General features: G+C 37.0%; 5 protein-coding genes across 9 annotated transcripts in view; 3 read left to right on the top strand and 2 right to left on the bottom strand.

Annotated features, from left to right (window-relative positions):
• cfap298 (cilia and flagella associated protein 298) overlaps nucleotides 1–876 on the top strand; it is a 14,383-nt gene extending 13,507 nt beyond the window's left edge. For 2 of the 3 annotated variants that reach the window (XM_067397760.1, XM_067397759.1), the window contains exons 7-9: nucleotides 165–275; nucleotides 552–647; nucleotides 737–876. In XM_067397760.1, coding sequence (XP_067253861.1) covers nucleotides 165–275; nucleotides 552–647; nucleotides 737–847 — 318 coding nt within the window. In that variant the 3' untranslated portion in view covers nucleotides 848–876. The remainder of the gene's footprint in view (nucleotides 1–164; nucleotides 276–551; nucleotides 648–736) is intronic. The other variant, XM_067397761.1, reaches the window with a different exon arrangement.
• A 1,031-nt stretch (nucleotides 877–1,907) lies between these two features.
• On the bottom strand, nucleotides 1,908–9,048 carry eva1c (eva-1 homolog C (C. elegans)). Of its 3 annotated transcripts, XM_067397756.1 has the most exons (9): nucleotides 8,982–9,048; nucleotides 8,053–8,368; nucleotides 6,788–6,984; nucleotides 6,389–6,512; nucleotides 6,155–6,307; nucleotides 3,460–3,603; nucleotides 2,934–3,011; nucleotides 2,757–2,843; nucleotides 1,908–2,323 (listed from the first exon to the last, which is right to left on the bottom strand). In XM_067397756.1, the coding sequence occupies exons 2-9, from the start codon at nucleotides 8,165–8,167 to the stop codon at nucleotides 1,911–1,913; spliced, it is 1,311 nt and encodes a 436-aa protein (XP_067253857.1). In that variant the 5' UTR covers nucleotides 8,168–8,368; nucleotides 8,982–9,048; the 3' UTR covers nucleotides 1,908–1,910. The 3 variants fall into 3 exon arrangements, with proteins under 3 accessions (XP_067253857.1, XP_067253856.1, XP_067253858.1); XM_067397755.1 differs by lacking the exon at nucleotides 8,982–9,048 and having other exon boundaries at nucleotides 8,053–8,553; XM_067397757.1 differs by lacking the exon at nucleotides 8,982–9,048 and having other exon boundaries at nucleotides 6,788–6,868; nucleotides 8,053–8,553.
• Nucleotides 8,995–11,960, top strand: mis18a (MIS18 kinetochore protein A). The gene is made up of 5 exons (XM_067397763.1): nucleotides 8,995–9,330; nucleotides 10,235–10,301; nucleotides 10,420–10,542; nucleotides 10,677–10,779; nucleotides 11,516–11,960. Exons 1-5 carry the CDS (start codon nucleotides 9,123–9,125, stop codon nucleotides 11,591–11,593), a joined length of 579 nt encoding a protein of 192 aa, XP_067253864.1. The 5' UTR covers nucleotides 8,995–9,122; the 3' UTR covers nucleotides 11,594–11,960.
• A 7,909-nt stretch (nucleotides 11,961–19,869) lies between these two features.
• hunk (hormonally up-regulated Neu-associated kinase) lies at nucleotides 19,870–28,238 on the bottom strand. The gene is made up of 9 exons (XM_067399213.1): nucleotides 27,878–28,238; nucleotides 25,493–25,785; nucleotides 25,224–25,279; nucleotides 24,749–24,884; nucleotides 24,531–24,658; nucleotides 23,056–23,182; nucleotides 22,796–22,964; nucleotides 22,556–22,709; nucleotides 19,870–20,987 (listed from the first exon to the last, which is right to left on the bottom strand). The coding sequence occupies exons 1-9, from the start codon at nucleotides 28,115–28,117 to the stop codon at nucleotides 20,311–20,313; spliced, it is 1,980 nt and encodes a 659-aa protein (XP_067255314.1). The 5' UTR covers nucleotides 28,118–28,238; the 3' UTR covers nucleotides 19,870–20,310.
• Nucleotides 28,239–28,379: 141 nt separating this feature from the next.
• Nucleotides 28,380–61,483, top strand: b3glctb (beta 3-glucosyltransferase b). The gene is given in 12 exon segments (XM_067397107.1): nucleotides 28,380–28,434; nucleotides 37,326–37,435; nucleotides 39,070–39,092; nucleotides 44,196–44,252; nucleotides 44,369–44,480; nucleotides 47,388–47,521; nucleotides 47,610–47,673; nucleotides 51,124–51,248; nucleotides 51,699–51,778; nucleotides 55,683–55,782; nucleotides 57,947–58,091; nucleotides 61,322–61,483. Coding segments are annotated over 12 exon segments (1,167 nt in total).
• Nucleotides 61,484–72,089: the final 10,606 nt, after the last annotated feature.

Raw genomic sequence — 72,089 nt, 5'->3', positions numbered from 1 at the left:
AACCCATGTCTTTTGTTCAAAAAGTTCATAAAGAGGTCGTTAAACTAATCCATATGAATTGAGTGGTTAAGTCCAAATTTTCTGAAGAGAAAATATAGAACACTTTATATGATAGTTTATAATTAGTTTTACAATCTCTTTATGAACTTTCTGAATCTTCAAAGTTTCAGTTGTGTAGCTGTCTATGGAGGGACAGAAAGCTCTCAGATTTCATCAAAAAGATCTTCATTTGTGTTCCGAAGATGAATGAAATACGGGTTTGGAATGAAACGAGGGTGAGTAATTAATGACAGAATTTTAATTTTTTGGTCAGCTATCCCATTAAGAACTAGCATGACACACTAGGAGTTAGTTAGGGGTCAGTCATTTTCATTTCACACTTTTCATTATCAAAATTCTCAATCTACATTTTTATGACTAACTTGTAAGACTAGTCTTAGCAGTTTATGCAACTGGCCCCTGGTGTTTGAACTTCTCTGCAGAAAAATTTCATTTGGCCCTGGTTTTCCATGAAATGAGAACTGATGACCTTCATTGCATGTTCATTTTAGAGAGGCCAGGGTGCGCCAGCACGAGAACCTCTAGTGAGTGAAGACGAACAAAAACAGATGATGCTGCACTATTACAAGAGGCAGGAAGAACTGAAAGTGAGTGGAGCTGCTAACTAATTATATATATAATATATAATAGAGCATTCATCATTGTTTCGTGTTTTTTTCTCTTTTGTTGCTCACAGAAACTAGAAGAGGCAGATGATGACACACATCTTCAGTCCAATTGGTCAGACAGGCAGGCCCTAAAAAGGCAGTTCCAGGGACTCACAAATATCAAATGGGGCCCACGATAGATTAACATAGAAAATCACAATTACTTTCTGTTTGGCACATCAGAGACCACAAACTCTTCTACAGCAGTTTTTATGCAATTTGGTGCCTTCATTACATATGAAAGGTATTAATGTGACAGTGACTGTATGTAAATGTGTGTAATGCCAAGTGTGAGACATAAGATTTCTCTGTACTGATTCACTGGCAAAAGGATGCAACACCTTTCCTCTCTTTGTCTGTGCCTCTGGCAGTTACTCAATTGAAACTTGATGCTGTTTAAAGACAGGATGTTGCTGTGCAGCTCATAGGATTGTACAGAGTTCATTTGGAGAGTGCTGAGAAGGAGTTATAGAACATTATAGTATCCTCAAGGCAGAAGAGAGGTTACAGTATCGGGAGATGAGGTTTCACTAAGAAGAGTTAGAGGAAAGTTGAGTGTGATGTTGTGTAATAAAAAAACATTCTATTTGTGTTCATTTTTTTCATTGTACATTTAAATAAAATACACTTTTAATTAAAAATGTTTTGCCATTCTTAATAAGCATCGACTTTCAATACCACATACATAATTCAACAGCTACTGAGATAAATAGAAGAATATCTTAAGTAACTAACTTCGCTCAAGCACTAAAACGTGTCAGGTATTGCTGGCCCTGTGTTATGTCCTCTCTGTGCCATATTTTTTTTTAAAGTAAGGCACCTGGCAATGTCTTGAAGGTGATGTGTGTAATTTTTTTTATGTTAAAATACTTCTTTAATGGCTTAAAATTAGATATTTGGAGGTTGATTCCCCTCACAAAGTGTAACACTGAATATGTGGAGTTTTCAAAACATTCTTCACTTATTTGTGTTGCCCAACAATAGCAACATTAGCTCGACAAATAGTGTTAGTTTGGGGCGGGGCCATTTTTTGGCTGACCAATAGCAAATGAGGGGAGTGTTCAGGAAACCTGTTTGAAGACAGTTTTGGCAGTTCTGCTTGGTAACACTAGTGGTGCAGAAATTACACACTTCACCTTTAATTTCAGTGTTTTGGTAACAGAAAACATTCAAAAAGTTTACTCCATTTGGTTGAAACCACAGCTACTTCACATTCTGTGTAATAGTTGGCATGTATGAATGCAGGATGCATGTGTTTCCATTGAGGTATGCGTTCATCCTGATTTCCTGAATCACTAGTTCTCTGCGTTCAATTCTCTCCATCATCTCTGCTGCTTCTGTGGTGTATGTCACATCTTCCCAGCAATACACTTTCCTGCCTATCTCTGACAGGTTGGAGCTGTCCATCAGTGACTCTTTCTCATCCTCATCTTCTTCCTCATTATCCTGGTTCATTGGCTCTTCCTCTTCCAGATTAGTTGTTCTAATCTTCCTAAACGTTCTAGGTGTATTTAGATGTCTACTGCAGGTTAGCTGCATTGAAACAGCTATTAGGACAATCAGAAGGCCCACGCAAACACTTGACGTGAAGAGTATTCCTGCCATCTCCGGATTCTCTGAGAGAAAGAGAAGTACTTGTGAAATGAAAATTACTCTCATGTCATTCATGCGTATGCAGTTATTTTTACAGAGGAACAAAAGGAGATTCTTGAAGAGTATTTTCAGTATAATAACAGTTCTTGATGATTGTGTGTCAAGCTCTATAAAATAAATTACAATACGATAAAAAGTTGCTTGAAGATTCTTAAAAATTCTCTTTGTATTGCATGGGGAAACGTATAGCATGGTTTGATTTACATGAAGGTGAATAAATGATAGAATTTTGATATATTTTATATAAACTATTTTGAATAAAAATTCTTTTTAATAGGAGTTTTATATTCAAACTTTTCTTTTTAAATGATATTCCCTCCATTTGTGCTACTTTATGGGCTCATAAAAATGTCCAAGCATGTTTAATGTAAGATATTTTATATTTTTTTTGTTTACCTGTAATGTAGCCATATGCCATTAAAGAATTGCTGACAATAATCCTGTTCTCTGGAAACTTTGAACTTCTTATAACAGGGTGTTCCCCTACGTACAAACAATGAAAAAAGACAGTTTAATAGAATATTCACCTGCACATTTGTTCTATATAAAGTGAACTGAATGGTGTGCTGTCACCTTCTTTGGTGCTCTGGTTAGGAACTGAGGTAGTTTGGAAAATTCTGGGATCAGCCTCCTTGAGTAAAATTTGTGGAACTGAAAAAAGGCATGGCACAAGTTAACAACCAACTCCCAGCTGCATCTCCTAGGATCTTTCAGTGCGAGGCTGATCAGTAATCTTTATTTTTCCTGTGAACTGATTCTGCCTTCCAATCAGTAACAAAAGCCTGGCATTCAAAGCAATCACAGGAAGTCTTACAGGAAGCCCCCGAGAGCTAAAAATGCCAGGCTCATTCCATACTTTTATTCCCAAACAACTTTTGTCTTCCTTGTAATTTATGAGACGGGAAGAAAACAGACGGGCAAATCAACAATCGGAGATGAGACAAAGGCCATATGTTAGTCTTTTCCCACGCTCTCAATCAATGAGGAAACTGATTCAAAATCTGCCATGCCATGCTGAAACCTCATGCAAAACATTCAAGAACAGATTCAAATAGCTTTTGCTTTAGGAAGATTTTGATGGATATGAGAGCATTCCTACCGCATGCATAGAGGACGGTGATATACTTTTTTGTTCCAGGAGGGCAGGGGTCTCTGAAATGTTCCTGGTCTACGGTAAATAAACACCTCTGTTTGCCATAGCAGATGTTGGATACCACATCACCAGCTCCATGAAAAAGACATTCTGCCAAAATAAACAAAAAAATAAAATGATGCATTATACTAAGCTACAATTAGTACAAAATGCAGCTGCTAGAGTTCTTACCAGGTCAAGAAAATCTGATCATATAACACCAGTTTTATCATCTCTACACTGGTTACCCATTAAGTTCCATATCGATTATGAAGTATTGCTAATGACCTATAAGGCTCTAAATGGTTTATCTCCTGTGTACTTAACCGATCTTCTATCACCCTACAATCCTTCACGCTCTTTAAGATCACAAAACTCTGGACTTCTGGTTGAACCTAAGATAGTTAAGTCCACTAAAGGAGGGAGAGCGTTTTCACATTTGGCTCCGAAACTCTGGAATAGCCTTCCTCATAATGTTTGGGGCTCATCGCTCACCCAGTTTAAATCTAGATTAAAGACGCATCTCTTTAGCCAAGCGTTCACATAATGCATTTCATGTCAGATCAATTGCACGTATCTTCGCTTAAAGGTACAATTTGTGATATTTTTTTCCGCTAGAGGTCGCTAGAAGCCTATTCAAAACAAAGGCGTAGTTTGATGAAGCCAAGTTTTAGAGCGGAAACTTGGGACATGAGGTCTCCATCTGAACGGACGGTGCAAAAGAATAGGGATTGGAGTCTGGAAGAACTCATGTTCGTGGATGCGATTATTAACGTTACTGTAGTATGAAGCAGATCAGGACCGAGTGTTGCGGGAGCTGAACGAGGAGCTGGAGCGATTGATCAACACACACCTCACGAGCAGCGGGACTTTTATTATGAACAGTCACCGGCGCCGCTTCCGCTTTTCCGGTCATGAGTTTACGGGAGCTGTCCTTGTCGACAGAACCAGCGGCAGATGGTAAACAGTAACTATGTTCCATTAATAAGTAACACAATCCACCATAAAACGTACAAGAAGTAAATAAGGAACTGCTTGAAGCAAGCTAGTGGTTTGCTGGACGCTAGACACTACTTTCGCATTTGTCCACGGCACTGTTGTCATGTGGTTTCTACGTCAGTAAAGGCGGTAACAAAGGGAACTGACGTCATTGACAGGCGACTGCACTGCCCCGTGTCACTGTTTAGAATGGGAATTTTCTCATGATTTACAAGTAGTTGAAAACATTAGAGATATTGTTTGTAATCAGCTGGACAAAATATATAACACTAGCCTAGTGGTTTTTGGATATTTTACTGCAAAAATTTTGCATATTGTACCTTTAATGTTATGAACAGCAGCTACGCTAATTATTCTCTATTTGCTTTTCTGTTTTACCTCGGGACACCTGTCATTATATACCACAAATTATTACATTATTTGCTAACTTGTAATATTGTAATTTTGACATGCATTCTCTGTAAAGCTGCTTTGAAATGATATGTATTGTGAAAAGTGCTATACAAATAAATGTGAATTGAATTATGCAGTACAAACCACAAAAATGAACAAAATGTCCTTCAAATCAAATGAAGAAGTTTATAAATAGACTGCATGGACTCAACAATGCAAATATGAACATGTCTCCTCCCTTTTAAAAATGGCTGCCCACTGCTCCGGGTGTGTGTGCGTTCACTGCTCACTACCCCTAACGTAGATGGGTAAAATGCAGAGGACAAATTCTATGGGTTACCATACTTGGCCTTCACATGACCCTTTTTAATTATTTGCATTCTACGTTGATTTGGGACCTGCAAGCCACACGTCCTGATTTTGCGAGTTGCAACATGTTTCTTTGATCTTGGAACAACATTCCAGTCTGAAAATGTAACCCTAACCATATCCCTACCCCTAAACTTAACCCCACCCATAAGTTATCCCTAAAATCAGAGGGAAATGATAGGTGAATAACACTGATGTAGAAGCACCTAACGCTGGTTGTAAGCCTAAACTTGACATAAACTGTAAATTTGTCCCTAAAGGATCTAATAAGTTCATTAAAAATACATTATTAATGCGCTTCATTTGGATACACCTTTTCTACAATTAATTAGTTTTTATTTTCTAAATTAAAGTTTGTGAGGCTTCACATTAAAAGTGTCTATAGTAACTGTCCAGTATATATATATATATATATATATATATATATATATATATATATATATATATATATATATATATATATATATATATATATATATGCACAAATATTCACACATATATTACTTATATATTTTAGAAAATAACTGGTTTATTAAATTAATTAAATTTATTAAATTAAGTTTTAAATAAGAATACTTGTCTTACACAAACACATTGATTCGCTGGAGTCGTATGGATTCATTTTTTTATGGATGAATGCATTTTTTGTCTTCAGAATCTAGGCAGCCATCCGCAACCATTATAAACCTTGGAGGATTAAGGAATATTTTAAAATATATCTCCGATTGTGTTTGTCTGAAAGAAGATAGTCATATACAGTACACCTAGGATGGCTTGAGGGTGAGTAAATCATGGAATCATTTTCATTTTTGGGTGAACTATCCTTTTAACCCAGAGCCTAACTTTACTATTAAATGAATGTAATATTAACTATAAGTCTTACTTAAACCCAAAAACCTACCAAATGGTGGAGGTTCTTGTTCCTCTGACGCACACAAGTTTCCATTCTCCAGTGGTCTACCATAAACTGCTGAGTAGATGTTCAGCACTTTTGGATACTTGCAGTGTAGCAGAAGTCGATCTCCCTCACATGTTACTCTCTTCTTGTGCTCTGCTGTAAGACAAACATTATGCAGAGGAGTAAATATTTGAGGATGAAATAATCAATTAAGGCTTTAAAGGAGGAAATACTTACTAGGTTTACACCTGTATGATACATTGAGGAATTTAGGAGTTCCAGGACAAGGATCTCTGCCAAAGACTTGATGATTAACCAGAAACTGGCAATCTCTATGACCCTGGCATTCAGAGAGCACTTTCTAACAGAGAGGGACAATCAAAGACCATAGACTGTACATTATACAAAAGGCAGGGAAAATGTAGTAGCCTTGTCCTGATTCTGGAAAACAAATTATCTTTTCTGAGCCAGAAGTGAAAAAGATAGACTGCCACAGGAGTCTAGTCTTACAATAGAGTCCTCTTAGGTTTGTTTTCTCAGTGGGACTATATAAAAGGTACTAAAATGACTTTATTACGTTAGCATTTAGTGCATGCACAATTAAAGGTCTATTTTCCTGAAAGCAAGAAACTTCACCTGCAGCGCTGTGCTAGCAGAACAGCTGTGATTACGCCATTGGCATCTCATTCCTGGCACGATCCTGGGAAGGGTTTCACTCTGTCCATAAAATGCAGACTGAATAGTTATGGTGGAGTGTCTTGGACACCTGAGGAGCAGGAGATCTCCATCACAAGCTTGAGCTGAATGACTGTTGATGATCCTAAACAGATAATCTAATGAAAGGGGTTAGGGAGGGAGGATCTAATAAGTTCATTAAAAATACATTATTAATGCGCTTCATTTGGATACACCTTTTCTACAATTAACTAGTTTTTATTTTCTAAATTAAAGTTTGTGAGGCTTCACATTAAAAGTGTCTATAGTAACTGTCCAGTATATATATATATATATATATATATATATATATATATATATATATTCACAAATATTCACACATATATTAATTATATATTTTAGAAAATAACTGGTTTATTAAATTAATTATTAGTAAACTTTTATTAAATTAATTAAATTATTAGAAAGCTTATTTGATTTACTTTTGACATTTTTAGTGCCATTAAATCAAAAATATTATATATATATATATATATATATATATATATATATATATATATATATATATATATATATATATATATGCACAAATATATTACTTATTTATTTTATAAAATAATTGGTTTATTAAATTAATTATTAGTAAACTTTTATTAAATTAATTAAATTATTAGGAAGCTTATGATTTACTTTTGACATTTTTAGTGCCATTAAATCAAAAATATTGTGTGTATGTGTGTGTATATATATATATATATATATATATATATATATATATATATATATATATGCACAAATATTCACACATATATTACTTATATATTTTAGAAAATAATTGATTTATTTAATTATTAGGAAACTTTTATTAAATTAATTAAATTATTAGGAAGCTTTACTTTTGACATTTTTAGTGCCATTAAATCAAAAATATTGTCTGTGTGTGTGTATATATATATATATATATATATATATATATATATATATATATATATATATATATATATATATATATATATAGGCTATATATAAATGTTTTTCAAAAAAGAATAAAACCAAAAGATTTGGCATTGATCCATACATGTATTTATTTTTTATTGTATACTTTAAAAACAACAATTTAACTAAAATAATAAAAAAGTAAATATTAATCGGTTTTCATTATTATTGTAATTGAATATTGTACTTATAAATATGAATAGTCTTATTGTTCATCATCATTGACTCACTTGAGAAATCCGAGAGTCCGTCCATTTCTTTGGTCCACAGCAGAAGAACACTGTAAAGTATTTGAACACGCAGCCCAGGTGCACGGCAGCTTCTCGGGTGCTGCGCTGAGATCATGTTCAAATTCTTCAATTATTTCTGCATAAAGCCGCGTGCATTCAAGCGCGTGCTGGAGAAAGGCTGTCAGGAATTCCCGTCTCTCTCACCTGCCAGGGATTCTCTCCCCGCAAAAGTATATTATTCTCATACCGCGACTTCGACATCCCACTCCTTTCAAGCCAAACTCTAACAAAGCGAACTCCTCGGAATCGTTTCACCCTAAAAAGAAGTCAGAAGATATAAAGAAAACATTTCAAAGCGACGCGGTCACTGTGTTGCAGCTTATAGGGAAATAACAAGTGCGCAACAAGTCAGTGGTGCCTGAAACCAGCGTCATTCGCATTATGTATTCGAATGCTGATGATTTTAGGGTCCCTAGCAAGACTTCAAATAGTGACAAGAGGTTTATTGACACTCAGAAAGTGCTTTTTGAGGAGGATGTTGAGGAATAACACATTTGAACGGGGCGTGGCGGTTAATGTCTAAAATTGGCAGTGCGGTAGGAGTTGCGAGGCACTCTGATTAAACTGCCTTTACAATAAAAAAAAAATATTTAATATAGTCAATGAACCCTCTATGTCTTTGAAGCTAAACATCTTGGACCACTGAGCATTTATTAAGTATACATATAGGCTAGTTTAAAATATGTTTTTTACAAGAAAATAAATTCATATTTATTTATAGTGTGTGTGTGTGTGAGAGAGAGAGAGAGAGAGAGAGAGAGAGAGAGAGAGAGAGAGAGAGAGAGATAGCACGCGCGTGTGTTTAAATAATTCATTGCCCGAGTATGAGTTTGGTCATGTTTATAATGTTCTAGTAAAACCATACGAACCTCGCGTTGAGAATGAAGTGGAAACTGTTACTCCGTTGCAGCAGGGGGCGCTATACGCTTATCTTTTCATATGCGCTCACTGCAAATCAGCAGAAGTACAGCTGCCCGCGGACGTTAGAAAACATTTACTGGTTGAAAAACATGGCTGGCAAAATTAAAGTTCCTGATGACTGTAGCTATAAAACGTTCTCTGTTTGCGAGAGTGTCGCTGACAGCAGCAGCAGAGTGGAGGAAGATGGTGAAAACGACGGTCCAGCAGTGTTTATGTGCGGCAAATGCAAGCTGCCCATCGGTGACAGTCTGTCCTGGGCAGGCAGTGATGACGAGCAGAACCAAATCATGCTCAAAAGTAAACGATTAGTACGCTTTTATTGCTGTTGTTTGTAACGTTCTGGATATAACCTGTTATGTCTTAGGTTGTTAAACACTATCGTTCATGAGTTTGAGGTCAATAAGGTTTTTATTTTTAAATGAATACCTTTTTGCAGCAGAGGCAAACTTATGTGAGTAAATACGGTTATAATGTTAGAAAATAATATTTTGAACTTTCTGTTCATCAAAGAATCCTGAAAAATATATCTCGGTTTCAGAAGAAAAAAAAAAATAAGCAGCACAATTGTTTTCAACATTGATAATAATAATAAGAAATGTTACGAAATGTGCATATTATTATCGTGAATACTAGTTTCCCAGTTAAAAATTGGACATGAACGCCCTCTCAACATTTGAATGGGATGAGCTCGTAATAAAAAAAAGGCTATATTAGAATGATTTCTGAAGGATCATGTGGCACTAAGACTGGATTATAAACCATTCTAAATGAAATCAGCTTTGCCATCACAGGAATAAAGTACATTTTAAAATGTTAAAGTACAAAACAGTTGTAATAATTTTTAACAGTGTTGCTGTCTTACATTATTTCTGATAAACACAGACCTCAATGTCATAGAACTCAAACCTTTTGAATGGTGGTGAATGTTATTTGAGTCGACTCATGCATTTTGAAGTATTGTGATTTTGCCCTTAGTCAATCAGAAATCTAAAAGAAAAAATGATCAGGAAACCATCTTAAGATAATGGTTTGAATGCATTTGATAGAATAGCGTAATATAATTCTACATAATAAACAACGATGGATACTTAGATGAAATTGTAATTATATATAGAGGCATGCATTGAAAAAAAGTGACTATGCAACACTTGAAGGGAGGGAAGGGAGTGCAATGTCTTGACTTTTGCACCTTAATTTTTAGGTATCACTGACAATATTGTCATAGGGAAAGAGCCCTTTGTTTCTGGTACCCGAAAGGAGCTTGGATGGTGAGATATTTGTTTTATTATATATATCATAGATGTTTTTTTTTTTTGTTTGTTTTTTTCACCTTAAACCACCAAACCATGAAATCAATGTCTCTGAAAAATTGTCTCTCACATTCAGCCTTGTTGTGAATCTCACCTGCCGTGGCTGTTGTTCAGAATTAGGAGTCATGTACATATCAACCCCCAAAAAGCTTGATTACAAGAGATCACATTTCTGCTTTAACGTTGAAAATATTGAAAGGTAAGTAGCCTATTGTGCACAAGATTGTGTGATATTTATCTTTGGTCTTTTTTTCCTCTTTTTTTTTTGGGCAATGCATGTTTACCACCACATTTCATGATTCTCATTGAGGACATGATTGTTTCTCTCTGTAGCTATGTAGTGGGCAGTCCAGGCCAGCAGATGCCAGAATTAGACAGACAAGACAGACCAGTGACCCTGGAGTACCAGAACATTGTGGAGCAGCAAATGACAGAGGTAAAGTAGCTCGCCTAGAGACTGTTTAATTATTGATCTACGAGTATGATGCAAACTGATGTAAATCTTGTCTCTCTCCGTTTAAAAATAAGCTATTTCTTTTGCATTACAAATGTAGAGATTAATGGCAATATTGAGTGTGTGAAGAATATTACAGAAAGAATAAAAAAAATCATAAAACTGGAGGGAAATTAATTGTTTTTAAAAACATTGGATACAATAGAAAGTACATTTTTATTGTTTTTATAAAATAAATTCAGACAAATGGACCTCTAATATTAATGTGCTTCAGTATGGGTGGGGTACAAAGAAGAGATATAAAGGTGTGGAAAAAGAATATCTGTGCTTTTTTACTGTTTTAAAACACATGAGTAAACAGCAGATGGCGCTCTTGTGGTGCTGCCAGAGCTCTTTGTTTGGTCACTGAGTCCTGCAAACAATAGAAATTAGGAGCTGTAGGAGAATTTGATCTAGAACTAGAAGGGAGTGCCGACAGTCTGTTTGAGATTTAAATTTTTTAATTAAAAATTCTGTGTTTGTCAGATAAATCAGATAAAAACTTCTGATAAGATTCCTATGGGTGATAATGGAATGTCTTTAGCATTGTGTGAATATTTTTTTTAATGTGTTTTATTATTGATTTTATTTTATTTAAAAAAAAATAAAAATAAATTAAATTTTACAGTCCTGTCATCTGCTTGCTCTCTGACCTCCTATTCTCTAATGTACCTTGCAGATAAAATCCCTAGCCGTGATAATAGGACAACGCCTACTGGAGATTGAAACTAACCTCCAGTGCGGATCTGGAAAATGATGTGAGATGTTACAAAACAATGTCTGTCTGTATTATGTAAAAATCCCACCTTTTGTCATGATTTTGTTTGTCAGATTTTGGACCCTTTAGTGTAAGATATTATGTCTGACAGTTATGTATTTATATGCATTTACAATACAGTTGTATTCAAGTGACGCACATCTGTAATGTCCTACCTTCAAAACACATTCTAATAGATGTCCTTGGATATAGGTGCATACATATATTAGATATTATAACAAAAAATGTATTGTTCTTTAAAAGTCGCTATGCTGTATGTTAGGAAAAAAAGCTCTCTGTTTGTTCCCATCTTATATTTTGTCATAAGTAATCCTTGTGTTGTTGTCATGTGATGCACAGGGTGAGACTGCACAATAAATATATTAAAGCATCACACGTGTTGTTGTTTTCCCCCTCTACTTGATTGTTTTTGATATTTCATCTTTTGCATCAAAACATCCCTGCCCCAACCCTCTGGATAACTGGTTCAATAACAAGTGGATAGTGCATGTGGATAGAGGGGGGCAGGGTGGCTCAAGCAATTTTTTTGTTTACAGTTCCTGTCTAATGTGCCTAGCAACACTCTCCACCAAGAGGCGGGAAAAAGACTCGTAGAGACCCCTGAAGGCGCGCGCCCCCAACCCCGAATGCTGGGGTAGCATAACAACAGCGGCTGAGATGGAAGCCGCGTGCCTCGGACCAACCAGAGAGCTGTATCTAAGGGGTATGCTGCTATGGAAACAAAGCGCACACGCTTGTCGCTAGACCCTGTTGCCATCGCATCCGTAGTTTCCTTATTTGCCGGACAGCCAACCAGATTAAGAGGCGGTCTGTCAGTCTGATGACGTTGCTCGACAGTCGTGCGCGGGGCGTGGTCTCCACCTCTCGCGCCTGCAGAGATTTTTTCATTCTTGTGTCTTTGAACTCCTCCTTCGTTCTGTCTGTAAACCCTGTAGAGTTAAAAATAGGAACAAGAGGTAAAACACGCTTATAGCATTATTGTTGCATCATGTTTACTGTTTGTGTCCAGCAGAGGGAAACATCACTCTACATGTGGCAAAACATATATCCTTTCTAGCATGTAACCCCAAACGGCGGTTTATTAAAGGATTAGTCCACTTTTAAATAAACTTTTCCTGATAATTTAGTCACCGCCATGTCATCCAAGTTGTTTATGTCTTTCTTTCGTCACTCGAAAAGAAATTAAGGTTTTTGAGGAAAACATTCCAGGATTTTTCTCCATATAGTGGATTTCAACGGCTACCAACAGGTTGAAAGTCCAAATTGCAGTTTCAGTGCAGCTTCAAGGGGCTTTAAACGATACCAGACGAGGAATAATGGTCTTATCTAGCGAAACAAAAGGTTGTTTTCGGAAAAAAATACAACCATTTGTTTTATAAGCAAAATATCACCCTGAACATTCTTCAAAACGCTTACGCTTAATGTTCTACGCCTTCCCTATTCAACTTACGGAACGAACGCAGCGCCAGTATCGTTTTTTTCCGTAAGTAGAATAGGAAAAGCGTAGAACATTCAGCGTAAGCGTTTTGAAGAATGCGGAAACGGAAAGTACTTTCAAGGTGATATTTTGCTTATAAAGCATAAACGGTTGTATGTTTTCCTCAAAAACCTTCATTTCTTTTCGACCGATGAAAGAAAGACATGAACATCTTGGATGACATGGGGGTGAGTAAATTATCAGGAAAAGTTTATTTAAAAGTGGACTAATCCTTTAAAGTTCTGTTTATTAGAAGCGCTCGCTTTATGTCTTCTGTCACTTTAGATGCTCGAGCTCTAACTTTTTTTACCGACAGTATTTTTATTTATTTATTTATTTTCAATTGCCAGCCAACGCCAGCATTTTTGATAATTTTCACAGAATTTTCATGGGCCTCAGAATATTTTGTTGCATGAATATCTATACATGAAATCAGTGGTGGCTGGTGCAAAAATTTTTTGGGGGGGGCGCAAAAAAAAAAAAAAAGTTAGAAAAGCAGGAATGAATAGGCTAATTGTTAAATAATCATTTAACAAATGCTATAATAATGTATCATTACTGCTTATCTAAAACATGGAAAATTCAGTATTTAAAGCATGCCATAGGGACTAGGATCTAAAAAAAAATCTGTATTTAATTAAAAAAATTTTTTATTTCACATCCTGCCCAATATTGTCCTAGAAACAATGTTCATATTGAAGGCTATAAAAACAAGATATGCTATATTATGTGCAAAAAAAAAAAAAAAGGGTCAAATCACATTAGGCCTACGCTATATTCTAAAATTGTAACTTTACAATCTAAAAACAAAATGTTTTTAAAGCAGAAGTTAAATACACTAAACTAAAAATGAAAATAAATAAAATCAAAAGAACAGACTAATTATTATTATTATTTTGATTACCCTACAATAGTCACACACAGTTACTGCTATCCTACAAATACACTTAGTTGTTCGAAATTCTACATATGGCATAATTATGTTCGTCAACAAAAATAAATTTTCAACAACAAATATTTTTAGCAAAATGTATTTTACTCAGATTGAACTCCGTCTGTTTGGCGCGTGCGGGCGGCGGTGCTCGTTCACGGAAGTTTGTGCTTGCTGAACGCCTGGCTGCAAAAAGGAAATATTTTCTTGACTTTGTAACATTTACAGATGGAGAATATGTCTGTGAAATGAAAATTATGCACTGAGCAAATTATTAAATGTCACTTCAGCTTTAAAAAAATGTATTAATAGAGGTATGTTTGTTTCCACCAATCGCTGCACAAGTTAAGGTTACATATGATGACGAAAGCACGTTAGTGCGAGCCCTCCCGGAACCCATAGAGATTGCATTGCAGTGCCTGCAGTTCGAAAAAAAAGTTATTTGAATGGAAGTCTATGGGAGCACTCGGGGCAAATCTCCGCAAGACTGAAAGAGGTGGTACTCCACAGAGCGTGACTCGACGCTGATTAGACTATATCCAGAGGCAGCAGAACAAACAGTCTAGCAGTGTGACCTTTTACTGTCTATGAGTGTGACAGCTGCTAAAAATCCGTCCCTTTCTCACTTTGGTGGTGCGTCGCCCTATTGCCCTAATGAAGAAACCGCCCCTGCATGAAATATAAAAGAAATAACAACCTCTGCTTTATCGTCCTTGTGTGAACGTGCCTTAGCTCAGTATGTGTTCAACAAACGCTTTTAAGTTTAAAGATACCCAAAATATATCATTGTTTTGTTCAGTGCCTCATCGTTACGACAGGCGGCGAAAGGTGAATCTCAATGGTGTTCTTAAATGAGGAGGCACACAATGTCCTCACAGTTTTTTTTTGTTTTTTTTTGTTATAAATCAAATGTAAATTAATTTTCATGTAATGTTCTTGTTCTTACACAATGTAATTAATGTTCTATTTATTAAAAACGAAAAGTCAATGTTGTTTTAAGCATTTTTATATTTATTCCAAAATAATAACTAGTAACAATTTAACCCCATGGTATGCAATATATCAATGAGGATTTTTTTTTTTTTTTTGTGGTGTTTCTCCTACTTAAAAAGGGATAACAATATAACATTTTAATTAATTTGTAATTAATTTATATTTTAAAAGTTCATTTAAAAGTCTCACTTTATTAAAAACAAACTAAAATAAACTATAGCCTGGAGGCAACACCATACCATATATTTTATTTGAGTATTGATTTTCGGCTGTTCTTTTTAATAACTTATTTTGGATCATTAGTCATGCTCGGTAAACACTGTCACAGACAGTATCTTTAATTTAACTAAGCTGATTGCTCATTAAAACCCCGGCAGTCATCATGATTTCAGGTCTTTTCAAGTTTGATTTTGACATGATATCTAAGTGGGTGAGCTGTTTACTTTTTCATTTAGTCTTCCCATTAATGCCACCATTTTGTTCATTCAAACTCACACACGGAACACGCACTTAATGAGGCGGGATTTATCGCACAAACCAATCATATCCAATCCCTCGCCTTCTCGGAGGAAATGCCCGACTTGAAGCAGCTACGCAGACAGATCGGTGTATGACATCAAAGTACAGCGAGAAAGCAGACGGCTCAGTATGCTTTCGAAACTATCTTGCTGTACTTTATCATACACCGATCGGTCTGCGCAGCTGCTTCAATTTCGAACACGCCTTATTTCTATGTGATTCGAATCATTGATTCCTTCACTTAACCCATTCGTTGAAACAACTCCTCGCTGTTCACGATTAAACATGTCTTACTGGCCTTTATTAAAATATGTGTGCCAACAAATCTCATAAAACAAACTCCAAAAAGAAATGCCTCACTTGTTCACGAATGAAATGTCTAAGTGCCACATTAAATCTCAAAGCAAAGACTTATTCAGTAAGTCAAAACAATGAAATTCTTCTTCACAACATGCTCTCTGAAGCTGTTTACTCGTATAATAAATTTTAGAAGGAAAGCAGTGGAAGGAAAGCCTCAAAATTACATTAATAAACGAAAAATATACAAACCAGAATGTATTTGATTAGCTTAGTTCAAAGATTCAAAAAACGATTTGTTCACAAACAAAACACGATCTACTGGACTGTACAAATGCTGTTGTCTCTGTTCTGCTGTACTGAATTTTTAATTCATATATTTTTCACCCATAGCCCAATTTTTTTTCACCTGCTCTGCCAGCCGCTGTCATTTTGATTAATGGATGCTGGCTGCAATCTCAGAGTGCATCTCACTTGAACTGGAGTGCTGATGCACTGCACTTTCAGTATGATCTTAGCCACCCCATCCACCTTCATCTCAGTGTCCAGACATAAACGCGCACACACACGCACACTTTGTCCTGGAGGACTGGTGGGGTAGTAATCAATAATGTAGACAGTCTGATTAAGCGAAGGTTACTTCTTTGCAAATAACCCCATGGAGCAATTGACACAAGGGGTGTAGAGACAAACCCTCCAATAGCAGTGAAGCTCAAAACAGGATTTTCCAGTCCATTCTTGCTAATATGCAAATTGCCTGCTGTATGGAACAGCTGCCTTTTCATTTGTATGTATTCGCCTCAACATTTCCTTGTAGTTATGATGAAAAGAACTGACATTTTCAAAATTCCTGAGGTTACACAACAGAATGTGTTCATCAGAAGTGCTGTATGCAAATTTTTTTTTTTAGGCCAAATGTTAGAGGTGGATGCAAATCTCGCAAAGCACATAGCCTAATTTTCTGCCAAACTATTTACCACCATTAATGAACTCCACAAAGAATATTATATTGTTTTTTTAAGCGGTACTTGGAAATGCATGCAATTCTTGGCATGTAACGTTATGCATAACTCGACAACACCTGTAGAAGATTGTAACGCAAGTCAACCATTGTAATTAACATAGATTTCAAATTTTTTGTAAATTCTTGTTGTCTCAATAATAAATTGCCATTTCAGAGTTGGATCTGTTTGTTTGTGTTTCATTTACATATGAATATAACATTATGTAAACATTAGCTAACAATAGTTGACAACAACAGTTTTAAAATTAGAACTAATTTTGTGATGTTTTTCTTCTAAACCAAGTTCCAAGATCATTTTTTGTAATGCTGATTAAACAGCAAGTAGATTGTTCTCTCTTGTATCCTGAAAAACTAATAACAAATAGCCCCTGCCTCCCCTATTTATACTGGGTCTGTGAGGATGGTAGATTAATTGTCTGTTTTTCAGACACAGAGAAAATGTTCCTCAGCTGGAAAAAAAAAAACCCTTTTGAAAACAGGATTAGTCTCAATCAGTGTCTAAGCCTGAACAGATTGAGAGATTGAGAGGTTTTAGCGCAGCAACAGGGCCTTTATTTGACTTTGAATCTAATGATGGACTTAGCCATGTAACAAACAGTAAATAGGGATTTGCATGCCCTGGACATGCCCTTAAATTTTGATGATGGTCACCCTATTAACATGCCTCGGTAGTTTAATGTTGATGACACAAAAGGATATCCAGGATTTATTTATCCTTCCTTTTACTCAGCCTATGACATCAGGTTAACTCGACATTTGTGGAGCCTTTCTATTCTTGTGTTAAACTCGGACAGCTGCAAAAGACAGCAACACCCCCAAACACAAACATCATGGTCTTAAAACATTTCCGTTTTGCTGATATCGAGTGCTTCCTGACTGGTGTTCCAGTTTACGCTTATATCACTGAATCAGTCAATCAGCACTTACAAGTAGGTAAACTGTTTACAATCAATTAAATGTATAAGGTGATTATCATAAACATTAATTCCCACTCCTTTTCATTTTGAAGAATACTGAATCTGTTTTGGGGCAAGTGAGAAGAGTAAATGCCTACTCTTATTTAGTCTAGAACTACAGTAAGCATAATGTTTACACAGCGCACACAATGCTTCGAGACTTACTTAGAATTTCTCTCAACATGGGGACAGGAAAGGTGTCAATAAATAGAAAAATAAAGTAACTTGAGTAACTTATTTGAAAAAGTAACTCAGATATTTTTTGTTACTTTTAAAAGTAATGCGTTACTTTACTAGGTACTTGGAAAAGTAATCTGATTACGTAACTGCCGTTACTTTTAATGTGTTACCCCTAAGCATTATGTCAAAATTCTGTCAATTGAACTTCATGTATTAAACTCAGAATATTCATCTAAAAAAGGCATAAGCAGTAAACTGGTCAAATCTTACAAAAGTTACATTAAAGTGAATCTTTTATTGGACATGTACCAAGAAATACTAATGGTATTCTTTGAAGTACCATTAATTCCATGCTACATACCACTAATTCCATTATGTTAACCATTGACTACTATGGAATATACTGGCTTTGTAATTCTAAAAGTCATCACTGTTCTAATGGAATTGTCACAGCATTTTTAATCAGTGTTGGATGTTCTTAAGTCAGTTACAGAGCTAAAACATTTAGGTAAAAGTGGATGAGTCAGACGTTTGGTTTCAATGCTATATCTCAGCCAATATAATCTCAGCTCATGTTGTTGTTGTGCAATTAGATGTTTTTGTTTAATTTATTTTTTATCATAGCTTGTTTTCACCATGTTTTGCCAAATGCTTTTGAGTGTTGTCCTTTGTAAACAAAGAGTTTTGCTTTAATGTACTTTGCAGCGTCTTTTGTCCTTCAGCTTTTATCAGCTTAGCTGCACAGACTTATCTGGGCTAGAGTATATGTGTCTGTGGGTCACCCACCCCCCCACCCTCCCCTCCTGTACGGGGGCACAAGAGGGTGTATAATGAGTGTTTGTGCATGTGAGGGTACAACTGACTGGATTATCTGACACAGGGTCTTTCAGCTGTCACTCATTTAATGGTCATTGCTGGGTTCTCGTGGGAAAAGAGTAACACCAGATCACCTGTTTGTCTGTAAATGACTGTAAAATTTAATTTCTGTGACAAACTCTTTTGATTACCTTCGAAAATTATAGTTTTATTTAGAGCCATTTCATGTATATGAACAAAGAAAATATACACAACTCAGAAATGTAGGTATTGTGCATTTATTTGTGTCAAAAAAGTAATACATGCTGCATTAAAATAGAAAATTCAGAACACAAATAATAATCTTTATATATAAATCTTTTTTACAGTGTTAAAAATCTCCTTTAACTTGGCAAAAAAAGCAAATCAATACAAAACTTACAAAAGACCTTCAAATTTATCTTCACCGTAACAAAAGTACAAAGACTTGTCACCAAAAATCTGACATCACATTTTTTTTTTTAAACTCCTGGTGTGCATGCAATAGTGTAGTTGAGATCAAAAAAAGTTTTTCACAGCTCATAGTCTTCTGTGCACGTGAAGACTGTGAAAGAGGTCTGCTTTGTAAATCTAATGTGAAACGACAGCATGAATCACCTTTAAACACATGGAATGAAAGACACTTGTGTTCTATGTACAGGTGGTTTTAAATCTCTTTCGTTCGATGGACAGAGAAAACACCACCCTGGTTATAACCAGGTCAGGCATCAAATATATATACACACTATTGCACAATCTATTATTTCACTCAACATGATGCTCTGCAGGTAAAATGAATCTTATACACCAAGAGTTCAAATGATACTGAAAATCTTCCATTACAGCCCAAAGGCTGAATGCAAGATATTTAAGGCTATACAAAATGCCAGCAATCCCCTACAGGGGAAAAATGATATACAGTCTTCTAATGAAATACTGACGTTTCAATACAGGTTCAAAAGTGAGGCTATTAAAAAAGTTCAGCACGACCTGAGTGTAATTACAATTTGAGGTTAAATAAAGTAAGAGCTTAAAAATCGCTAATATTGTTTGCTCAAATTAGCACGCTATCAAAAAAACCCTCCAATTGTCCATTAACAGTCTTTGCTGTATTACTGTACATGAAGATATTAATACACATCATTGTGGGCAGTGACAGCTTTGTTTCACAGAAGAATTGTGCGTTAAAGGTCGTGGCTCAGCTGCTACATGGCACTTGGACTAGAAGCGTGTTGAACGTGTTCCTGCATGTGAACTTGGCTTTCAGTGTCTACTGTCCTGGGGCTATGTTACCTCAAGATCTAATTGTGTTCTAAAAGTTCTCTGCAAGCCTTCACTATAGCTATGTGTAAGACATGCCAAATAACTCCCCGTGGGGTTAGCAATATATCCGTTTTACGTGTTGGAAGCCCAACTGCAAGCATTGTTGATGAGTTAACACGGTACTGCATACATCTGATTTATATAATCTAAGAGTTCTTATCCTTAGCACAGGGTTTTGAGAGCCCCTGAGGTGCAGATCAGAGTTTGCATATGGTAGGGAGTTGGAGACTCCACTTCCACCGCAGGCTCCGGCCTGAACGGGGGCAGCTGGAAGCTGAAGGGTGGCACCTTTCTCTTTAAAATCTGCCCGATACCCATGGAAGGGAACTTGCTCCGGTGCTGAGGGCTGTCGGGTTCTTCGCTGCCCACGCTGCTGGGTGGGCTACCGCTCGAATCTGAGGAGCTAGGCCAGGCTGAAGCGGGAGGACTTTTCTTGGGCTCAGGTTTGACGATGATAACAGGTGGGCTGGGGATCGTGGCCTTCTTCAAGTACGAGCTATCGGGCTGAAAAGCAGACACGTGTCGAGGCGGAGAAAGTGCTCCGTTGGTCAGTTTGTACCATGGTGATGGAGGAGATTCTTTGCTCGGTTCCTTGCTTGCGGAAGCCCAGGAATGAGCACCGAGGGAGGAAGGTGGGCGAGCGGGGATGTTGACAGCTTTTGGGGGTTCTTTGGAGCTGTCTTTCTGGGACGGCTGGGTCTCAGGTGTAGGATGGGCTGGCTGCGGGTTGTTGGGGAACAGGGGGTGGATCTCTAGGTACTCCAAAGAGGAGGAGGTGATGCAACCACCACGTCCTGAGTAAACATCTTTAAAACCTCCAGTGACAGCTTTCAGAAGACCTGAAATTGATAGGAAAAAGAGTTTGATTCAGAGCAGATCCAACTCATGTCTGTATTTGTACAAGCAAACGTCTTTACGAAGTTTACATTTTAAACTGCCTTTAAGTAAAGATGTTGTTAACTGTTTTTGTCCATACAATGAAAGTCAGGCAAAACAGCATTGAACCCAACTGATTTTTACTGTATGGACAAACAAACAAACAGGTGTTTTCTGAAATATTGTTCGGAAGAAAGTAAGTCATACAGGTTTGGAGTGACATGAAGTTGAGTACATTTTCACCTTTGGCAGAACTAACGCCCTAAGAGAAAATTTCAACCAGCTGTACAATGTTCAACGTATTATACAGAGTTTGTAGTGTTGAAGAATCTTTACGGCTTGAAATACATCGATGTAGTCACATGACTTGGCACACAAGCGAGTGAGTGAAACATACATACTAGTCAACTTTAGTGATCTTTCTAAGTGATAACCTCAATAGCCCTGAAGGGTTTACATTTGTTTGATTAACTATCATCCTATTTGCCAATTATCCCTCAGGTAACAGAACTTATTTCAAAGCTGCCTTCAACAATGACCTATATTAAAAAAAAACGGTTTAATTTGTACCATTGTATATGTGCCACTTGTTCTCATTCTGTCAATTATTGTCACGCACATCTGAGTCACGCATCAATTGTGTGGCAGATCACGTCTTAGACACAAGGTTGGTCCATACATGTATATGTTTAACCCTAAAAAGGGTAAGACCATAAAGAAACATCAGAAAATTAATTTATTGCTTTTTTCCATCTTCTTAGGACACAAATAATACAATTCCATTATTTTTTTTAAAAACATGACTTTCATTTTAATGTGTGTATCACCCACGTCACGTTGCCCGTTTGGTCAATCTTTTGAAAACAGAATGCTTGTTTGGCAATGTGTGTTACAACATTTTAGACATATTTTTGAAACCATTTATTCTCTCATAACTTAAACTAAACATTCTTTGTAAAATTCTGTTGAACAATAAGTATAAAGCCTATTTATGAATATATTGTATAATGCTGTATAATATTTAATATGCAAATTTCTAGGGCCTACAAACAATAAAAAAACATTTGGCTATAATGTTGTAATATGCATTCTGTTTTCAACTGATTTATATCCCCAAACGGGCAACGTGACATGGGTGATACAAACATTTACAGACTAATTATGAAAAATGTAAAAATTAAATTCATAAAATTTCAACATAAACAAAATAAGCTAACACGCATCAACAACTTTTTAAACATGTAAGTCCCCTCCAAATATTGTAAATATGTGAAATGTATAAACTTTATCAAAAGCTTAGTAGATTTCCCACTACAGGGGGTCATGCTGTTTTTAAATGCTGCCCGTAAGCTAAACAAAAAAAAATTATGAACAAAGTCAATATATCTAAATATTCACAACAAACACCCTTTCAGCATGAAACCAAGAAATGAGACCCAAACTCTCCCCACAGCCTCTAAAATGTTTGTATCACCCACGTCACGTGGCCCTGTTTAGGGTTAACTGTGTATATTATAATTTAGGCGCTTACCAGTTCTGTGTTTCTTCTCCTTGGTGGGTCCTTTGCTCACAGCGAGATAGACGGGTGTCTGCTTGGGTGGAATCGTGACCTTCTCAATGTGCTTCCTCCACTGGGTCTGAAACAGCTCGCTCTTTTTCTCTTTCTCCATGTTGTACTGTTTCTCCTGTGAGAAAGAGAGTATATTAAAACACATCTGACATGGTTCTATGAAGGATAATCATGTAGGTGCCGTTGGTTCCTCAAACTTACCCTGTACTCTTTTGAGAGTCTCTTCATTTTGTTATTGAGGAGGAAGTACACAGTCAGCGTGTGGCAAGCTTTGTTAGTGAGCACCGCACTCAGCACCTCACTGTGTTTGTAGCCCATTTTCTCTGTCATGTGGAGCAGAACCGTATGGTTGATCTCCTCAATGTGGATTCTGAGAATTAAAACAAGATGTTTTAGGTCATAAAATGTCATGAAAGGTGATCTTAAACCAATTTGGCTTCAAAGAATATTAGATAACTAACCTATTTAAGTAAGGAACTCCAGTGTGAGGGTTGCCCAACTGCAGCCACGAGTCAGCCATCACTTGGTGGATGTTGGGCCTCTTCTCGGGGTCAGGCTCTAGAAGTCTCTTCAGCAGACTGACGGCAGCTGTGAACACAGACAGGAAGCATTGAGAATTTGCGCTATGTTACTTCAAGTAAAATTTTAAGCACGTCCTTGGTCAGTCTCTAGGTTTAACTGATTTATTAGGACAAACAGATCATTATTTATTAGGACACGCATAATGTTCTAATCACGATGATTGAGCCTTTCTCCTACATTTTGCATAAGCCAATGGACGAGCGCACAGCCGTGTGTCCTTGAGATGCTATACTAGACCATGTTATATAATGAGGTTAATCTCATTTCAACACTGTATCATCTTGTAGTAATATATCCTGTCACAGATTTAGTAAGGAATGAATCACCTGTTATTGAGAATGCTCACGTAAGTGTAACGCCATGGAAAATCTCATTGAATGTGATTAACCGTAATGTTGACAGTCACCGTCTCCTCAAGAGAATTTATTTGGAATTATGCTTGCATCACTTTGGTTAGTGAAATACAGGTAATGGTAAATGACTGCTAATATACCATGGAAAGTCCTTAGGTCTTTGGAAGACTTACAGATTGTGAATCAGAATAAAGCAGATCCTATAATTTCTTCTTGAGAAAAAACCCGGTTTTTCCTGTGGTTAAAAAAATATGCTGCTGCTTGTCTGACACGTTTGCAGTAAACATAGTGTTTATGAGCTGACAGCTTTGCTCTGATAATTTGAAGTATGTGTTCTTTTGAGTATGCTTTTGTTGCAAATAAAAACTGGAAAGTTAAAGGAGAATTTAACAATGGTTACAAGTAAATGTGCAACCACTGTTGTAAACATCAATATGACTAATAAGGATCTAATTTATGAGCTATATAATGATCTCATTAAAAAAAAAAAAAACATTCTGATGCAATTTGTTTGGAATGTTTTTCTGTGGCATACAGGTTTACAATTAAGAAAACTGGCCCTGCGTCTCATTCAGCTCCCTAGCTTCCTAGGATGTGCGTCAGTATACCATGTAAATGAATGTGGCCGACTCCCTGATCAGTGCCCTGACTACTGAACTAGGGAGCTGATTGAGACGCACACTGGGTGTTTGATGAAGACTCTCTGCTTTATTAGATTTGACTTTCATCTCCTGAGATATTTAAAACACCAATGAGCACCAGATCATCCCTATTGTTTTCAATTAAGCATTCAAAAGCATCATACTGGACTAAAAAAAGGTGCAGTCTCACAAAGACTGCATTCATGCTCAACTTTTGAAGCATGATACCCATTAGAACATAATTGGTAGGAGTATACAAGCTAATTTTCAGCATGTAATAGTTGCTTGCTCCTGTTTGGATGTGATCTTCGTGGTCATAAAGATCTTTTGAAAATCTCAGAGAAGCAGTTCTATCAATACCTGAAGAGATAGATGGAGGAAGGGGGTTCATATCCTTGTCCACCATCCTCTGATGTAGAGCTTTCAGGCTAAATGGCTCCACAGTGAATGGTAGGGTACCAGTCAGCATGGCGTACATGTTCACCCCTCTACAATTAAAATCATACATAAGGTCAAATCCAGAAAAACTTTACTCAATGCAATCTTAGAACATGGTGCTTCACATTTTGCGAACTCACATTGACCAGACATCCACTTTGGGCCCATATTTCCTCCTTGAGAGAAGCTCAGGGGCAGCGTATGCTGGGCTGCCACACTGTGTGCTGAAGGGATCAGAGTATCCCAGAATTCCTGCACAGTTACTGAGGCCAAAATCTGTATGGGGAAACAGAGAGAGGGTCGTGTATAAGATAATGGTTATGTGTAGAGGGATTGACTCTAAATAACTTCCTACTAGCAGGGGCAAAAGGGCATACGGCTTCCCAACACTAACCCAGTCTGTCACACACAACTGCTAAATAAAAGCAATGTGTTTGCCAGCCGTCTCACAGAGAGGTGAGAGGTCATTCGGTTTTAATGAGATACTGATTACTCAGTAATCAGTCTTCACCACATGCTAAAGATGAACACTTTCACGTTACTTCGATTTTAAGTCATTAGGACTTAGTGTGACTTTATGACATTCTTTGAGTAGGCCTATCAGACAATGCTTACCGATCAGCTTTATGTTGTCCTGTTCATCAAGGAGGAGGTTTTCAATCTTCAAGTCTCTGTTGAAAAGAAAATTTCATTTATCAAACCAACCATCGGAACTATAAACAAACTAAGCCACGGTAGTCTTTGAATAGATTTTACTACTCAATGTGCTCTAAAATAGACATTATCTAGTATCTACACATGGTTTCTTAGCTTTCAGAATTAGTTCACTAATGTTTAATCCTTTGGAATGTCTCATTTAAACTTTCCTTATTTTTGTTTCTCACCTGTGAACAACTCCTGCCCTGTGCAGGTGCTCCACCGCCATGACTAGCTGGCGTACGTACTTCTGGGCTTCTCTTTCATCCAGCCTTTTCTTCTCATAAATATAGTTCATGAGGTTTCCTCCTGGGCAGAGCTCCATGACGAGGTAGTAGCTGTTCTCCGTCTCCAGGATGTCCAGCAGTTGGGTGATGTTTGGGTGTCGGATCATCTGCTGAATCTGTCCTTCACGCCGCAAGTTCTTTGTGACATAGGAATCCTTTTTGGCCTTTTTCTTGTCAATCACTTTCACCGCCACCTATGAGGGGAAATAAAATGGAAATTTTGTCAAGACTGTTTAGTGGTCTCCTTATGTACGGAATTATTCTAACAGCCCTGAACAGGTGAAGCGAGCCAGACTAAGCCAGACGTGCCTCTTATTTCACATTTGCCTGTCCCCTCACGTCTCCAGGGTTGAATGTTCGACCCTGAGTCCCTGTGGAGGACTCAGTGGGGGAGGAATAAGGACAAATGACCGATTTGTAGCTGTTCAAGCACCTTCAGTTGAATGAAGAATGTCCAAATGGCCTGTTAATGCCACCCATTTGTCACCAACATGCCGTAAACCACTAATGCTCCATAAACATTGGGTTGAAAAAAGCCCTCAAAAACAGGTTCATGGACATTCAAGGTAACACAGCGAGCATAGCTCATCTGTTAATGGTTTGCTGTAATTTTTCAATGAAGGCAGGAGGGGAGGGTCTTTGTTCTTTATCAAACAAGATTTCTTTGTCCTGGGTTTAAAGTCCCTCTGTATGTCGTAACAATAGCCTTGTGCTATTGGTTCCGCCCTTGATCAAAGAGCCCTGAGCATGACCCGAGGAGGGTTCAAGGGGTGACTTGCTTTGCTACCACAAATCATTAGGTACAAAAAGAGACTGTTGAGCAAACCGTTCAAACGTGGCCATTTGAGTAGATAATTGGATAAATTTCTCCAACTGAGGAGCATGTTAAAGGAGGTACCGAGGAAAAGGGGATAGAATCCCGTCCCTAAACAATCCCCTTAAAAGCTAATCTGACATTACTGAATCTTAACCGTCGTGTTTTGCCAGCATTGTTGATGAGGCAGATTGGTGGCCGATGGTTAAAGGGGGGAGGCAGGGGGACCCCCAGAGCCTCAGACTAACGTGTTGTTTTTCTCTCCGGCAGACAAAGGCGGCGAGGGTGAAAGTGGGTTAGATATGCTCAAAACAGACATGGGGGAAGCATGTGCTATCGCCCACCGACCATGAGCCCCGCCCCACACTGTCTGTTTTTCTAGGTGATGTCACAGAACGAGAGCGAGGCAGGAGACAAGAGGAGCACGAGGCAGCCTCGCTTCTCTTTGTGATTGCTAGCGTTTGCATCATCGCCCGGGACAGACCTCTTCTCCTTCCCACAGCAACAGCGAAAGGGGGCAAGAGGACTGAACAAATCTCTAATATGCTAAGAAGGTATTTCAGGTCACTCACTGGAAGAGCAAACAACTTTTTTTTTCCTAAGTATGCAGATAGAAGCAATACAATAGAACATTATAGACAGCAGCCAGTTCAAAAGAAAAACACACCTTGCTCATAGAGGGAGTGATTTTCACAAGAAAATTTACAAATATATATTGTCATAACCTCACCCTAGAAAGTATACATTTTATTTCTCCATTCATTCTGAAGGGATACACACTTTCTCTGGGGTAATCTGAGATTAATAAAGACACCTGAATGCAAACAGGCACTGACAGGATTGCCTCTGTTACCTAATTTAATCTGTGTGATGGGGAACATGAGACCAGTGAGAAACATCTCAACTCAACCTGATGATCATCAGATGATGCTTCTGGCATTCTTCCCTAAAGAGCCGACACAAACTGATTTCTGGGTGCTTTTAATAAAATTCAGGTTTAAACTTCATATTAACATCAACAAAACAATTATTTTAGAATAAATCACTACATAACAAATACAACCGAGCATTCAAGTCGTGGTCCATAGACTACCATTGACACTGAGGGAGTTTGACCAAAACAATTCAGACAGATGTTAGTCTAACCTAACCCAAACTTTCAATTTTCATATTCAGACAAAACTAAATGTAGTGAATGACAAAGGCAACAACATTTTAGTCAGGTCTTGGCTGGATTCTTAACAGTTTCATATTCAGACAATGATATGAACATTTAGATTTAGATAACAAATACAAGAGCACTGGTTTTTGACCAATTTATATACTGACTGGATGTTTTGTTATTTTTGTTCTTAGAGAATGATATGAACAAATAAATAAATTGTACAAAAAATGCTTATAAACTGGAAACACTATTATTACGCCATTCTTACAGTGTCATTTAGATGTAAGTGAGCTAACAATCTTCTCACCTTCTCGCCGGTGATCGCATGAAGCCCCTCTCGCACTTTGGCGAACGACCCCTCTCCCAGCTTCCTCCCGATCAGATAATTCCCAACTCTTTTCGTGTGGTAAAAGTTTCTGAGGATGTCATTTAGAGGACCGTTGTTTAGAGATGAAGGGTGGGTGTTTTCTGTGGCTACAGGAGCCGGAGCTTTCATCCCAAATATCCTCCCGCTGTCCGTACCCATGTCTGTTCCAGCATCTGGCATCCCTGCGTCTGCTGAAGGAAACCTGTTGTCCTCTGAATCTACTGCTTACTTAGAAGAGCTCTGTGAGAATGGAACATCTGAATCCCTGTTCCTAATACTGAACGCTTAGCGGAACCTGACACACGCGCCACCTGTTCTGTTCAGCTGTCAGTCAAACTAAAAAAACTGTAAGATTGTAATAGTTTTATGTAACTTGTCATGCAATAATGAATAAAGCCACTCGGTCCAAATCTAAATCAAATTATCAAAATGTCTTCTTAATATGGGGACGGTTCCGTATGATAAAGCTAAAGCCTCCAGCACCTCTCTGTGTCTGAGTGAGAAATAAGTGAGTGTCTGGCTGCCGAGTCTCTCACATTTGTTATTTGAAGTTAGTTTCCCGGCACGGGGTGGGGGCGTTTCTTATTTGCTAGAAAATCCCTTCTCAGTCACCGGGTTAAAATCGAATCCAATCAGCGGCCGCGTCTGGATCAGAGGCTCCGCCCACTCCTGAGTTGTAAAATTAACCCCGCCTCTCACCCATGCTTACCTAGACAACAAAGAGCATGTTGCTGATGGGTGAGATTCGCCGTGATTCTTGATTTCTATCAGCTTTCCCCGGTGATGGTTTACGTAGATCGCTTTTGGCTGACCTATTGGTCGCGGCTAAATTATCTATTGATTATTCATTCAAATGAGACGGACATGCTAATGCACACTAAAACACGTTTTAAGCAATGATGTCATGCATATGTATGTAGAGCATTGATTTTATTTTCTATAACTAGTTTGCCAATGTAATTTGGGGATTCATCATATAAACATTTTACTTTACATTAGCATAATTAATCCCCATTGTAGCCTATATTTATCTTTATTTTTTTCCATGTCAATTTATTTTATTTCCCCCTTAATTTTATGTATTTATTTGCTACCTCTCCCCATTTAAATACTTCAAGCATACTTCATATATGCTCTATAAACGAGGAACAAATATGACAAGATTGTGTAGTCTAATTTCATTTGTTGCCATTTAAATATTATCATTGAAATAAAAGACAGTATATCGTACAAAATAATAATGGAAATACCACCAATGTCGTTTTAATTATTTTAAATAATGGCAATTTCAAAAATCTTATGGTGTTTTGTATATGAATGCCTTGGTTTTCTTTCTTTCTATCCTGACATGATTAATAGACATTCACAACAATGGAAGACTGGCTTTTTAATAAGACATAATATTGCGTCACCAAAGAGTATAGAACCCCCGGCTAGCCGGCAGCTTGTTTACATTTCCATGCGGTCACGAGTAGAGCGATGCACAGAGAAACGAAGGTAATTAAGGTCTATTGCGCCCTCTATTGGTCAGATTTCGTAGGACTATCTATCTGCCTGTGGCATTATTCAAAGCACATGTTCCCCAATAGCAGGTAATGTTACTTGCTCAAAGGCAAAAAGAGTGAAAGAGCAGAATCGACTGTTGTCCATCCTTTGTGTTAGCAGCCATTGTGTGCAATCCAACCTTTACATTCTGCATTAGCCATTGCAATGAAATGTCAATAGATTGTAAGGTTCTGACCATCTCATTGCCTGGCTTAGTTAAACATTACATGGGGTCCATTCTTCGTACCTCACTTAATACATCTGAGATGATTTTACAGATGCCAGATCTTCTAATCGTGATAACGGATCTCTGGCTAATTTGGTTCTTCAAATGAGTTTGTGGATTTGATTAAAATATCTAAGTTATCTGAGATTACTGCACATTCATGTGTTCATTGGAAAGGGCAGATATCGAGACTCGAAACCATCAGCATTGTGACATCACATCTCCTCTTCTTTTCAAAACAGTTCGAAGATGTCTGGGCATCGAGATTATGAGTTTGGTGTTAGAATTTGGTCCCATTCTTGCCTGATACAGGTTTCCAGCTGCTGAAGAGTTTGTGGTCGTCTTTCGTTTAATGATGTGCCAAATGTTCTCTCTATAGGTGAAAGATCTGGACTGCAGGCAGGCCAATTCAGCACCCAAACTCTTCCACGAAGAAGCCATGCTATTGTAATAGCTGCAGTATGTAGTTTTGCATTGTCCTGCTGAAATACACAAGGCCTTCTCTGAAAAAGACGTTGTCTAGAGGGGAGCATATGTTGCTGTAAAACCATTATATACCTTTTAGCATTCATACTGCCTTCCGAAACATGCAGGCTGCCCATATCATATGCACTTATGCACCCCCATACCATCAGAGATGCTGGCTTTTGAACTGAATGCTGATAACACACTGGAAGGTCTCCCTCCTCTTTAGCCCGGAGGACATGGTGTCCGTGATTTCCAACATGAATATTCAAATTTGGACTCGTCTGACCATAGAACACTTTTCCACTTTGAAACAGTCCATTTTAAATGAGCCTTGGCCCACAGGACATGACGGCGCTTCTGGGCCATGTTCACATATGGCTTCCTTTTTACATGATAGAGCTTTAGTTGGCATCTGCAGATGGCACGGTGGATTGTGTTTACCGTCAGTGGTTTCTGGAAGTATTCCTGGGCCCATGTAGTAATGTCATTGACAGAATCATGCCGATGAGTGAAGCAGTGTCGCCTGAGGGCCTGAAGACCATGGGACCACTTTTAGTTTTCATTTTATTCAAAATTAAAAAACGTCCCAACATTTTCTAAATTCGGTTGTATAATAGAAGATGAGTGAAATGTGTATTGTTTGCTACAAGATTCACAATTATTTCCATTATTTCATGATTTCTAGTAGGCTATTTGTACAGGCTTTACATTTTTATTTCAAAGTTGTAATTAGCTGTTCATTTAAATGTACCTGTGAAGCAGCTTTGATATATGATTAAATACTTTCTTAAAGGTCAAGAACATTATTCTGTTCTTCCATAGCTCACAAATAAATTCCTCAATGTGTAAAACTGGCTGTCTGTATGACAGACTAGCCTAAACAACATTATAATATTATTTTAAAATTAATTATTATTATAAATTATTATTGCCCCTGGTTCTTGTAAGAAAGTAGCAGTGGCTGGGACACACTTTAACAATCCCCTCCGCTTATCTCCGCAATCTAATCCACAATCTGTTTATATGAAATAAGATAACTTGTTGCTATGACAGTAACTCCGGGATAAGCTTCAAAGAACCTAACAATCCTGGAACATGTCAAACCATCAACAAAAATCATGAGTAATCCATGTACGCAGAACGGGCCCCTGGAGCCAAAGATCAATGCCACATTTCACTCTTAGGCTTTACTGACTATTGTGACCAAAAGGAACAGCACTTTTAATAAATTGATTTACTTACATTGTTAACCAAATTAAAAAACAGAACAAAAACAATGCCACAAAGGTAGACGTAATCATAATGCTGCTGCTGACCACCAGAGGGCGCAACTGACCAGCTTTATTGCTGGATCCTGGCGTAGTCGAAGTCTCTCTTTCTGGAGCTAACGTGATTACCCACTCACGAAAGTGTTAGCACGCTAAAGCCACCCAAAGATATGTCTGGATACACTGTCATATATTTCTGCTGCTCTCTGCTCTCCTTTGGTGAGTCGGCGATATACACATTCACAGCATAAACAACGCTTTAGCCAAATGAGAGCAAATGAGAAACTTTTAAACACACACACACACGTTCGTTTTTGTGAATTGTACTGACATTCCATAGGCTTAATGTTTTTATACTGTACAAACCATATTTTCTATCCCCCTACACTACCCCTACCCCTAAACCTAACCATCACAGGAAACTGCACGCTTTTACTTTCTCACAATAACTCATTCTGTATGATTTATAAGCCTTTTGAAAAGTGGGAACATGGGGTAATGTCCTCATAAGTCACCTCTTCTTGTAATACTTATGTCATACACATTTGTGTCCTGATATGTCACAAAAACGCACACACACACCTACATATTGTTGCAAATAATGGGTGAAATGCATATGTCATGAAGTGCAACAAATGTTTTATTATTTTGTTGATGCCTACTACAGAAAATGTTCTTTTTTCCTCTCAGGACCTTCTTGCAGCGCTTTTCAACACTGGAAGCTCAGAAGCAAGAAAAACCTCTGCATGTTGTATTTCTGCATACAGTGCACATAATAAATTAAATTTATGTTTGAATTATGTTATAGATAGTTTCAGAATATCCAGAGAGGATTTTTCCCCCCATTTCCCTAATCTTTGAAATGAACAGCCTACATCTTGAGAAGTGTCCAATGTTTATTCTTAAGATAAACAGCAGTAAGAAAATCTAAATTTGCTCCTAGGCAAAATAATATTAATAGCGTGGCGTAATTTAAGTGTGCAAGTTTTTGCTCTGTCGACATAATATCAGTAAAGCTGAAGTTAGAAGTAAGAAATTTGGCTGATGTGACCACACCTTAAATTTTAATTTTCCATCGTCATATGTAAAATCAACATAGTAACATAGTTGATCACAATAGTAAAAAAAATTATCTCTGTGCACTTTCCAAATATGGTACAAAACCAAAACAAAACTGTTCCCAGATAGCATGGTGACATTAATACAATGTTGAGTTTTGATCCAAACCATTATTTTGGTTGAGATTGACATTTTCAATGTTTAATGTATGTTGGATTAACATTGAAATTTTGATGAAAGCCGACAGCTGGTTTTGCATGTGCACTTCTTGGTAGTCTAATCAATTCCTCCTCATTAGAGAGAAAACAGGTGCATCCTACACAGTTGTGTTGTTTGTTGAACCACCTGACCTCTCTGGGTTTCAAACAATGGTACATCTTTTTTATTATTTCTATGTTCTTTTGTTTCTTTATTTATTTTGTGCTTGTTATTTGCATTTGATTTATTGTACTGAATCTGACATATTATTAAAGTGTTTGAATAAACCATCCATTTACTAAATTCTTAAAAAGTGCATGCATCTTGCTTTAGTAATATTTATTAGGATATATTTATTTATTAGTGCAAGTGACATGAACGTGAGCAAGGATATCAAACTTTACACATAGACCATGTATTTTTTAGTTATTAGTTATTTAGATTATAGTTATAGTTGAAAGGATTATAACCTGGGACTTGATACTATCCTGTGCCTTATATTCTACTCCCTGATTAATCAGGTAATCATTCAAATTCCTGAATCTGTATTAAATTTGAGGATTATAACTAATCTCTGTTCTGTTTAGCCTATTTCCACTGAATAAAAAAACAAACAAGAAAAAACACCATGTGTTTGAGTGACTGATAACAGATTAAGGTCTAGGTGAATGCAGGTTTAAATAAATTTTCATTAAAAAACAAAGCTCTTTTATTATACAAGAAAAACCTGTTACTTGAATGCTATGTAGTTTCATAGAAAATGAACTGAGATTTGGCCATAGTTCAGAAGTGTTTATTCCTCTTCATGAAGAGTTTAGCTCCAAACACCTACCTGGAAGTTTTCATTTATCATAATGACCTTGATTAGCTGCTTCAGGTGTGTTTAATTAAGGACAGGGATAAACTTGGGTGGAAAGCTTGGACACATTCCCATAGTGTAATTGAAGTGTTTATAAATAGATTAAATATACATCATTTAACAGTATTATAAATATAGTTAGAATATTCTGTGTTTAGCAATTCATAAAAAGTGAATCATATTGTGTTTAGCATATTAACAGTCTTGAATCTTGACTATAAATGACAACTGAATTGACTTGCTCTAAAGTAACATCATGCCTTCTTTTTCAGATTTCAGAGAACCCAAAGGAAAAGAGGCAGTAGTCTGATACAAGCCAGATTGTTAACACTTGAGCCATTGTAGTTATGATGACATCAGACATCTGAAAGTAATGTTATTTTTAAAGGTTGTAATGCTTTTGTCCTTTTTGCCCCACTCTTAAAGAATTTAATTTTCTATCTCTTTTTCATTGATTGCGTTAAACTGTCAAATAAAATAAACTGACTCAACTGCTCTAAAGGTGTCATTTGTTTTAAAAGGTTTTCACAAAACTTTGAAATGGTCAGAAATTTGTTGATGTATACCATTGAAGTGTAGCTGAAATAATAATGTTGTTCAGAACATAATGTTATTACATTATTTCAGTTAAATCAACATCACATTAACATTGATCAAACAATATTACTAACGATTATTTTTGTTAATTTCAATATTGATTCAACAGCACTGATGTAGAATCAATCACAGTGTAATGTGAATCAATTGCATAACCACTGATTTTTTTTTTGTTCACCATTGTTTCAACGTTAAATGCGGGCGCAAACGTGATATTGAACCAACTTCACTTCATAATGATGATTCAATAATATTATCATTGATTTTTTTGGTGAAATCTCAACATTGCTTCAACATTAACTGAGGGTGCAAGAGTGATAGTGAAGCAACATCACTTTGTAATGTAAATTCAATGCAATTAGCATTGACACATCAACACTTACTAAACATTTGCCCTGTCCAAATACCCACACTTGCGGTCTTGGCCACTTGAGATTGCATGCATGCGACATGAAGTAAGTGTGCAAGACTGTCCCATATCTTAAAAAATGCCCTTAATGCACACTAAACTCACACTATCTTGAATACCGCTTCGAACGTATCCCATCATGCGTGAAGTTCCGGAACTCACATGCCCTGAAATTGCGAGATGTCAAAGAAAACATTCCACTGTATTTTAAGTTGATTATATATTACATATAATTTGGTAGTAAAACATAAAGTGTTGCACATTTTTATTGATGGAAAGATAAGTAGGCTATGTGTATTTTGTACATCATATAAACTGCTTTTTATCACTTAAAGAAGCACCACAATTTTAAAATTGTGTCTTCTGTTAGTTCAATCATGTCAACTCTCGGAGTGGATTAAATTCAACCAGCATTTATTGGCATGGGGTATGAAGTATACATGGCTTGATTTTGGCGTACAAGATCTGCTATGCTGCTGAGCAAATACAAATTGTTCAGCTTAGTCAAATAACACAACAAGGAAAAGGCTGCTGCAAGAATGGTAGAACCCCCATAGCAGATCTCTACAGGTGGCGCTGGGGAGGAGGAGGGATAACAGCACTACACACTTGTCGATCGCAGGCTAGGGTATGATATATATGGCTGCATGGAAATGGAATTACTTCTGATTGGCTGATGCCACAGCATAGAAAGAACCAATCAGCTCTCGGTTAGAGTTTCATGACTGAACTTTGTATTTACATAGCGACCACTGAACAGACATTTAAAAGTGTATTTTAAAATACAAAGTATTGAAAATAATAATAAAAAATAAAAAAGAGCTCTGTAAACGCTTGCCTTTTTTTAAAAACTATAAGTGTGTCCCATCGGGTAATCAAAAGTTCTACACACACTTGCAGTCTTCACGCCTACTTGAACACTTGAGCCAAATACATCATATAAGTAGACAAGTGGTCAAGTGCAAAGACCGCAAGTGTGGGTATTTGGACAGGGCAATAGTTTCAATGATTACATGCTCTCATGGGTAGTTATTATGGGGATTCCTGAGGTTCATTTCTTGGCTCAAACTCAAGGCCACCAAGTCCAGCAGAGCGCATTCATATCTCATAACAGCACAGCAGCCCTGGATCCCTGGCAGACAGCTGATTTACCGCCCCTTTTGAAAAAAAAAAAAAAAAAAAAAAAAATTTAATGCACTTAGCTGACAATAATTCATGCTGAAAGCAAATTCACATTAAAGGTGCCCTAGAACTTTTTTTTTTTTTAAAAGATGTAATATAAGTCTAAGGTGTCCCCTGAATGTGTCTGTGAAGTTTCAGCTCAAAATACCCCATAGATTTTTTTAAATTCATTTTTTAACTGCCTATTTTGGGGCATCATTATAAATGAGCCGATTCAGGGCTACTGGCCCTTTAATTCTCCTGCTCCACACCCACGGAGCTCACGCTTGCCTTGAACAGTGCATAAACAAAGTTTACACAGCTAATATAACCCTCAAATGGATTTTTACGAAGTGTTCATCATGCATGCGGCATGCATGCGTCGGATTATGTGAGTATTGTCAAAGTCCCTTTAAGACAAGTCATTTCACTCGGCGGCCATCTTTGAAACGCCTCTCGGGCATCCTGGGCATCATGCAGCTCCTATCTCTTTGAATGGGGAAACATCAGATTCTCCAAAACTGTTCGTCAACCTTACGATTAAATTTGATATTTGAAATCACCAATGAAATCTAACAACAACCGACTCATAAATTTTGTTTCTAAACGCTCGAATCATGACAAAAAAACTCTTCGGAGGCGCATCTGACTGTTTCTATAGAAACCGGTGATTCTAACGGCCGCTGAAGTGACGTGATGACTTTACCAGTCGGCGATTGGCTCTTGGCTTTAGAAGGCGGGACTTATTCCGCCATATTGCGCGTTACACTTTCTCCCATTCAAAACAATACGAGTGACACGTCTTGTGTTATTCTATAGTCTTTGGTATTGTATACTGTTATATTGTTTACATTTGATTCTGAATGAGTTTGAGGCTGTGCTCCGTGGCTAACGGCTAATGCTACACTGTTGGAGAGATTTATAAAGAATGAAGGTGTGTTTATGCATTATACAGACTGCAAGTGTTTGAAAATGAAATGTTATGATGTTATGTTGACATTCGCCTGTTTTTCTAAGGTCTTTTAAACAAATGAGATTTATATAAGGGGGAAACAATGGAGTTTGAGACTCACTGTATGTCTTATGTACTGAACTCTTGTTATTTGACTATGCCAGGATAAATTAAATTTTTCATTCGAGGGCACCTTTAAATGTTCAACCTTAAAGCTTTTTCTGTCCTGATAAATAAGGGCATCTGCACTTTCGCTATATTCGTTTTCTATTTTAAGCAGTTGGCTTTTTTTCTTTTCTTTTTTAAAATGTTATTTACATTAAGTTCCATTTAAAAGATAATGCAATGGCTCATTTGCATTAAAGTGTATTCAGAATTGTGTACACATTATTACAGTAACATTGAATAAAACATTAACACTTTATATTTACAGAAACAAGAAAGAAGTCATCCACAACGTGTTTGACCAATTTACTGGTGAGTTGCATATTGTGGCTTATTCCTTCTGATTATTTTGACCTTTTTTCTTTTCTTTTCTTTTCTTTTGGAAATGCATTAAGAGGGTAAAAGTCTTGTAATATCAAGCAAATCTAAATAGGACTCATATATTTCTCTCCCTATTGCTTTTACTCTTTCTCTATTGAAGAACTGCGGTATGTGGTATTTGTGATACTGAGTCAGAGAAACTAATTTCATTCCCACAGGGTTGAACAAAGAAGAACAGAATTTTTACATCAGGCTCAGACCCAAAAGCAGGTAGTTTTAAGGCAGGGATGGGCAACGTTGGTCCTGGAGGGCCACTGTCTTGCAGAGTTTAGCTCCAACCCTGATAAAAACTCACCTGGCTGTAGTTTTTTGGTAATCCTTAAGACAATGATTATCTTGTTCAGGTGTATTTGATCAAGGTTGGAGTGAAACTGTGCAGGACAGCAGCCCTCCAGGACTGATGTTGCCCATCCCTGTTTTTAGAGATACTGTATATCAATATATACATATATACCTCATTATTTGTATTGCAGTAATTTTAAAGTTAAAAGATTAAAATGGTAAAGATGCTTTCAAATGTTTGTTGTGTGTGTGTGTGTGTGTGTGTGTCCTGATGCAGAATTTTAGCCACATGATGGCACTGTGTTTTTAGGAAAAGTCTGATTCTTTTAATTGGGCTTATGTGATATGTGCATTGCTTTTTAACACTAACAGTCACTTTTGTAACTCCTAAATGTTTGAGTGTATCTCTGTGTATCACATTGACTACACAGTGGTGTGCTGATTTTTGTGTTTGGTTGTCAATTACTGATAGTGAAAGCAAGTGCATGCATGACAGTGTAAAAAAAAACCCACCCTCATTATTTACACTCTTGTGTAAAACAACAACACAATACCAGTTAGACTCAGTAATTCTCTCAAGGCTGCTTACAGATTTATGTAAATGTCGTTATTCAAGTTAATGCGGTAACTTCGGTAAAGAGAATTCTGTTACATTTCTGAAACTGCAGCTTTCTTTATCTGTTTATGATCATTTGCTCAAAAACAATAGAAATTTCCTACTGTGGTGTAAAAACTATGTGTGTAGCTACAAAAGTATACATGAGTTGCATGTCCCAATTATGGAAATTATAGTCTAGAAAAGTAAAGTAAATCAAGACAATGGTTGAATGTTGGCTTGACATAGCCTTGGTTAAAATGAAAAGAGGGTTTTTCTATGTAGACCTTATGACTGTGATATTTAGTATAGGGCTATAATGCAGTCTGAATTAGAAATAAAAGGTATACAATGATAGAAATAGATAGATACATAGAAAGAAAGAAAGAAAGATGCTTTACTGTGATAATAATAAATATGGCCTAATATGGCTGCTTGATTGACTTTTGAGGTAATTTTGTTAAGAACAGATGATTAACTTCTGTCTGTTTTGTAAATGTTGTAATTAGTCATTTTTGTTTTACAACAAAACTGTCATTTGAAAATGACTTATGGACTTATGGTTTTTTCTAGCAAAAACATGATATATTGTACATATTGTATGTATATTGGCTTTGCAAAAAGTGCATGCCGAACAAAAGCATATTGCAGCCAGAGCCTAAGGAGTTTTGATGATGCCTTTTATTTTCTCAGGTGAGGTTGTTCCAGGCTGGTGGTTCTTGAAGTTTTTTTTTGTTTGTTTTTTTTTGATTCATCATGCCATCTGTTTCCCAGACTCTCAGTTTACTATATTCAGTTTCGTGCTGATGAATACTTCATATTTGGAGGATTATCATTGCTAATTAGCTATCTGAATTCTCGGCATCCCATCCCTTTCTGATTCAGAGTTTCTGAATCAAATCTCATCTTCAATGAGTCATACCAGATAATAAGGCCCTAATTGCCCCTTCTCTTTTGTACCACAAAGAACTCACCTTCCTTATAAGTTTTGTCTGATTTTGAAAGTCGAGTCATATTTTTGGTAGCCAGGCTCATTAGGAGACCATCACAGTGGAGGTGGCGGGAAGGATTTGGGCTGTTGAGCGGGAAGGTGAGAACGCTCCAGGTGGTATCTTGACCTCCCGTTGATCGGCAGGACTCCACAATGTCCTACTAGACTCGACGTGACGCCGAGGCGCGCAACAACATAGGTATCTTTTCGATGTTAATCTGAGTTTTTGTCCAAACTAACCGCGACGGCGGCACACAATGATTCTATTTTTCTGCGACTTTGCGGCTGGAACAACAAAAATCAATCTCGAGTACTGTATGATTATGTTCGTCTTTTTATAGTCGTACTGATGGCTACAGGGGACAGTTTACCTCAGATCTTCAACAAGAACGTTCAAACTGTCAACTCATTGTGAACAGACAGGTGTATTCTATGACAAAGAGTATGTTTTTTCAATAATGTTAAAATTATGTAATATTTATTAATTTGATTATGTGCTGTTTTGTTGCGATTGCTGGAAGCTTGCAGAGAGACCCTACAGACTGACGGCCTGGGGCACGTTCAAGCTCAAACCGGTGCGCAACGTTTTGCTACGTTTTCCGGGTTGAACAACATGTTTCCTGGAAACGGTGTGCAACGGCGGGTTTGAGATACGTTTTGTCTTGTTTGGTGGGTGTGTCAGAAATGTCAGCCCAATCAGCGGCAAGATATAAACCACGCGGTATTAAAGAGACAGCTTGCACAATGGGTAGGCTGTCCCTGCGTTCCAATGTCCATACTATCCATCCTAAATAGTATGTGAAATTAAAATAAGTCTGTCCCAAAGCATAGTATGTTGAAAAGAGTATGCCAAAAGTCCCCGGATGGTCTACTATTTCCGGTAGATTTTCGAAGTGTGGATCCGTGCACACTATAGAGGCTAATATTGCCCACAACCCACTGCGCATTGGACGAGGATTCAGTTCAGAACTACAAACACGAGTAAAAAGTGTTAAAAACTACAAAACATGGCGGGTATACGCGATCGACGCTGAGAGATTTGTGACTAATAATCAGTTTAACCTGATAGAAAATATATATTTAATGTTACCCGTGTTATTTTTCATCTGCAAATACCAATGTGGACTTTTATAAAGATCTGATTGGCCATTAACTTTTAAATGCATCATTATGCATTAATATGAGGAGAGTTCTCCACATGAAAGACCCGCGACTGCAGATCAACGTGCTGCATTTCTCTCCGATACGGCAGGAAATTAACTAAATGAAATGTGGAGGATGTAAGATGATTGACAGGCCAGTTTACGGTGACTGGATGCGACAGAGAGAAAAGACGCGATTGTATGACGTGTTAGTATGTCCCAAAGCTTGTCTACTCTTTTACTACACACTCAAAAGTAAGTACTTTTTGTTCACAGAAAGAGTACATACTTTTAGGGCGTAGTATAAGTAGGTGAATTGGAACGCAGCATATGTAACATAAAAATATTTTGCTATTGTATTGTGAAGTGACACTTTAATACTTTTTTCTATACTCCTTTGATTATATAATGGGATGGCAAGGGCAGTGATGCATAAACTTGTGAAAATGAGATCCAGGCAGTAGATAATGTTGAAGAAAAATTCTTTATTCATTACAATTAAATTTAGCCTCACATGCAACTTTAATCGATAATGAAAATATTTAATAAAACCAAAAGGTAGAATAACCATCATAAAGGAGTAGTCAATAGTTAATGATAAATTTAAAGTATTGTAGAATCCAGAGTATTTTATCTAATAGATGAAGATCAAAAAGAATTAAAACATTAAGACATTTGCAGATAAGAGAGAAGAAGCAGAAGCCAAGGAGAGCAAAGGAGAGAAAAACTAAATTATCAATGACTCAGTCCATATTATACCATAAGATTTACCCAGACCTTGTTTTCGTTAATCAGAAAGGTCAATGGATTTATCCGTGACGTCATAGGGCCTTTCCCTTAAGGGTATTTTGCAAATCTCATACACTATCAAATGTCAGCAGAAATAATAAGACATATTTTAATCGAATTCTAATGAGCACTAATTCTGAAAAACATCACTTCTGCAGTACTTGGCAGGCATCCAATATCTAACCACAAACGTGTCAGCGTGACCTATCACACTGGAACACTTAACAAGCATACTCTTAAATATAAAATAAGAATAACCATAAGGGTACAATAACAAGTAAATACTTGAAAATATGATAAGAATTAATATATATATATATATATATATATATATATATATATATATATATATATATATATATATATATATATATATATAATAGGAGTACATAAATATATGAAATCAAAAGTAAAACTGATAAATCAAAAGCCATAAACGATTAACATAAATATTAATAAAAATGCATGAATATGAATATCGAACATTTCGGATCCATCAGCAGGGACGGTAACATCGAGCATATTTTGCAGTATTAAACACGAACCGATTTCATCAGGCTCCAAAAAATATTCTAAAAGAACACAAAGATTGGCCTTCACAGCTGCCATAGTTGGAACTCCTGCGTCACCAGAACAGGGTGTTCCACACACCACTGTTTCTGTTTAAAAAATATTTGGCAACGTTTTGTCGGGGCTGAACGCAGCCCAGGTAAGTGTGCCAAATGCTTCAGATGTTCAGCCAACGGTCTGCCAACTGTTACGTTACAGTCGGGATCATTAATATGTACGCCCCCAATATTTGCATATATGCCAGCCCATGTTCAAGGCATTAGACAAGGAAAGGCAGTATTAACGTCTGGATCTGTTCACAGACAAGGTAAGCCAGCAAGAACAACAGCGAAAAATGGCAGATGGAGCAATAATAACTGACATGATCCATGATAGCATGATATTTTTAGTGATATTTGTAAATTGTCTTTCTAAATGTTTTGTTTGCATGTTGCTAATGTACTGTTAAATGTGGTTAAAGTTACCATAGTTTCTTACTGTATTCACGGAGACAGGAGCCGTCGCTATTTTCATTTTTAAATGTGCAGTCTGTATAATTCATAAACACAACTTCATTCTTTATAAATCTCTCCAACAGTGTAGCATTAGCCGTTAGCCATGGAGCCCAGCCTCAGATTCATACAGAATCAAACGTAAACATCAAAATAAATACTTTACTCACATCATTCGAAGCATGCATACAGCATGCATGACAAACATCTTGTAAAGATCCATTTGAGGGTTATATTAGCGGTGTGAACTTTGTAAATGCACTGTAATATAGTCGAGAGCTCCTGTGGCAGGGAGCAGGCAAATTAAAGGGGCAGCGCACTGCCAAAATCAGTGTATAGTTAATGATGTACCAAAATAGGCAGTTAAAAAATTAATTTAAAAAAATCTATGGGGTATTTTGAGCTGAAACTTCACAGACACATTCAGGAGACACCTTATAGACTTAGCATTCTTGGGCACCTTTAATGCTGCAGCAAATTCAAACACATGCGCTCTCTGTCCCAGTGCTGTTTAGTAGGCTGTGTCAGTGTGTCAAGACCATCTATGAATGTTATAATGAAGCAGAGCGGGGAAAAAGGCTTTGTCAGGACAGCATTCTCGCACAGAGAAATGCAATTACACAACATTTAAGATACCGCTTTTTATATCACATTCCTGTTATGAATTATGATATCATTTGGGTTTGTCTGTTAACTGGTTCGGTTTGCTTTCACATCTCAAGTGAACCGCTCCAGAGTTCCAGAGGCATACCGAGACCACCTCTTCAAGGAGAACAAACTCTAGTATGATTCAACCAAACTAAATGAGGCAGGTGTGAAAGCACCCTTTAAAAAGTGGTACGCTTTCAAACAAACTCTGGAGGTTTCCGACCCAATGGACCAAACAATACCATAATTTATAACGGGAAATGTGTTTGTATACATTTGTATAGCGTTTGCGTGTGTCCCGACAGTTACAAATAAAGACACAATAAGCTCATGGAGCGAACTTGTTAATCATTTAGGTGGATGACGCTGAGAAAACTCTGACCAAGAAGAGGACAGTTGAACTCGGATGTGACTTGCACAAATACATTTTGGTAGGCTTTGAAATGTTGCCTTATGAAAGCTAACTGAAACAAGAAGAAAATGCAACACTGTAAAAAATGTAGTCCCTGTTTCAGAACTAAACAAATGATCCATATGTGTGGAAAATGCATGTCCAAATTGCAAACTGTTTAGTTAGTTAGAAGGAGTTAACAGCCTAGTAGACTGAAAATGTAACATTCAAGACAAAAAAGTTCAAAAAGTTTGCCTTTAATAACTAAATGGATTTTTTTTTTTAGAACAGTGAGTCATGGGGTGTTTTCATTATCTTCTGTCAGTCTGTCTAAACATCCTTGTCCACCCTCTCACAAATGTTGTCTTCTTGATCTTCCATCTGCTCAATTTTCCATTCAGAATATCCTCAAACTCTCTGCTATCTTCTGCTTCATCTATACTGTTTCAGACTTCTAAGCACATTTGGTTCATACAAATACCCCGTCACTCAATAATCCCTCCCAATTTTCATTCAGTATCTGCATTCCTTGACCTTTCTCTGAAAAGTTAGATTTGAAGTTCAAAAAAGGTTAGAAGAGCCTGTGGTCCTAATCCCCACAGTATAGACCAAGCAGCTATTTTACTGTGATAAAGTACTGCTCCTGGTGCCGGATTCACAAAAATGTCTTCTTATTTTCCAACTTAAGAAAAAATATAAGAACACTTTGTATTCCCAAAAACTTTTCTTAAGAATGTTCTTATCTTTTTATTAAGACTGTTCTTAAGACAACATTTAAGAAATATTCAAGAACATTCTTAAAATTAATCATCATGAATAACTTCCCCAAAGGTAGGATGTTTAATTAATTAAGAATACATGAACTGACTGTTAACTGTTTTTTTTTTTTTTTTTAATCGTTAAAATCACATTCATTTTTACAGTGTACCTGGCAGCTTTCAATGGTAATTCTGTCACTGAGTACCTGCGTGAGGAAATACCTTGCTCCTTAATCAGTATCAACTCTCAGTAGAGTTATGAATAACATTATGTAAAATTAATTTGAGATGTAGATTTTTTGCTGTATTGCAGAGTTCACCAGCTGTCAGATTATGATGGAAACTGGAGCGTTCTTTCTGCACTGCCACGGTAAAACACGACACAAAATGCACTCCACCTCTTGACATCAGAATTATGAGTGTTTATTCATAAGGTTGTCTTAATCACATTTTATGCAGCTGTATGCTTGTTGTTCTTGTTTTCAGCCTTGCCTTACAGTTCTGCCAAACATTTTTGTGGATTGTGTCTTTGGAGGAAGAGACCAGCGTGAACTTGCACAACCTTATGCAGGTGCTGAGCAAATTCAGCACAAGGCAGGTGAGTGGCAGACTTCAGCTATTGTTATTGCAAAAGTCTTCTTCATGCCTGGTTTACTGTGGCATTCTTGCAGCAATAATTGTTGTATATGGATCAGGAAAACTAAAAGAGCATGTCATTGGTTGAGGTTCTGAACATAAATCATGTCACTGAGACTGGACGTGCAAAATTTCAAGCAGTAAGCAACTGAATAGTTTTACCCACATTTACTTTCTCAGCCAAATGTCCTTTTCACTCTGTGGACACATAGCACTTGAAATGCTCTATGCTACTTTAACTTCAGACATCCAATTATCAGCAGCTGCGAGGGAGCCTTCAGGTATCAATCTTCTTATAAATTGTTTCTTGATTGTGCGAAATGTCACCGGTACAATTTTTTCCTTAGAGATCTAAACATAATGCTATGTCAATAAATAAAAAAATCTAATGTGAGGGCATCACAGGTTTGGATTTTACACACAAATGTTTAGATCTTACACAGTCAGAAATTATAAATAGGACTGGCTGGTCTGTCCTCCCTGTTAATATATTCTTTGCTACTGAACAAAATGTTGTGCCACAATCTCTTGGATAATGTTATTTAGGCCATGTGAATTTAATCTTACAATCTGTAGATCCTTTCAAAGTGCTACTACTCCATAAACTAACAAGATCACACTTTATGTTATGTGTTCTTAAAGGGTTAGTTCTCCTAAAAATGAAAATTCTGTCATTAATTACTCACCCTTGTGCCGTTTTACACCCGTAAGACCTTCGTTTGATCTTCGGAACACAAATTAAGATATTTTGGTTGAAATTCGATGAGCCTCCATAGCCAGCAATGACATTTCCTCTCTCAAGATCCATTAATGTACTAAAAACATATTTAAACACTGATTCATAATGCTGTTTAAAACATTTAAATACTGTTCACGTAACAGACGTAGACTGGTAAGTGCTGTGCGTGTCAACCTCACTCCCCTGATCTCAAGAGATGCTCTAGCGACTGACGCTAGTTGTTGCAGCCATTAGTATCCTTGTTAGAGCGTCTGACTCCCATGCAGAAGGGAGAAAATTAAAGGGGTGATATGATATCACTTTTTTAAACACGTTTTTAACGTTAGTGTGTAATGTTGCTGTTTGAGCATAAAAACATCTGCAAAGTTACGATGCTCAAAGTTCAAAGGAAAGCAAGATATTTTCTTTTAAAGAATTCTGTTTAAGGACTACAACATATAGCTGGTAGGGACTACAACAAGCTTCTTCCCGGGTTGGTGACATCACTAACCCTAAAATTTACATAAACCCTGCCCCGAGAACATGCAACAAAGGGGATGAGGCCATGTTATTGCAATACAGTACATAAAACAAATGCAATACCATGTCATAAAAGCAAGATGCCAACGTAAGTTATAACCGTATTTAACTAAACTATAGGCATCTAACAGCAGTTCCCACATGAGCGATTTATAGATTATCATGACTGAATATGCTAATCAATGACTGTGGAAATATTAATAATTATTCATAACTCATTATGATTTTTAATTATGATTAATTATGAATATGTAAATCCGTTAATCAGATTAACTGGATGTAGCTACATTAAAATATTACAATCAATTAACCTGTTTGTCCAGTGAACACTCAGTGTTGATTGTTTATTAATTCTAAGAAATGTTAATTTCCAGGTTATGGAAAAATAACATTCTTATTGTAAAGTACTGCTCAGAGCATGTTGTCAGGATCTAAATCACTTAAGAGGCAATTTATTAGCATACGGAGTCAGAACCAAACATGTATTGTGCACAATCTTTATTAACTAACTCACAAACACATAACTAAACTAACAAACACATAACATACACAAAGGTCACACACATACGTAGGTAAGAATGAGCAATGATAGAGTCGAACTGGTTATAGAGCTATAGGAAAAAGTCATAGACAATCTGGAAAGGAATCATCAGTTTCCTCAGCAATAAAACACCTTTGCTGACAAAGGTAAGTTTTACAAATCAATACTAAATTGCTGTTTAGTGTTCAAATGTACGATACTTGCAAGATGCCTTTAGGGTGAAGAGCATCGGATCTGCAGGCTGAGGAGAAATCTTGGTGATTTCGTCTGAAGGTGTTGCCAGTATCTTCTGCGTCGGATGATGAGCACATGGTTGGGTTGTAGGCCAAGGCCTGCAGCCCTAGGCCGGCCTGCAGCAAGGAGGGTCTGTTCAGTTGTCCAAGAAGCAAGGAAAGAGAAGGAGTGGCATTGTTCTCTAGCTTTTAACCTCTGGTCAAAGGTCAATGATGGGGCCAATGAAGATGTTGTATTTCCGGGCGACAACACACCTCATTAGAAATTACATCAAAAGTGGAAAATGCTCAAAAACACACATTTTCACACAAACTGAGCAGCAAACCCAACTTTCGGATGCCATCTTTCATTTTCTAGCTCAACAGTCACAGAATGGACGCACAGGATTGTGGGATATCAAAGGTAGCGAAGGATACATCTGTGCTGCCTTCAGAAATCGATCAGATGAGGGTATCTCAGGAAACAGAAAGTGAAACTAACATTGGATTCGGACGTGCCTTGATGCCTTCCTAGCTTGAAACGTGTCCTCCAAAGGCAGAATTTTCCAGTTTTCGGACGCAGCCTATGTGCTTCACGTGCTCTTGAAACCCCGCCCTCTGCTTAGGAGCAGCAGCTCATTTGTATTTAAAGGGACACACAAAAAAAATGGAGCACCCTCAAAAGTGACAAATGTAGCATGCTATAAAAATATATCTGAGACAGAGACTTCTTATACATCTTGTAAAAATGGCATTATACCACCCTTTTAAAGAGCAGCCTGAAACAAGATTTAGTAGATTAAACCAAATCCATCAATCCCTTTTTCTTTTCTTTTTTGAGTGTCTTTTCTCCTGGAGTGGTTTCTGGGCAGACCCCTTCATGATGATGAAACAACACTTATTCACCACTATTTTTTCTCAGAGGACCCCTACAGCTTCAGTTTCCCTGACTTCATGGCTGGCTGGGCCCTCAGCTGCCCCCTGGCTAAGTGGTCAGATTTCATCTCTGTGCTTCTTGTGTACCTTTGCTGCAAGCTGCTTCTTTAGACTTTTAAGATATTATTTGGTCCGGTGTCTCAGAACTGCAGAACTAATAAATTATGAGCCGCCTAAATCGGATTTCACAATTGACCTTCAACATGAAGTGAGAAAGATCACAAAATATTTCTATGGTAATGGAGTTCTTTTACGTATGCCGGTAGCATTTGATCTTTTTGTTTATTTATTATTTATTCATTATTTTGCAATGGAAGTTGCTCTAATACATCAGCTAGAAATCTTTCTGAAAGCATCTCAACAAAAGATTTTTTTTCCAAAGTGACCTAGACACATAATGGATATTTTTTTCCCCCCTCTTCAGATCTCTCATCTCAGCTCTTTTCAGCTTATATAATGCACATTCTCTATACTCCCTTCAGTGCCACATCTCAATTCAAGGTGTCTGGCATCTCCTGTTGAAATAATTTACCATCTGCATAGATATGGGAATATATGTGTGTATATAAATTCTCACTGATATTTCTATGGAGGAACTGTCATCATTAAATGGCTTTGAATTGTGTGACATTGAAAGACTCTCTCTCACTTCTATTCTCTTGCAATCACTTCTCTCTCTCGCTGATAAAAATGAGACTGTATGTTCCAGAGAGAACTCTCAGTGCTACTTTTGTGATCTCTATTGATGTAGTACTCTAAGAGTCTGCTCAAAACCCTCTGGTCTTACTGACTGGCATATGTCTTGTTCTTAAATGGATAGTTTAAAGGGATTAAATTCAAGAATGAGATTAAAGGGTTAATTCACCCTAGTTCAAAATGAAATTTCTGTCATCAATTACTCACCCTCAAGTTGTCCCAAGGTAAGACCTTTGTTTGTCCTCAGAACACAAATTAAGATATTTTTGATTAAATCCGAGGGTGTCTGATCCACACATAAGCAGCGATGACACTGCATCTTTTGAGATCCTGAAAGGTATTAAAAGACATCGATAAAACGGTCAGCGTGACTAGAGTGGTTCAAATTTAATGCTATGAAGCGACGAGAATACTTTTTGTGCACAAAAACAAAAATAAAAAAAATAATGACTTTTTCAACAATATCAAGTGATGGGCGAGTTCAAAACACTGCTTCATGAAGCTTCAAAGAGCGTGTATCAAACTGCCAAAGTCACGCCCCCCAGTGGTGAAACATCGAAGTTTCAAAAGACTTATGACGTAACAATGCCTCATTTACGGAAACAATGTGACTCTGGCGCTCCGAAACACTGAATCGAAACAAAAGATTCATAAAGTCATGTGATTTCAGTAACACAAGGCTTCGTTACATCATAAGTGTTTCGAAATTTCAATGGTTCGCCACTGGGGGGCGTGACTTTGGCAGTTTGATTCACGCTCTGAACCACTGATTTGAAACACTTTGAAGCTTCATGAAGCAGTGTTTTTTAATCGCCCATGTTATTTGTTTTTTTTGGCACACAAAAAGTATTCTCGTCGCTTCATAACATTAAGGTTGAACCATGTAGTCATGAACTGTTTTAAATACATCTTTAGTAGCTTTCTGGGCATTGAAAGTGTTAATTGCCTTGCTGTCAATGCAGGCTTCACTGAGCCATTGGATTTCATCAAAAATATCTTAATTTGTGTTCCGAAGATGAACAAAGGTATTACGGGTTTGGAACGACATGAGGGTGAGTAATTAATGACAGAATTTTCATTTTTGAGTGAACTAACCCTTTAAGAAACAATGTCAATGTTACGGAACTGTGTAATCCTGTATATTGTTTATTTGGTTTATTGTTATATGTGTGTGTGTGTGTGTTTTTTTTTTTTTGTTTTTGTCAAGCGGGATATCACGGGATGGCTCCACCTCTCTCAATAAATTGGGGGCTCGTCCATTTCATCGGATTCGTAAGTATGATTTGCCTTGCTGGTGAGTATTTTTGCTTTATTGTCTGATTGGCGGTTTTTACTTGTGAAGGGGGGAGTAATTATGGAGTTTAGTATCGAGGCTTTTAAGCAGTGTCCTACTGTAGAGGCTTTGCGTTCATGCCGTAAATCTGATTTAATTCTTGTTGCTGATTATTATGATATAGCTGTATCTAAAGTAGCTTCTAAACAGGCAATAAGAGATGTGGTGCAGGAAAATTTGGTGACGGCGGGGGTTTTGAAAATCGAGCCAGAGTTACGGGATGTCGGAGCAGAAGCTTCAGTTCAAATTCCGACGGCAGATCCAGATCCATTGGTAGGTCTAAAAACAGAAGATCTGAAATTGGCAATACGACTTAAAGAGCTTGATTTACAAGTTAAGCGGCAAGAACACGATACACAGCTTCTGCGCGTCAGGCAGTGTGAACTCGAAGCTCGCCGCGTCTCGACTGTGCCGGTGAGTGTATCACAAACCCCTATAGCGTCTGTACCCAGTATTTCTGCGAGCGTTCCATCCGTTGTTTCTGTCCCGCATGCGTAATTCTAATCAACGTATAATGCGTTGGGCATTAATCATACAGGAGTTTAATCTAGACATTCGCTATAAGAAAGGAAAAGAAAATGTTTTGGCCGATACTTTGTCTCGTGCGGTGTAATCAACTGTGCGTTGATTTTTAGCGGTGGGGGTGTTACGGAACTGTGTAATCCTGTATATTGTTTATTTGGTTTATTGTTATATGTGTGTGTGTGTGTGTTTTTTTTTTTTTTGTTTTTGTCAAGCGGGATATCACGGGATGGCTCCACCTCTCTCTGCCGGGATTGGGTTACAATTACTGAGCAAGGGTTTAAAACCATCTCTTCCGTTTCCTGCCGGCGAGTTGTTGCGGCTTCGGGCCAGTCGCACCTCTCCTGCCTCCTCTCCAGCCGCCAGACCACCTTTTTTTTTTTTATGTTGTGCATTAACCTTGATTATGTTTTTTTTGGTTACAGTGAAGGTGTTCTGTAGGGATGACCTGCCCTTTTCTTTTGAAACTAAGTTCGCTCTGTTTTTGCTAGGGTAGTAAGGGTAATTTGTTGTATTTTTATTTTGATACATTGAGGGAAGTTATTTTGGATATTCTTGTTTTTTTTTTATTACCCGTTTTGTTTGTTATTTTGGGCCTTGGGTCTTCCTGAAGTTTATGCACCCACTGGTTTAAGTTATCCTGGAAACTTTCAAATGTTTATCACATAATTCCTTTCATCTTAATAAAACGTCAATCGTTTTTCTTGAATCCTGAATCTAGTGTTTTATTTTGTCCATCAATTTTCCATGTTTCTTTTTTTTGGTCTGACGACTGGGGAAGGCATCCCTTTTCCTTTTCCTTTTGTTTTTATTGCGATTAAACCTAGACTGGTCGTAATAGTCAACATTATGCTGAATGTCTCCTTTTATGTTCCACATAATAAAGTCATACAGGTTTGAAATGACATGAGGGTTAACAATTGATGACAGATTGTTTTGTGGGTGAACTGTTTGTTTAAGAACTACAATCTCTTTCTCTGATCTCTGAAGTGCTTAACTTGCGTGTTTTAATTACACCTTTTCTCTTTATTCCAACTCTTTTAATAGTCATTGATTCCTTGATGGAGTACAATAAGTCATGCTTTGCTCCACTTATTGATGTTTCAGATTGCCCTCCACATTTGGGAGGAAGGGAGGGGACCTACTTTGACTGCGGTGAAAGAGTTTTGCTTAGAGCGGCACAACTCATCCTCCACAGGAGACAACTGTCAACACCTACTATAAACACTAATGCACCTCCTACAGTTGTTTAAAGAGATTTATAAAAGCTCTCAGCCATGTGAAATAATGAAACTATGACAAACCGTTCTGTTCAGAAGAGACTGCCAAGAGAAATTCAAACCAGATTAACATCTCGCAGTCAGTTGTCTTTGCAGTTCCCTGCTTTAATGCCCTAATAAATGACAGCCTTCAAAAGTGAACGCCAAATTCCTGCTTGTGGCGTCTCGCATTTGCTGTTCTTTCTGGGTTTGAATAATAATCAAAAGCCTATGAGTTCAAATTCCTTAAACTGAACCACCTTTACAAAGTGTCCTCTCGGAGCTGACACACAGACATTCTGTAATAATTTAATGGAAGTCCTACTACGTCTTAAAGTAGGAACAGGAGGTACTCTGGTTTTATACTGTAACACCCAGGCTTTGATGGTAGCAGACACCGAACTGCTTGAAATATCTGTTATGTTCTTCATAGGGATACCCTGTGCAAAAAGAGGACATCTTTGTTGCTGTTAAAACATGTCAAAGATTTCATGGAGATAGAGGTGGGTGTAGTCAGCCGTCCTTCAAATAAGATAAAGATCGTCACTGGATCACCACTACCAAACTTGGTGAAAGTCTGTGCATTTTAGGTAACTTAAACTAATAATGATCAGTAGTTTTACAGCATTTATTTATTTTGGTCAATGTTCTTTTCTGCATGTAATAATAGATTCTTATATAAAAGCTGTACATGTTTACTTGAGTTTAGTTCACATCCTGAACTAATATGAACTAAAAAAACATTTTTTATTAATATTTTTTATTATTATTATGCAGAAATGACACATTTCACCTCAGCTTCATCGCTGCCATCCACATACACTGTAAGATACACTTCATTTATTTACATTTACGAACTGAGAAAACTTCTATTTAGCTTAGCTTTTATTTAAATTACATAATGAACAACTGTGTGTTTTAGATGGATTGGATCATTCAGTCTTGATTGAAAAAAAAAAAGTAAAGCCATTGCGCTTTAGCAGAGCACAAAAGAGCCCATCAATCCATGCTTCGGGAGGATTACAGATAAACAATAATAAAAGGGAATAATTACAGCTGTCAGAGCTTCCCATCTCAGCCCACACATCTTTAAGTGACAGCGAATAGATTTTATTGATTGTAGGCCCACAAAGTTCCATTGTGGCTTTACAGAAACATTGTACTTTCAAACATTTACAACTCTCTCCCCAGTCCCCCTTTGTGGTCTCTACTGTATAATAGGACAGGTATAAATGCTGTTTTATATTCCAGAACAAATTCCATTTTGCAGCTGGTCAGCCGTAATTGCACTGATTTGCATGATTACCGGTATGTTTAGGGTTTGATTTTATAAACAGTCTAGAGGCAGCATTAAATGCTACAAAATTTATGTGGGGTTAAAAAGATCATAAATATCAGTGCAGTGCAGGATATTTTAATATATTAACTTTATATAATGTATTGCTTATCTTACTGGTCTTTCAGATGGATGTTATAGTCTCAAGTAAATGTAATTCTGTCTTAATTCTTTGAAATTCTTATCCTTCACAGTCTCTGAGGAACTTGCAGCCACTCCTTAATATAAGGTTTGTAATCAATTACTGCGCTCAGACAAGCATCAGCTTGTCCAACTAAATTGCACTGTCTGAACTTATACAAGTGATATGCCTGTGAAAAGAACCATTAAAAGTGGGATTTAAAAAAAAAAAAAAAACATTTTCGCATTGTCAAAATGTCCTTGTATCCTCTAAGAACATGGCTCACATTGTCTCCACCTGCGACCCGAAACCATAGAAAAGTACAAGGTCTCTGAAATGAAACATTCAATGGACTGATCATTCCCTATTGTCTTTGCAGATTTACTGAGATGTGCAAAACTGCCATGGATTGTTTTATGGAAAACAGTCTGACGTCAAACTTTAAAAAGGCAGAGAATTTGTTTTATTCATGGCTTTACTGTGTCAAGCTTAATGGATGGGGCATTGGTTGCTTCTGTTTGCAGTCTGTTTACGCAGAGTTGTTAATGGACTTGTAAATAACAAGTTTGCTGATGTGACAGAAAGCTCTTCTTCAGATGGATGGATGGATGGATGGATGGATGGATGGATGGATGGATGGATGGATGGATGGATGGATAGATAGATAGATAGATAGATAGATAGATAGATAGATAGATAGATAGATAGATAGATAGATAGATAGATAGATAGATAGATAGATAGATAGATAGATAGATAGATAGATAGATGGGACATTGGGACATTCAGGACACTAATTTAAACACATAATATACTTGGCTGCAGCGTCAAGCCTCAAGACATTCTTCATCCACCCCAGGTCCCTCTAGCAAGTGGCAAAACTCAATAACCTCATTTATCCAGTGTCGATCTCCAGGAACTTTGCTAATGATGAAAGAGCTCAGAATATTGTCCCCGAGGACTCTCAACACCAGTCCCCTAAATTAGACTTCTGCACCCCTCTCTGTTTCTTTGTCTCTGCACCAGAATGAGGAGCTAAGCATCTGGGGGAGTGAGTAGTCTTGTCTTGAGTGTGTGTGTGTGTGTAGAGGAGAACTCAGTCAGCTGTGCTGTGGTAATGCTTTGAACAGACATTACTCCCACAGATCCAGAGAGTCTGTGTTCCGGAGCTTCTTTCAGTATGTTTTGTTCTGTCCTCCTCCTGTCCTCTCCCCATCTCTCAGCCTGTGTCTTGCTGACCTTTTCATTCGACTGCCATAGGAGAGCTTCTCTTTCATTGGTGCTGCAAAGCTTTTGTACCACCTCTCTTTCCCTCTTTTGCTCTGTTATACCACTCTTTTACTTGTCCTCCCAGTGTCACAGAGTCACCATTAACCTCCTGGACCTGAGCAGAAGGAATCCTCTGCTCCATCTCAACCCTGAGTTCTTGGGTGAAAATCATGCAGTTTTACTGATGCAGCCTCTCTTCTTGCATATCTTTGATGGTCAGAAGGTTAGTGCTTTATAAACCACACTAAATCTAATCCTTGTGGTTCTTTCATACCCTGTAATGGACCACAGGAAAGTGGGAATATGCCTATATAACAGCACAGTCAGCGGGGTTCATGCATTGATTTTATGATTGACTTCCTTTTTTTTGTTCCAATGCATTCCTCTGAAATTTTATCCTGAAAGTGTTTGGCTCAGAATCAGAAACAAAATCCAGTGTAATATGAAGGAATGGAAGGGCCAGACATGTTGCACAGTGAGCGACTCAAGCTTTTGAATCTGGCACAGGTCATTTCCCAATCTGTTCTCCCAGATGTTTCCCACTACTTCTCCTCTGTTCTATCCTATTAACTGGGGAAAATGACCAAAAGTCATAGGAAAGTATTTGTAATGAACAACAAAGGTGGTATTGTTGCTGTTTATTGTAGTTCATGCCTGGTTAAACCTCTAAGAGGGTCGGATAGCTAGAGCTGTGGGCCAAGCTTATGATTTCAACCAGTTGTCAGAGCTGAAAGCCTTGTGGGCTGTGCTCCAACATGAAGCGCAATTAAAGTTACGGTCCAGTTGGCTTTATTGTGTTTACTCATTACACATGATTAGTTTATTTTGCAGTATGAATGCTTTGGTGTTGATTCAATTTATTTGAAACACTGTTTGTGTGGACTAGAATGTCAATAAAAAAAGTATCAAAAAGCAAAAACAGCTTTAAGAGCAATAAATTTGTACTGATTGGTAAGCCGTAATTCTAGAATAAATAGAGTTGTGCAGGGATGAATACAAAACCTGGAAGACTAATTTTTTTTATTAAAATATTATATTTAATATTATATTATATTATATTATTTTTTAGTAAAATAAGGTTTGTGGCAAGCATAGATGATACTTCAACGTTTTGTTCTACAACATGAATTACACACACCATTTTTTATGCTGTGCTTATTTTAAAAATGTTATGTTTCTAATAAGTAACTAGATAAGAATGTTATGGTTACATAACTTATGTTTACCACAGACCTTATTGTACTCATAATTATAGAAAAAACCTATAGAAAAATCTTGAGGGAACCATTGGCAAATTAGTCTTCCAGGTTTTGACTTCATCACTGCACCAGCACCAACTATTACGCTAATCTTTACTTCTATTGGGTGAACGCAATTTAATTAATATTCATGAGCCATAAGGTTTATAAGGGCCCACCTCCCTACTTTTCAGATATCTGCACCACCGGGCGATTACAGAATAAGATGCAGGTTTTTGCAGTGAAACAGGCCCCATGCAAGTGAAACAAGAACTCTTTATGTCTCAGTTCTTGGACAGAACATAAAGACGAATAAGAGTTGAGTTGCATGACTCCAATTCATTCATCAGCTATTCTGTTCTTATTTCTAACAACATATTACAGGAACACAGTCCAGAGGCTTGTCTAGATAAGTTACAAACTTGTTACACTTGCATTTAAAGGGCACTGTGCGTAAACATTTGCTATCCTGAGAAGGTTTGCGAATGGGGCAATAACACAAGAACCCTGGTTACTCATATTGGATGACGACACACTGATCAGGTGAATGGCATTTCTTTACACCTGATGGAAATGTATCATCAGACCTGACTTTGAGTGGACTTATTACTAGACAAATAGGACTTCAGATGCATTAAGATGATTATGCTTAATGGGAAATACACTATCTTATGCATTTTAGCAGTCTGGCACAAACCTGAAAACCAAGTACACCCACACAAAAATACTCTCATTGTGTGGAAAAGCACATAAGGTCACGGTGCTGAAATCTGAACAAAATTTGCAAGGGATTTCACATGGCTGTGAAGTCTCTGTGCTTACAAATTACACCCATAGATATTCTTCTCCTTTAATACACCTCATTAAAGGAGCTGGAATATCTCAGACCTCAATAAGAGAGGAAAATCAGGGCATTTCATGCCATTTTAAAGGCTTGTAAATATCCAGGCTTAACCTTAAAAAGAAGAAAAAAAATGAATATTCTCTCGTGAAATATGTGCTTTTTTATCTCCCAAGACAACACAGTGAGCCTTTAATACACCATAAAACTTTCACATTGAACTCTTTGGCACATATTAGATACTTAAACTTGTGACAGCCTGTAACTTTTTTATTTATTTGTATATTTGTTTGTTATTTATATTACAGTATATTGCGTGCTTAGTGTAAATTGCACTGTGCCATCTCAGATTAAATTATTGCATTTTAATATTTTCAGGAAGGTAGCAGGGTTGACCATTTTACAGTCTAATTTGACATTATAAGCATTGTATGCAAGGTCGTGAACCTACAAGGTGTCTCTCAGTAAGAGAATTTAATGCTATTATTTTTATAAATATTCACTTGTTATATTCAGTTGTTAACTGAATTGATGTTTTAAGATCAACCCTACTGACATGCATTAGACAACATCACATAAAGTAGTAAAAAGGAGACTTTAACTTGCCCTCCAAGAGTTAGGGAAATGATAACTTTTTTTTTTTTTTTTCATGAAATAGTTCTCATAGTTCTCACATTATAGCAACACATTAAAAACCACTTAGCAGATCCCCTTAGCATACACATAGTAACACACTAGCTACTGCATAATAACTTAATGGCAATCTCCAGAAGATGTGAACATCTTATTGAAATGATGTTTGTTAGTGGCAAGCTACCTGTGTTTTTGCTGTTTAGTGCAATGTGTCTTAACAGTATGGTGCTTAGTCACTGTTCCCAGGTGGTGTCTGTTTAATTGTAGCATTGTAGTTAGCAGACAGTGACTTCCCATTGCAATGTAGGTACACAATGATGTCGTGACTTGCACAGGTGCACTGTAAAAAAATGGCCGTGATTTTAACAGTAAAATACTGTAAAAATGCTGCGTTGAAAAACTGGTTGGTTTACAGAAAGTTTCCGTACTATATACGGTGAATAACTGTAATAGATCTAACGGTACATTTAATGTCATTTTATGGTAAAATACCATTAAATTCACAGTTTTTGGAAGTGAAAAATAACAATTCATTGTAAAATTTACAGTGAAAAACCGTAAATTGACATTCCCACAATTCCCTGCGTGACACTTCACATTTGATATATTTTCGTTGAAATAGTTTTTCTCATTTTTTTCTAATCAGTTGTACATTAGGGTTTTATGTTACATCTATTGTTGTTAAATTAATGTTTATTGCATTTTTAAAATTTCATGCATGTTACCATGATGGTGTTTAGTGTGTGTGTGAATGACACTGTGTGCACCTTCTATATGTTAGTGTTGTCCTTCTCAACTTGTGGAAAAGCTGCTTGTGATGAACTTTGATTCATCATGTGACTCTTATCACCACTGTGTTTGGCGATTGTCAGTGTATTATAAAGGTACAAAACAGATATTAGTACTTCATTAGGTTGGTAAATTAACATTATATCAGTTAATGAAATAAGTTATTTTACCGTAAATTTAACAGATTTTTTTTTACGTTGCTACTGTATTTTTTACGGTAAAGTTCTGGCAACCACAGCTGCCGTTTTTTTACCGTAAATTTAAAAAAAAAAAATTACAGTGTGAATGTGACTTACTGACACTTGAGACTGGACATGATGTAACCTTTTCATATTCATAGCTGTCATAAATTGTTATGCTATTCAGTATCTGAATGGTCTGTGTAAACTGAATGATGTCAAGAAGAATGTGTTCCATAGATTAAATTTTTCTATATTCTGACAGGATGGTTTTCAGTAGAGTTGTGGTGCTGAATATTTTGGCAGGTGGCTGCGGCTGACACAGTTCCGATGCCCCAGATGACATGGTGTTAGGGATGTGTCTGACCACACTGGGGCTCCCGGTCACACACAGCCCACTTTTCCATCAGGTAACCCACATACTCAAAGCACATGTTGTGTTTTTCTGTGCCGCTCTACTGTAGAAAAAAACACAATTATAAGGGGAGAGATTTTTTTCATTGTCACCATACTTTGGCACCAAAGTGGAACAACAAATTAGTTGAAATATGTTGGTGCAGGTCTGGATAGCTATCTTGTATATATTTCACATCAGAATTGAGGGAACAGGAAGATAGGAAGGCAGGTTCATTTATTTATCATCTCCTTGTACCGGCTTGGTTTGCATTCCCTAGGGCCTCAATCAATTCTATGGATTTGATTGTTAATTAAAAGAATAGTTTCCCATATATAATCAGTTGTTCATCGTCATGCTGTTCCAAATCATAAACCAATTTTTATTCTGTGGAAGGAAATGATTTAAAGAATGTTCACATTACTCTCTTTTATACAGTGAAAGTAAAAAGGGACTAGGGGCCGTCAATCTAAAAAAGGACAGAAAAGCACCATAAAAGCCTTATAAATGTCGTCTGTACAGCGTGTGCACTACATTCCAAGTTTTTTGGAGCCATATGATAGATGATTATCTTACTGACCCCATTTTGAACTTTAGTGTCATCACCATTCATTGTGTGGAAAAAGCAGATAGGACATTTTTTCTGCCATGTTCCATTTAAAGTCTCCCTGTAGTCAATAATTTTATCCCTTAAAATTCATCATTGACCACCAAATGACACATTTAAAAAAATTTTCTTGTGAATTTTTTTCTCCATGCCTCATTTATTATATGCGTATCTATGAATATGCTAATTAGCCCCTTCCCCACTCACTCGCACGAGCTCAAGTGATCCACTCGGTGAACTTACTGAGGTAACTGCTGCACAATGGTATCGCTTTTTACAATGTCGGACAAATAATTAATATGTAATTAATAAATAATTAATAATAACAGTAATTAATATGATTAGCCTTTTGCTTGACTTCATTATTAAACAGCTAATGTGTTGCTAATGTTACACAAACCATGTTTTTTTTTCATATCAACAGAAAAAGATAGCGGGATATATGAAGAGTTTGGTTCCAAAACACGCTAATTTAAAAAAAATTGCCAAAATCAGTATTGTATCTGGTCGGTATTGAAAAGTCATTTATTAATTTTGCGCAAAATGTGGTATCCTTCATGTTATTCTGTAATGTTTTCTCCCTTTCTTTCCAAAACTCGACAAACGCCAGTCTCCTTTTTCTGCAGAACGCGATATATCTGCTCAACCAATCACAGCGCACCATTCCACCCACTGTAAACATTGAAGTCTTTTTAAAAAGCCGCTTTTAATACCAATGTACTCGGCAAATGTGATACTCTTTAAAGGGTTAGTTCACCCAAAAATGAAAATTATGTCATTAATGACTCAACCTCATGTCGTTCCAAACCCGTAAGACCTCCGTTCATCTTCGGAACACAGTTTAAGATATTTTAGATTTAGTCCGAGAGCTTTCTGTCCCTCCATTGAAAATGTTTGTACGGTAGACTGTCCATGTCCAGAAAGGTAATAAAAACATCATCAAAGTAGTCCATGTGACATCAGAGGGTCAGTTAGATTTTTTTGAAGCATCAAAAATACATTTTGGCTTAAAAATAACAAAAACTACGACTTTATTCAGCATTGTATCCTCTTCCGGGTCTGTTGTCAATCCGCGTTCACGACTCCGCTTCTTCTTCTTTTTCTTTCCTGTTTTATGGCGGTTGGCATCCAGCTTATTGGTGCATTACCGCCCCCTTCTGCTCTGGAGTGTGGTTCACGACTCCACAGTGAAGCTGCTGATGTAAGACGCTGCTGACCTGTTATCCGGTGCGCCCGAGCTTCGTTTACAGTCTGAGGGAGACGCACGCTGTATTCAAGCTATTCTACATTGTTTGTGTTTTGGTATTGCTATATTTTTTAAAATGGTGCGTAAGTGTGCATGTTGCGGATGTCCTAATCACCAAAAAAAACCCACGGCGACGTAAAAGTGCATTACCAACGCCAACAGATGAAAGGATTCAATGGAATCAATTCAGTGGAAAGGATTCCAGAAGAGACGACAATGCTGAATAAAGTCGTAGTTGTTGTTATTTTTGGACCAAAATGTATTTTCGATACTTTAAAAACTTCTAACTGACCCTCTGATGTCACATGGACTACTTTGATGATGTTTTTATTACCTTTCTGGACATGGACAGTATACCGTACATACATTTTCAATGGAGGGACAGAAAGCTCTCGGACTAAATCTAAAATATCTTAAACTGTGTTCCGAAGATGAACGGAGGTGTTATGGGTTTGGAATGACACGAGTCATTAATGACATAATTCATTTTTGGGTGAATTAACCATTTAATCGGTAATAACACATAATTTATAACATTAACAAGATGACCCGTTGAATTCATTTTGGGAGCGACAGCTGAATGTATTTTTAGTAAAATGTAAGATAAATAAGATAAATATTGGCAAAGTTTAGACTCTGTCATATATATGTGAATCAACTTACTTTGTTGTGTGTTTTCAATTTGAAAAATAACTCTTATATTGATGGATTTATTGCATTTTGGGAAAAAAATAATACTTTTTAATAATAAACTTTTTAAAATCAAAATATAGATTTGAATTTTTAATGTTTTTATAACCAAAAGATGCCATGTGAAAGTCTGAAACAGAAAATAGTGGTTTTCATCTTGCCACATTCTTGGTAAAGAAAATGCCTTTTACTCAAGTTAATCAAAATGGAGTTATTGCGTTTTGGAACCAAACTCTTCATATTCTCTTGAGACTCTCCTGCTTCAGAGCACTCATGGTTGATATGCTATAGCCCGTCGGCACATTGACGTAATTGGTAGTTGGTGACGTCAGAAACACTAGCGATTTCAAACTGCAGGTCTTTTTTTCATTGCAGTTTTAAATAGAAAATATTTAGCAATGGTGTTTACTTATGAATTTGCACATGGTCTTAAAGCATATTAAAAACACCACATAGACATATAAACAACATTAAAAACTTGATTTTCACCACAGGGGGACTTTAAGAAAGAACAATATGAGGGTAATCAAATGATGACAGAATGTTCATTTCTGGGTGAACTTGAAACATTTGAGAAAGGATTATGCATTCACAATTAGGGCAATAAGTGACTCACTGATGCATCTATATAAATTGGATTCCATCTGTATGTTGAGCTGTGAGAAACCGCTGAAATAATCCATGGTCTCTTTTCTGACCACAGGGCTGACCGGATGATTATATGAAAGAGCTTCTGGCACGGCAGAGCCCAATCTCCTTCCACAAACACTGGAACATAAACCCTGTGGCTGTCTACCAGCTCTGGCTTATAGAGCCTAATCTGAGGAGACCACACTCACTCCCAAAAACCACAGAGGAACTGTAGACAGAGCTTATGGAGTGAGTGTGTGTGTTTATTTGAATCATTTGATAATCTAGAAAACATAAAGGCAATCAAAAAAAAAAAAAAAATCACAATCAGATTAATTTCCAAATATTCTTGTTGAATTCAAAAATGATGATAAAAATTGATTCAAAATGATGGTGCAGGTGATGCTGTTATGAACAGAAGTTGTGGTTTTAGATAAACTGGATACATTTTAGTGCATTCTTCTATGGTATTATGCAGAGAGTTTGATTTGATCATCAAAATTAAAGCAGCTTAACTTGTTTATTCTCTTCTTGACAGTTAAATCTATTTGTACAGCAAACATGTAAATCACTGTATCTGTTCTAAAGAAAGCTGAGATACTTATATGCACCATTTACAACATTACATATTTTGCTGTTAAGCTGCCTCTATGCGTGTGTATAGGCATTAGGCAGAGTCATTTAAGACCATTTAGACTACTGTAAAACACAGAAATATATCTGTCAGTACATGCACAGAAGAAGCTGCATCACATTTTACCTCTGTATGCATTTCACAAAACCTAGTCCTAATAAAAAGTACTGAAATACAGAAAGGAAAATGAAACCGTGACCTCCTCTTGAAGAGGATATTACTGTGGCAGTATAAAACGTTTATATGCACGCTGCAGTGCAATAAACAGGATGACAAGGGAGACAGTATTCCATGCATGGTTTGGAGAGTGGTCATATTTGATTTGTTTCAGATACTGTTTTGACAAATTATGCATCTTGGGATTTTGTTTTGTGGTTTTATGCTTTCAGTTCTGTTAGCTTTTTAATATGAAACCTGTATAACGATAAGCAAATGTTTTATCGGTTAAAGCTAAAGTGTGTAATTTCTCTGCCAGTACCACCAAATGGAAATTCATAAATATGTTTTCAAACAGGTTTTCAGAACACATCTCCTGTCTTCCATTGGTTCTTAAAAGCAGATATTCCTGCCCCAAACTGTTTGTTCCACAGAGCCATATTTGGGAGGAAAAATCAGCATTTCTTATAGTTATCTCTACATATTAAGATGGGACAGAAGAAAATATTTAAACTTAAAAAATTACAAAGGGCCTTCTCCCCTCAACATTTATTCTGGGTATAAAGAAACAAAGCTTCAACAGTATGTCCATTTTAAAAATGTCCTCTTTCTGAACATTTGGAATAGATACTTGAAAACGCCTGTTTATTTAGAACCTGTTTGGATGGTCATGCTTCTCTTTTTAGATGATTTATATTTTCCAGTATTAAACTTAAGAACTCTTGCTGTCTATAAGGAAAGACACTTGTGAGAGGAGACTTTATTTATTGTCTCTTCTTTACTCAAGAGTACACATAGACAGAGTCAAACATACAGCCAAGGGGTTGAGCTGTTGTTTGAGTAGCAATTAATCTTACATTTTGTCCAGCTTGTTGTCCATTCGACCACCCTTTTGACTTTTTTCACTGATAATCTGCTAGAGGAAAACATGAAGTACTTGGGCAGAATGAGACATCTTAGCTCAGAGATCATCAATTGGCTGGTCATGGCGAATTTCTCAACATAAATAGTCCTATTTTTCAGTGCCAGCTTATTTGACAGCAGAAAAACTGAGCAATGAAAAAGAACAGCAATGCTGGAACAATTAAGAGAAGAATTTAGTGAACTTTAAAAGCCCTGTGGAAATTACAGAGAACTAAAAGATATAGATAACATCTCAGTTAAATGATTAAAGACCCTCAAGGAACATGTATTTTTTCTCTTTTTTTCTTAGAAATAGGATAAAATTTATTATTGTTAAAACATGATATATTTTCCTCCTGGACTACTAACAAGCTCTGGAGTCAAGAGCTCTGTTGCAAAATCTAGTGAGTCGAATCTACTGCCTGCAGAGACAGTGATCATACTGAAATTAAATCATGCAAATGACTGATTTGAAGCTTATGGGCATCAACACACTTGCATGATACAAATTGTGCTTTCGTGTGAACGGACATCTGAAATGCTTTTTTTAACATTTTTTTTTTGTTTTTTGCATTAATTTTGTAATTGTGAATTAATTTATCAAACTTTTTAAATGAGATATAACCTATTTTAAGTGAAAATGAAAATAAATGTAATAGTCACCACCTTGAAATTTCATCACTGCTTAAGCATGAATATGTATCAGAAAAAATGGTAACACTTTACAGTAATGTTCCATTATTAATGTATCTAACAGTGATGTTTGCTACAATATAAATCTTTGTTAATGGTAGATAAAAATACAATTTTTTATCTAGTAAATGTTGAAATTAACTTTAAGCTTTAGAAGTATTTTTCATTGTTAATGTTAACTAATATAGTTAACTACACTCTCACAAAAGCATTAATAATTAGATTTATGAATTTTAATTGTATTGTAAAATATCCTCAAATTGAATTGAATTCCCTTGTTCCATTAAGATTAATACAAAATGTTTCATTAATCTTGTTTTTTTTTTCCATTAAAATTCTAATGTAAGGATTATGCAGTTAAATTTGATGGAATTGAACTATACAATTAAAATTGTATAGTAAATAATTTTTTGAGTGTGATGTTAACAAATGGAACCTTATTGTAAAAAAGCATTGTATTTGTGCCATGTAAAAACGTAATGTTGCAGAAGATAATTTGTCAAATATTACAGAGTTATGTATTATTTGTAGATTTTGATTCATTGAAGGATCTATCTGTCATTCGCTCTTATTATTAATTCATATTCCCACCTACCTCCACAGTGTTCAAATGAGGAGGTCTGTGTTTAATATATGGACCATCTGTGTTTTTCTATGAAACATGCTGCTAAATTGTCAGGGGATAGTCTAGGCGTTCCTCTAAAGAAGGGAAATTGAATCCATTGTGACTTTTCCCCCCTCCCCTGAAGACAGAAGAATTTGTTTCGATACCTTGGCAGCATCTGATAGGATTCAGTTGGCAATACTGTGTTCTTTAGAAATAGTGAGTTTGTCTGAAGTTTGAGAGTATCTCTTTCTCTTTTGGAACCATAATATTGTCAAACATTGTTGTACTCATTGTTAGGATGATACACATGCAGCCACCTAGTCTTGAAATCTACAAGAGATGGATAAAGATTTAAATGTATATATTAGTATTTCTGTTCTGGAAATTGATTCTTCTAGCAACCCCTAAATCGTTTTTCTGATTTTATGTGCCAAGGAAAGAAGCTTAAAGAAAATCGGATGTGTTCTGGGTGTCAATCAGGATTTAAGCTTATAAGTGTAAAGTGACTCACAGCAAGAGAGCTGAACTCAGTTTCCTTTGACAAAAAAAATGACAAAAAAGATGACAGCATTTATTACAATGAAAAACTCCCAGAACTGCACTCTTGCTGAGATACTTGCTGATTTAACTCAAATGGCACTTTGAAGGTTTGCCTGTTTTCAAACTTTTTCAAGGTTTTTGTGTTTCTCTCTTGCTGCTGTATAGTTAATACTATAATTTTCCAAGTAGAGTAGAACAAATACTCTCATGAATAGAAAGCTTTAGGATTCAGCTGTTTTAACTTAACTTAATTGAATCAGTCCTATCATATAGCAAATCTTGTCATGTGTTTTTATTTGAGTTCAGTGCCTAGGATTCATGCTGTACAAAGGCACATTTGGTTTTTAAATTTGCTAAATGACCATACATTATTAAAAAAATAATGTAAGTGGAGTACATAGAATGTTTCACAATCCTTTGCTGTTGTTTTTTGACTAATACATTTAAAATGAATTCTTGCTTTAGAAGTTTTCAAAGAATTTGTAATGCTCTAGTTAAACTGTGACCAATGAAGTGATGTTATCGGTTAATGTAGTGTGCTATGCTAATGTAGTCTTATGTGAACTTGCCTTACTTTCTTCATCCGCTTATTTAAATAACTTTAATTTACTAAAAGCGGCGCTACTGTACAGGATTTATGCTATCTGTACATCTATGTGATGTTATCTCTACAATAGAGATTCGTTTTGCTCCCAAAAGCTGCAGAGGGAACAAATGTAAAATTAGAGTGTCCAAATTCAGACATAGACACTGAAATTAAACAGATTGTCTGCTGACTTTGTATGTGAACGCATTTTAAAAGAAATCTCGAAAAGGAACGTACAATCCTCATTCCTCAGAGATGTCAACAATCTCATTGATTTCGGCTTTGGTGGTCGGTGGAATCTCATCCTGCTTTATCCTATAATTTGGAGGCTTGACATCAAAGCAATTGTTCAGCATTGAATCACTTCCCTCTGTACAATTGTTCTAATAGGATGGAAGCATTACCACTTTCTTGCCAAATGCTCCTGCTGTCAGCCACTCTGAATAGCTTGCACAAACGTAAATGAAGTTATTACCTTTTTCCTCCAGTATGGCCTTCATGGCATGTGGGACACTTATCACTCATCTCAAATAATGGACATAATTCCCCCCCCCCCCCCCCCCCAAAAAAAATGCTGTGTTGTGGCAAGCAGAAGAGCGTTCTGGCTCATGACTCGAAGCTTCTTAAAGTTATGGTCATGTTTTCTCAGCTCACAGCCATTTTGAGCAGCTTTTAATGATGAGAATAATCAGTATCCGTTATGCAAAATCTGTAAACTACAATGATATTTGTGTGCTGTATGCTCATATTCCTCTTTTCTGAATGGTTTATTGAGCAGTGTGTTCAGTTTACAGATGAAGTTTTTAATTACATTGGCAGGCTCTTGTATATGTGGGATGTTTCACAAGTCTGTTCTGAAGTTGGCTTGGGTGTATTAACGTCTTTTCATTTGGCCATTTGGCTCTGTGCTTAAACACGGCACAAGTTATAGAGCGGGATGCGCTTGATCGACAATACTAAACCACACATCGTTTGAATTCACAGGTTCTGTGAAGCAGGCCAAATGCACTTCATTAAGACATAATAATAAATGCCACTTAATGAGGTCCATAAAAAGCTTCATGAATGGCAACGATGAAAATCTCATTACAATACTTTAATGGAATTTTTTGAGTTGGACCGCTAAAGAACTATTGATGCAGTGCACTGTTCACTAGACCTGACTAAACCAATGACATTGATGAATCATATGTTTGTTTACTATACATGTGTGGTTCAAGGTTTGAATGCTAGTACAATATGGACACAATCAAAACTGAACAGCTGCAACAGAGTTGAGGAAAAGCACTTCACTGCAAGAACTTTTGGAAATAAATTACTAAATAAATGTTGTGTTTGGATACTGGCATGCTGTATTCAGTCTTCTGAGCTAACTTAACCATTCATCAATATGCTGGGCTGGACCACCAGACGATACTAGCACTTGCACCCAGCATGCGGGTCTAAATTGTTTTTCCAGCAGGGTGAGCTGGGTTCAGAATTTCATTGTACAATATTTTATCTTTTACACATGTTATGTGTCTACGTGCTGGAAGTTTCTGTTTCTGAGGTTAAATTCCTAATAAAATGTATGTGCATGAATGTCTTATTCCAGGTGGTAAAATTACGAGCACCGATGGTGTGAGGACCCTATTGGAATTGCTCAGCCAATTATTCTTCATCTCCAAAATGAATCGCATTTTTGAGGGCCTAAACGTTCTCAAAAACTCATGAAACTTTGCACACGCGTCAGAAGTGGTGAAAATTTACATCTGATATGGGTTTCAGAATTAGGTGTGGCAATATGGCTCGATAGCGCCACCTACAAAATTTCAATTAAGTGCCCTTCGTGCTACGTTTCACGTACAGTTATGAAATTCAGTAGACAGATGTAACAGCCCAATACCTACAAAAAAAAAAACCCTGGGGTGCAAAGTTTGTAAACCCAACAGGAAGTGAGATATTTTTAATTTTCTCTACAAAATTTTGGTAGTTTTTGCCATTTCCACATGTTGTACTTTAATGAACTCCTCCTCGAGCTTTAATCAGATCAACATCATATTTGGTCAGCCTAATCTAAAGGCCTTTGAGACGTTAAATTGTGAAGATCTAGAGTTTTCGCTGAAGGGCGTGTCCGTGGCGGCCTGGCAAAGTTCGATGTTTCGCCATGAAACAGAAAGTTGTTGTAACTCGGGAATACAATGTCTGATCTGCCCCAAACTTCACATGTATTATCAGAGTCCTGACCTGAAGACATCTATATGACAATATTCAGTTACAGTCATAGCGCCACCTTGGGGCAACAGGAAATGACATGTTTTACAATGTGATTAACTCCTCATAGAGATTAAACCAGATCAACGTCATATATGGCCAGTCTAATCTTAAGACCTTTGAGATGTTAAATTGCAAAGATCTTGAGTTTTCATTGAAGGGCGTGTCCATGGTGACCGACAAAGTCTGATGTTTCGCCATGTAAGGTGAATCACTTTTTTGAGGGACGAAACATACGCGAAAACTCATGAAACTTTGCAGATGCATCAGAAGTGGTGAAAGTTTACATCTGATATGGGTTTCAGAATTAATTGTGGCAAAATGGCTCGATAGCGCCACCTAAAAAAAATTCAACGAAGTGCCCCTGACACTATGTTTCACGTACAGGTATGAAATTTGGTACACACATCTAACAACCCAATACCTACAAAAAAGTCTCTTGGAGTGAAATCTGAAAACCAACAGGAAGTCAGATATTTAGAATTTTCTTTGCAAAATTTGTGCAGTTTTTGCCATTTCCAGACGTTGTATTTTAATGAACTCCTCCTAAAGCTTTAATCAGATCAGTGTCATATTTGGTCAGTCTAATCTAAAGGCCTTTGAGATGTTAAATTGTGAAGATCTAGAATTTTCACTGAAGGGCATGTCCGTGGCGGCCTGGCAGAGTTCGATGTTTCGCCATGAAACAGGAAGTTGTTGTAACTCGGGCAAACAATGTCTGATCTGCCCCGAACTTCACATGTTTTATTAGAGTCCTGACCTGAAGACATCTATATAACAATATTCAGTTACAGTCATAGCGCCACCTGGGGGCAACAGGAAATTACATGTTTTTACACTGTGATTAACTCCTCATAGAGATTAAACCAGATCAACATTATATACTGTAGCCAGTCTAATCTTAAAGACTTCGAGATGTTAAATTGCAAAGATCTTGTGTTTTTGTTGAATGTCTGTGGTGGACTGACTAAGTCTAATGTTTCGCCATGAAAGTGGAAGCTGTTGTAACTCAGGCATACTATGTCTGATCTGCCCCAAACTTTACATAAGTGATAAAAGTCCTGGCCTAAAGACATCTATTTGACAATATTCAGTTAGCTATAGCGCCACCTGTAGGCAGCAGGAAGTGTGGCACTTTTACATGATTTTGCCATAATTCTCCTGCATTTACTCGCTCACATGCATGTCGCCCACTGTTCGCTGTTTTCCTGAGGCCAACGGTTGGTGGTGAGCCCGGGTGCGAGGGCCCTTTCATCGCTGCTTGCAGCTTTAATTCAACTTGTTCTCAGAACGTCATTACCACTAAGATCAAATCAGTTTTATGCCACTAAGAATGTACATTCTGTCCATAAGGAATCAAATCAAAGATGACTGACAATAAACAAGCACAAACGCTGGGCTATATGTGTCCATACAAACACGTGCAACTAATTGACATGCATACAGTGCACGTGACCTCAGATACGATTTTCACTCATTATTTTCTAATGGTGTCACTGCAACAAAATTCAAGTTTGGATTGTGATGCATTCTATAGATCACAGTGCCCACTGCCCATCAGCAATGTTGGTTTTTCCATTCATTTCTCCTATAGGGATTCTAAAAAAGTCTTTGTTAAAGCAATATAAGCAATTAACCAAGCCAATCAGCTATGTGGTGAATACAGAGGCCCAGTAGTGCACAACACAATGCATTTTAAACAGCAAATATAAGTTAACAACAGCGGAATCAAGCCACAACACAACGGAAACAAGTCAGTGGACTGTTGCACAAAGCCGGTTTCAAATTCTACCCAGGTAAGTTCATGATTAGTTTGAGAAAACTCTGGATTTTCATTTTCAAAGTGTATTGGTTTTTAGCGGGTTTCATTGCTATGGTAACTTACGCTACTTGCCTAGCCCTAATAATTGCAAAAATCTGGATTAAACCTGAGTTGACAGAGAACGTTTATAAAATTATATGGATTACGTTTTCAAAACACTCAAATGCAGTAGTAGGTGGGCATGGATAGAGTTTCCTATTCAATGACATTAGCCAATCATAACAGTGGCCTTTACTGACTTAAAGGAGCAGCCCCTTAAAAACTAAACATTTCAGACTGAGGGTCAGAATGAAGGTAGAAAACAATAATTTTTCCTTACATTTTTGTATCAAATATTAAAGATGAGAAATTATAAAGGTAGAATCTCTATAGAAATAGTTGTTAGCATTTTGACTTGCAAGCTTGAATGGCCTGTCTACGGGCACTGTCTTTCAAGCTGAGTTGATGATCACAAGTCTTTTGTAAAGAACAAAAAATCTGATGGCTGATTCACACCTTTTTCCTAGTTCTGACTTTAGGTTATTTTTAATGTTTCATGCAGGAGTCCAATGCAGTGGACTTGCTGGCAAAACTGCACTTTTCCATTTGTATTTGGTCTGCCTTAAATACCACAGTTAATATCCACAATCTTCTAATAAGAGCCAAACTGCAGCCGAACATCTACAGGCTTTCAACATACATGCAGATTTCTAATGATGATCAGCCTATGACAAAATTCCTTCCTAGTTGTTTTTCATGACTGACATTGGCTTTATTTTACAAGTTGGATTATTTGTGATTGTGCCTACCACAAACCTTCTAATGTCACATTTAGACTGCAGTCACTCTTGTTCGAATAATTTGTGCCCAGAAGATTGAATGGTGCTGAGGCTGCTTGCCCTCAAGAGTGAGACAGATGGCGATTGAAATTGACTGTGCTTCTTCTGCATAATTTTGAGCGGATGCACAGGATTCAGTGTGAATACTGAGTGAAAGAGCAGTGACATAACCATTGTAGTTGCTTCCATTGTAATAAAATTGTTCTTAAATAACTTTTTTTTTTTTTTGTGCCTTGTGCCAAATAAGTTTGAATGACTGAATTCTTGACTTTGCACTAGCAAAGGACACTTTCCTGAAGCAGAGTTGAAATAGTCAATTAGATGTAGAAGATATTGTCAACATTTTTAGAAATATTTTACTTTTGCTTGATTCATACGCATACTGCATTCATATGCAGTGTCCCAAAAGCACACATTTTAAAAACTGGTCATGCTAGTGTTGTCATTTTGAAGCTTTTTGAACTATTGAACTACAGATCTTTTTATCCTGTGAAAGAACATTTTATACCTGAATGTGTTTCCTGAATGTGAAAGTGAAACCTCAAAAAGTTTTTTTAAAAACTTATCTTGCGGAGAGAGAGAGAAAAAAAATGCACTTAAATGTATGCAAGTTATATTTTACTATAAAGTGCTCTTTTTTGCATTATAATGAATGGACTATAAGGATGATCAAGAATCAAGAACACATTAACAATTTAAATCACACTCCTTCTGTTACAGTACAGAAGGGACTGAGGCAGATGTAAAACAAACAGGTGAGTTTATTGATGTCAGCAGAGTTATAACAGCAGTGCAGGTGATGAAAGTGAATAATGGAGATGATGTCTTGCTGTGGACTGCAGAAATGGAGAGAATGGATCACGCTGGAGACTTGGAAAACAGGAGACTGGAGACACTCACACACACGAGGAGGAACACAGGAGGGAGACTGGAAACGTCGGAGACAGGTAAGTAGTTCGTCTGGGGTCCTTGAGCTAAGCATACAGGTAAGTAGCAAACAACGAGACCGGACAGTGAGTGTCGGCTTTTTGAAGTGCTGGTGATTGCGGTGATGATGACGTGCAGGTGGCGGTGATTAGTATTCGGGAGATGGAGTGCGTTGGGATTGAGTGAGGGTGGAGCCTGGCGTGTCTGTTACACCTTCACTGTGTGAAATGTTTTTATTTTAAAGACAGATCTGAGATATTTAGGTATTTGACAGTTCACTGATCCTCTAAAGCCCTGTAAAGCTAATTGAGATTCTTTAAAATGCAATTCAAATTCTGTAAAATAACCAAAAAAATCATAGTTCATTCAAAAATGCTCACCTTCATGTCATTCCAAACCTGTTTGACAAAAAAAAATAATATATTTTTTGAATAATTTCTCAGTGTTTTTTCTTCAAAACATCTTCCTTTGTGTTCCACAGAAGAAGAAAACTATACAGGGTTGGAACAACACGAAAGGGAGTAAAGATGATGGTGATCATGAGGTTACTGCAAAAATTGATTTTTTTGAGTGGAACTATCCAAGTGTGATACTTGTGATTGCAGAGTGAAGAAAAAAAAAAGGCTTTCTTGCAGCATTCTGTCTGTTTAACTGTAGAGATTCAACACAAGGATTAAGCTGAGAGGAAGAAGCGTGTAGAAGTCCCCCAGACCTACAACTTCCTCATTTAATTGGATGAATAATGACAGCGGATGGACTTCAGAGACAGCAACTTTCTGCTGTTCTCTAAGGCAGTCTGCCAGATAATGAGTGGTAGGGGATACACCATGGAAGAGCAAAACATTTTATTTCTGTTAAGAGTAGAGATAAAAGAAATAACCACTTCTGGATCTGTGTTTTAT

Source organism: Chanodichthys erythropterus, chromosome 10 (genome assembly GCF_024489055.1).
Source record: "Chanodichthys erythropterus isolate Z2021 chromosome 10, ASM2448905v1, whole genome shotgun sequence".
In the NCBI taxonomy this organism is placed as follows: Eukaryota; Metazoa; Chordata; class Actinopteri; order Cypriniformes; family Xenocyprididae; genus Chanodichthys; species Chanodichthys erythropterus.
Note: the sequence above shows the minus strand (reverse complement) of the source record. Positions and strands in the feature narration are given on the sequence as shown.

Bases quoted from the DNA above. Each gene is read 5' to 3' on its own strand.
- hunk (XM_067399213.1), bottom strand. From the start codon at position 28,117: ATGCCAGATGCTGGAACAGACATGGGTACGGACAGCGGGAGGATATTT. The intron at 23,183-24,530 runs GTATTGATAGAA...CTGTGTTCACAG, and splicing joins TCCTCCATCTATCTCTTCAG to CTGCCGTCAGTCTGCTGAAG. The intron at 22,710-22,795 runs GTAAGTTTGAGG...TCTTTCTCACAG, and splicing joins GACTCTCAAAAGAGTACAGG to GAGAAACAGTACAACATGGA.
- eva1c (XM_067397756.1), bottom strand. From the start codon at position 8,167: ATGATCTCAGCGCAGCACCCGAGAAGCTGCCGTGCACCTGGGCTGCGT. The intron at 6,308-6,388 runs GTAAGTATTTCC...TTTGTCTTACAG, and splicing joins ATCATACAGGTGTAAACCTA to CAGAGCACAAGAAGAGAGTA. The intron at 2,844-2,933 runs GTGACAGCACAC...GTTTGTACGTAG, and splicing joins TAACCAGAGCACCAAAGAAG to GGGAACACCCTGTTATAAGA.
- mis18a (XM_067397763.1), top strand. From the start codon at position 9,123: ATGGCTGGCAAAATTAAAGTTCCTGATGACTGTAGCTATAAAACGTTC. The intron at 9,331-10,234 runs GTAAACGATTAG...CTTAATTTTTAG, and splicing joins GAACCAAATCATGCTCAAAA to GTATCACTGACAATATTGTC. The intron at 10,780-11,515 runs GTAAAGTAGCTC...TGTACCTTGCAG, and splicing joins TGGAGCAGCAAATGACAGAG to ATAAAATCCCTAGCCGTGAT.